The following is a 72089-nucleotide window of genomic DNA, read 5'->3' as shown; positions in this document are numbered from 1 at the left end:
AAAAGAAAAATTCTTGGTGTAAGAAAAATACACCTGTAGATTTTGAATATCTTATAGGAGAGGATCTGTTATACAAATAAGGCACGATTTATTTCACTATGAAAATACTATGTGAAAAAAAGTCACTTTTTGCAAGTGGTTCATATTATCGAACGCTTGCTTAAACAATGAATATAGACCAGCTTGCCACTTTTATGTGGACCTAATCTCCATACAGCAGTTTACAAGCATACATAATCTGAGTCTCCTTCGAGAATGCTAACTTGCCGGAAATTCATCGCAAATTGGATCCAAAACGTGTTTCGTTCTTGAGTTCTCACCACGTCACCAGATTTATTCTCGTTCTATAGGCCTTCCGGGAAGGTAAACCCATGCTTCCCATCTAACACCAGGAAAGGAAAGCGCAGAAATTGCTTATGTAGATGTCAGAAGGAAGCTCGCAACACACAACACTTTTTCATGTTTGGACACAATTTGATGCGCATTCATTGTTTAAAAAAAAAAAAAAACGAAATGACGAGAAAAAGTTTACATTCTATGTACACGCACCCCAAGAAATGCACCCAGTTTTTTTTCGGTGAAATTTAAGAGAGTCCGGCTACACCTCTGGCTGGTTTTGGCTGAATGGCCCAGATTAATAGTTACACAAGCAAACGTATGTCAACTTTGAAAAGTTGAAGGAAAAAAATGTTTAAAATGTCCCACAATGAGTATTCTGTTACCAGTTTCCTTAATTTACTACTTTTCATAGCTTACATCTGTGACAAGTGTCCTGTATTATCCTACAATGGGTTTACCGCGAAAATCCACGGGGATAACTACGGTCACATTAACAAATTTCAACTGTATACCAAGAAGATAACAGAAACATGTGTTTACCTTTTCTGCAACCATGATGTGAATTATTGTTGAATTGCAGGCTTCGTTGAAAAGTCATAACTGCTAATGGCGTAACATGTGATGCCAGTGTCTTTCAACTCAGACCATGTTGTGCTGTGAGCAGCTCATCAGAATCAACGAGTTTGCATCCACTGAAGGTTCCAAAAGCTTTAGAAATTACGCTTTTTACTTCACGAAACTCATTTGAATTTTTATTTACATAATTAGCGCCTCCCACTCATTTACACGATGCGCAGCTTGTAGGTCGCATTGGACAGACACTTGTAAAAAGAGAGTTATTGGATTGGTGCACCCGTTCGCGAACTACCATCTCCCATGGCTAGCGTGCGGGCCATGTCACGTCGATACTGGGAGATACGAGCGTTCGAATCCCGGTGCCGTCTGTGCTGTCTAGGGTTTTTCCTGGGTTTTGCTCAGACGCTTTCAGACGTATGTCGGCAGTAGAAGTCGGCCCAGGACGCACATTCCCCCAGAGTGTCAGTCGTGGCGTTGTCCACCTCTGTGAGGCCAACAACGGCGAGCCCACCACCACCACCGTTTTCGAATTATTTAGCCCAAGGATTTAGCTGAAACACCCTTTATATTGGCTGTAGGTAGTGGTATACTTCATACTGCAGGCCATCTATGTGAGGGAACATAAATATTGCACCGTCTTTAGATACATTCGGCAACAAGATGCCTACGGTAAGGTGTCGCATGGAGAAGGGTACGGTAGCGGATAGGTAGCGGCATAGTATTTACGTTACTTTTATTTCGTAGCGCTACCGGTATCTCATTACTTTTTCTCATCTCATTATTTTTTTTTGTAGCGACGCTAGTATTGCATTACTTTTCTGTGGAGTAGCGGTATTTCGTTACTTAGTTTTGGTAGCGGGTGCAACACTGCTCACAAGTGGTACGACATTGTGGAGTCTCGACTACTTCTATGCAGTTGTTCGCAAAAATGAAAACTCCCCCCACCATGATGTTACAATCGTTTCTAAATACAGTATAATCTGAGGGAAAATATTCAGAGTCACATACATCCTTATCAAGCAAATATTGGTTCCCAAAATTACATTCAGGATTAGTGGGATTGGAGCATGAGATGGTGATCCGGGATTGGCGAACGAAAGTCTCACGTGGTCGATTTAAACCCGACGTCACTAAACCAATGATTTAAGTAAGTTGGTGAATACGGGTACTTGCATTTAGAGACAGAACAGGGAGATCAAGTTCTTGCTTTTGTGGTGGTTCTTTGCTTTGATGTAGCTATACTGGAGTAATGCCGTGTTTTTGACGCCTTCTACTGGCCTGAGCACGAGTGACACATCTATCTCCAGTCTTTTTGCTCTGATTGTTTTCTCTGTGGAGGCCAACATAAGCGAGCGTACCTCTATGCTTCAAATGATACCATGTGGTTGATGGACCCCACCATTCAAATTTCCTGCACTACACTTTGGTGCCCAAAATTTTGTGGCTATGTGCTCCAAAGCACTTAAAAATCGCATATTTGCATGCCCCAACGTGCAACAACAACCCAAATGTTTCTTCTTCGAAAATTGCTTCAAATTATTTTTTCAGTGCGGCATCACTGTATGGAGATGGTGGTTCCACAACAGTGGATCGGTTTGAAGCCAGGTGTTCACGAACAGGTGAATAATGGTCGAACTTCCGTTGAAGAATGTATCATTCCCAACAATTAGTGACAAAACGTAAAGCTAACTTCACCTCATACTCCCGTGTGTTGGGTGAAACCTACCCAACACCTCCCGTAGGCGCGATACATTTTGAACGCTTTTTCTTCAATAGCTTAATTACACTTCCATAAATAGAGTGCTCTCTGGGGTGTCTCGAATATGTTATAAAACGAATACATTCACGCAGTTTGAACACCCTACAAATAATTTCCTTGGTTCCACGGATGTATACGTGAAATGCAAGGGCTCAATGGGAAAATGGGTAGAAACGCGCAAGCACAGGGAACCCCAACGGTTTTCTACCTATAAAAGAATGCTTTGGTAGAATGATGCAGCTATAGCCCTAGTATTTATACCCCGGAGAGCATTTTGATAAACGGAAGCGTTTGTGACTTAAGAGGCATGAAAGTTGCTGGTCTTGCTCACGGGAGCAAAAATTTGGGCAAGCGCGCCAGCTCGAGGAACCAAGAGTTTCCCACCTAGAAACGAATCATTTGGTAGAATGATGCAACTATGCCTCTAGTATTTATATCCCTCAGAGCATTTTGATCAACGGAAGCGTTTGTGACTTAAGAGGCATGAAAGTTGCTGGCCTTGCTCACAGGAGCAAAAATTTGGGGAAGCGCGCCAGCTCGAGGAACCGAATTTCCCACCTAGAAACGAATCATTTGGTAGAATGATGCAACTATGCATCTAGTATTTATATCCCTCAGAGCATTTTGATCAACGGAAGCGTTTGTGACTTAAGAGGCATGAAAGTTGCTGGCCTTGCTCACAGGAGCAAAAATTTGGGCAAGTGCGCCAGCTCGAGGAACCAAGAGTTTCCCACCTAGAAACGAATCATTTGGTAGAATGATGCAACTATGCCTCTAGTATTTATATCCCTCAGAGCATTTTGATCAACGGAAGCGTTTGTGACTTAAGAGGCATGAAAGTTGCTGGCCTTGCTCACAGGAGCAAAAATTTGGGGAAGCGCGCCAGCTCGAGGAACCGAATTTCCCACCTAGAAACGAATCATTTGGTAGAATGATGCAACTATGCCTCTAGTATTTATATCCCGCAGAGCATTTTGATCAACGGAAGCGTATGTGACTTAAGAGGCATGGAAGTTGCTGGCCTTGCTCACGGGAGCAAAAATTTGGGCAAGCGCGCCAGTTCGAGGAACCAAGAGTTTCTCACCTAGAAACGAATCATTTGGCAGAATGATGCAACTATGCCTCTAGTATTTATATCCCTCAGAGCATTTTGATCAACGGAAGCGTTTGTGACTTAAAAGGACTGTCGCATCCGGAACCGTGGTTACGAATCCAATACCAATGTGTTCGGTACACTGCCACCGAGCTATTTGCCAAATTTTCTCCTTCCAAAACGGACCGGGTGATGAGGAATCGAATTTAAAAGATCCGGTTTCGTTTTGATCTTCGAAAGCGCCAGCGCCAACAACATCGCGTGACGCAAGGTGGAATCTGGCTAATCCGCTGTGAAGGACGCTGTCGTCTGCCGCCAAGTCTGGGGCTGCTTTGTTTTTTTCGGGCACGTCGCCCGTATTCACATGTGACATTTTCTAGTGACGCGGATACTATCTCTACGCTTGCATCCTTCGCGTGAGATGTCGTTTGGAAATCGACGCAGCGTTCCCGACTCCAGGAAAACTTCCTTCGAAATCCCCGATGTTTGATTTCGCACGCCTAGGATACAGCTACAGCCAGACCCCAGACGAAGGGAAAGTTGGATTCAGCTACATCACTAGCGGGTATCCAGATGAAGCAAGGAGTGTTCATGCTGTCCATGTATGCTCCTCGCATTTCACCGATAATGTGTGCCTGTATGAGAACATCATGCAAGTGCACCTTGGATTGACACAAAAAAGGAGCGAATTGAAACTTGACAGTGTTCCACGAACAAAGCGAGCCAGCAACTTCGACAGTAAGTCACAATATCTATGTAGTTTCCCAATCGGATCTGTCACTCTTGCGCTTGAGTAACTTAGAAGCAAAAGACGAAATCGGTACAACGTAAGCTTTCCCCTAACCTATGATTAATAACTAGATAAATAAAATACAATAAACAAGTGAAAGAACATGATGTCATTCATATGAACGTGACTGGCTTTTCGCGTTGTCGGACGCGTTATCATGAAACTTTCCCTGTTACTGAACCTGTGACTTGTGTGGAATGTGGTAGACATGATTGGTTTTCACGTGTATTACAGCTGCAGGCAGCTCGACAGGGTCAAGCGCAAGTGGTAGGTATATTACTTAAGTACATATAATGTGTTTACAATTTTTGGACACAGAACAATTCGCAAACTATGAACCCCGATCACTAAAAGGAAGAACTGACGCTGTTTGTGTGCTGGTGTTAGAAACAGGCACTATATACAAGCAGTACCTCTGTCCGTAACACAAGCGCCATAAACCACTTCCCAGTTTCCTTTTATCTCGCTGTTTGTGTGCTGTAGGGCGGCGGTTTTTGCGGTTGTCGTAGCCAATATGAGGTGCACTTTTGACATTCTGTGTTATAGAAGGACCAGGTGCTGCTGATCCAAGTCCCATCCATCTATGAAACGGCCTTAAACAATGTACGTGTGTGCACGGCAATTTTGCTGAGAGACCTGGTTTTTACACTAATGCCTTTACGATGCCTTTGAAAAATTTGGATCTTCCAGAACAGTGCTTTCTTCATCCATGTTCAAGAAGTAAAGAGAATGTCTTCATGGCTTCTACTGACATCTCACAGCTACATGCCAAGACAAAATAACTTGAAAGAAGGAAATGAAAAAAAAGAAAAAAAAAGTCAATTTCAGGCCCATCCAAATATTTGTGCACAGGCTGACAACAACAACGTTATTGTGAGATGATGAATGATGCTGATGCAGCGTTGAGATTACGCCCTTGTTTCCTCTCCTGCAATGTTATACATTACTGCTGGTTAAAATGTAAAATGATGCACCTACCTCCAGACATTAAAGGGGCTACCAGAGATGTAGTGTCAATTCAACAGAAAAGCTGCATGTTCTACGAGGCACTGTCACATAAGCATTGGCCAAATTTGCTGTCCTGTGAGCTTTGATAGGATATGCCATAGATAGTAAGAGACATCTTACTGCAAAAGGGAGGTGCATTATTCGAGTAGTGGGGTCTGAGGCATGAGGGTCATTTCAGGATGTACTAACCCTTCCAAAATTTTACACTTGGTTGTGCCCAGATATCGATCCAGGTACCACCCAACACCCCGAGTTTTTTTCCTGTGTACCACTGTTAAAATGAAACCGTTCAATTTACTGTCCAACCGTCCCGTTTTCATTGTAATTGAAGTACTTACGAAACTGTTTTTTCTTCTTTTTTTTTTGTGAGTCCCCGCTTCAGATCCCAAGGAACATTGCCAGTGTGGTGCACGCTGATAACTGTCTGTGCATAGCAAATAATAAATATCTGTGCGTGAAGTTGGATGTGGACTTCTGCAATGGCTCTTGAATGGACAACACTCAGTCAACACAAAGATTTATTCATATTTGCGTAACTTACTGCCTGTCATTATAATAATTGTTATAATACATAGACAAGAGGTAATGCTCTGCCAAGGATCTCTGAAGCTACAGTCTTGAAAGCTGTTTTCAAAACAGTGGTGCTAAAAAAATTGGATCAATGGCAGGTATCAAAATTTGTTTTGCTGTATCAAGGCAGAACAGTCTTCCGTGGGAATGACAAAGTGTGGACATTCCCAGACAGATGTATCACTTACTTTGATAATAAAGTGTAACTGTACCATTAGTGAGTTATGAAACGTTACCTGAAATTATTTTACGTGTTATATCCCTCACATGCTATAATACTGCCAACGATAAGAAGCATTACACTACCACACAAAAGTATAACTGTCACTTATGGCCAGGTAGTTTATTTCTCCTCCCTATTCCTTTGCTGTGTCCCTATTCTATTGCTGTGGTAACACAGATTCTGTTTCACACTTCTCAATTGGAAACTACGCAAGTCTATTATGGTGTAGGTGTGAACAGGAAATGAGGCACACTGAAGATGATAGTCCTGATAGAACCGGGATTGAAAAACGTTGGCGAATCATGCGGACGACACACCCAGGTACCTGTCGTCTGTTTCTCGGTCCAAGGAATCTCCAAACTCAGCTTGTAAACACACAATAAGCAGTGAACCTCACGTAGCTGTAAAAAGAAAGGACACTTTCCTAAACACGTAGCACAGTAATTTCCTGACAATCATTCTAATTGTAACCCGGCCATTGAGTTGTACAGTTGGTTAGAGCCTTCGTAACTTTCATGGGGCATTCGTTGTGTGTGCAAACAACGACGACAACTACGAAAATAAGGATTGCTCAACGTGCCTATCTATCGTGGGCACAGTAGGGGGAAACTGTGATCGTCGCTGCAATACTGCGGTGGATGCACCACCAGAAGTTCTGGCCGAAGACAGAGAGCTGGGAACAAAGTGTAATGCGTGCTTACACTGTACTTCGCCGTCATTGCACAACCCTGCCACTTCACCAGCACTGCACCATATGTATTCATCCGGTTCCTGGGGAGCACAGACGCCGCACAAACACTTGGATTGTTTCCTGCGTCGTAGTGTGAATGTCACGGGATTAAGTATTGAGCACTCCGATCATGAACGTACCTAGAGCAGTGGTCCTGAGGCTCGTTCTGTTGCGCTAACGCAGCTGCGGCATGTACATCACCACCGACTTGCAGAAGAAGCGGATCCGTCGAATATGGGCAGTCATCAAACATGTATATTCGTCACGGGAGCTATTACTAAAGGCATTTGAACAGCACGATTCGCCGCTTCCGCGTTCCGAGTCCGCCATCTCCGTATGTGCCTTCGTCTCCCTGACCTTGCTCACGCAAGCTGAAAGCCGTGGGACTCCTCTGGCTCGCCGCGTTCTTATTGGTCAGATTCCTTGTGACGTAGCTAAAGATTCTCAGCGGGGAGTTCCGCTTGACGACCGCATCCGTCGTCTGCTGTAGCGCCGCTTACACTCGAATTATGCAAAAAGTATTCCGTCGATCGGAATGGAACTTTCGGAGTCATGGTCAGTGAAGAACGGGGAATCTCATTTCACTGTGGTTTCGGAATCGATCTGTGGTCGATGCGACTGTCCCTTTAAGAGGCATGAAAGTTGCTGGCCTTGCTCACAGGAGCAAAAATTTGGGCAAGCGCGCCAGCTCGAGGAACCAAGAGTTTCCCACCTAGAAACGAATCATTTGGTAGAATGATGCAACTATGCCTCTAGTATTTATATCCCGCAGAGCGTTTTGATCAACGGAACCGTTTGAGACTTAAGAGGCATGAAAGTTGGTGTCCTCGTCTACCGCGCAAGCGCAGGGAACCAACAGTTTTCTACCTATAAAAGAATACTTTGGTAGAATGATGCAGCTATAGCCCTATTATTTATATCCCGGAGAGCAAGTTCATAAACGGAAGCGTTTGTGACTTAAGAGGCATGAAAGTTGGTGTCCTCGTCTACCGCGCAAGCGCAGGGAACCAACAGTTTTCTACCTATAAAAGAATACTTTGGTAGAATGATGCAGCTATAGAGCTAGTATTTATATCCCGGAGAGCATTTTGATCAACGGAAGCGTTTGTGACTTAAGAGGCATGAAAGTTGCTGGCCTTGCTCACAGGAGCAAAAATTTAGGTAAGCGCGCCAGCTCGAGGAACCAAGAGTTTCCCACCTAGAAACGAATCATTTGGTAGAATGATGCAACTATGCCTCTAGTATTTATATCCCTCAGAGCATTTTGATCAACGGAAGCGTTTGTGACTTAAGAGGCATGAAAGTTGCTGGCCTTGCTCACAGGAGCAAAAATTTGGGCAAGCGCGCCAGCTCGAGGAAACGAGAGTTTCCCACCTACAAACGAATCATTTGGTAGAATGATGTAACTATGCCTCTAGTATTCATATCCCGGAGAGCATTTTGATAAACGGATGCGTTTGTGGCTTAAGAGGCATGATAGTTGGTGTCCTCGTCTACCGCGCAAGCGCAGGGAACCAACAGTTTTCTACCTATAAAAGAACACTTTGGTAGGATGATGCAGCTGTAGCCCTAGTATTTATATCCCGGACTGCATCTTGATCAACCGAAGCGTATGTGACTTAAGAGGCATGGAAGTTGCTGGCCTTGCTCACGGGAGCAAAAATTTGGGCAAGCGCGCCAGCTCGAGGAACCAAGAGTTTCCCACCTAGAAACGAATCATTTGGTAGAATGATGCAACTATGCCTCTAGTATTTATATCCCGCAGAGCGTTTTGATCAACGGAACCGTTTGAGACTTAAGAGGCATGAAAGTTGGTGTCCTCGTCTACCGCGCAAGCGCAGGGAACCAACAGTTTTCTACCTATAAAAGAATACTTTGGTAGAATGATGCAGCTATAGCCCTATTATTTATATCCCGGAGAGCAAGTTCATAAACGGAAGCGTTTGTGACTTAAGAGGCATGAAAGTTGGTGTCCTCGTCTACCGCGCAAGCGCAGGGAACCAACAGTTTTCTACCTATAAAAGAATACTTTGGTAGAATGATGCAGCTATAGAGCTAGTATTTATATCCCGGAGAGCATTTTGATCAACGGAAGCGTTTGTGACTTAAGAGGCATGAAAGTTGCTGGCCTTGCTCACAGGAGCAAAAATTTAGGTAAGCGCGCCAGCTCGAGGAACCAAGAGTTTCCCACCTAGAAACGAATCATTTGGTAGAATGATGCAACTATGCCTCTAGTATTTATATCCCTCAGAGCATTTTGATCAACGGAAGCGTTTGTGACTTAAGAGGCTTGAAAGTTGCTGGCCTTGCTCACAGGAGCAAAAATTTGGGCAAGCGCGCCAGCTCGAGGAAACGAGAGTTTCCCACCTACAAACGAATCATTTGGTAGAATGATGTAACTATGCCTCTAGTATTCATATCCCGGAGAGCATTTTGATAAACGGATGCGTTTGTGGCTTAAGAGGCATGATAGTTGGTGTCCTCGTCTACCGCGCAAGCGCAGGGAACCAACAGTTTTCTACCTATAAAAGAACACTTTGGTAGGATGATGCAGCTGTAGCCCTAGTATTTATATCCCGGACTGCATCTTGATCAACGAAAGCGTTTGTGACTTAAGAGGCATGAAAGTTGCTGGCCTTGCTCACAGGAGCAAAAATTTAGGTAAGCGCGCCAGCGCCAGGAACTGAGAGTTTCCCACCTCGAAACGTATACTTTGGTAGAATGATGCAACTATGCCTCTAGTATTTATATCCCGGATAGCATTTTGATCAACGGAAGCGTTTGTGACTTAAGAGGCATGAAAGTTGCTGGCCTTGCTCACAGGTGCACAAAATTGGGCAAGCGCGCCAGCTCGAGGAACTGAGAGTTTTCCACGTAGAAACGAATAATTTGGTATAATGATTCAACTATGCCTCTAGTATTTATATCCCGCATAGCATTTTGATCAACGGAAGCGTTTGTGACTTTAGAGGCATGAAAGTTGCTGGCCTTGCTCACAGGAGCGAAAATTTAGGCAAGCGCGCCAGAGCGAGGAACCGAAAGTTTCCTACGCAGAAACGTACACTTTGATAGAATGATGCAAGTATGCCTCTAGTATTTATATCCCGGAGAGCATTTTGATAAACGGATGCGTTTGTGGCTTAAGAGGCATGATAGTTGGTGTCCTTGTCTACCGCGCAAGCACAAGGAACCAACAGTATTCTACCTAGAAAAGAATGCTTTGGTAGAATGATGCAACTATAGCCCTAGTATTTATATCCCGGAGAGCATTTTGATCAACGGAATCGTTTACGAGTTAGGAGGCATGGACGTTGCTGACCTTGCCCAGAGGGGGTGACGCAAGGAGCTATTGTACCGGATGACGCGTACCCTATGACACGAATGATCGTGACGTTTCTTTTATTTCTAATGCTTTTCTTAATTTTATGCTTGCGCCGCGAATCATCTGTCGCTATGATCGGCGTGCAGACACGGACAGGTAGACAGAGGACATCAGGAAATAGAAGGATACAGGGGCAGTATGCGTCCTGGGCCGACTTCAAGGGAACTGTGTTTGCATTTGTCTGGGTCGTTTCTTGAAAAGCAGGGTCAGAAAGGGCCTTCACCCTCACAGACGCTAACAGACGTATGCGTTGGAATGCAGTAGTGTGGATCGCACTTCCCTTTCCAGATTGATTTTTTGAAGTTAGAAATCACTTCGCATTGATCCAACAAAAGCCACAGGGCGAAAACTTTTTGCATGATCATTCGTTAGAAGGGGAATACTCCCTTCCATATCCCTTTAACGTTTTCGTGCGGAGAGTGGTATATAAGCCAAAGTGGTCGACACGTTGCTCAAAGAATACGAGAGCATTAAAGGGCTATGGAAAGGAAACAGACCACTGCTAACGAATGATAATGTAAAATGTTTTGGCTCTGTGGTCTTGTTCGATCAATGAGAAGTGACGTATAAATCAAAAACTTCCCTCAGCAGGAGGAGTAGAAGCGACGCACATTCGACAGACAGGACATAATAGGACATATTTCCTAAATCGAAGACATGTTCTTGAATGTGAGGATCATGGTGACAAACAAAGCAACGACAGAACAAGAACTGGCGTCGCTTCCATATCCCTCAGCGATAGGGTGTATTGCTTATACTGACTGGCGCGGGTAGATATGCGTTTGTTCAATGTAAACAATGTTCCCCAGTTGAGGGAGATGGTAGCATTTGAAGCTATATTTAAAGCCCCAGGACAGATTTCGTCTTCCGGAGGTACGGAAAGTTTGGTTGGCTGAAGAGTGGGAAAGGAGAATTAGTGACGAATCCAAAATAAAAAGAAAATGAGCTGTCTGGACCAGCAGCTTTGTGAGGCACTGTCCGTCCGCTATCGCTGTCTCTCCATGACACAGCAGCGTCTGTGAACTACGAAGAAAAAATTTCCGCGACCTGAAAAATTTACACGCACACACACGTAAATGGGATGATGATGTGGTGGGTATTTATACGAACTGATACGGAAAATTTGTACGAAGGCGATGTTCATCCCTTACAACTACGGTTATACCCAAGCAGCACAATGCACTGAAAGTCGAGTGCAATAGGGGTGGACGGTATGTGTATTATCAATGTTATTTAGTTTCGGGAGTCTGTTCAAGGCCTTCCGCCTACCCGTCCACCCCTATTGCACTCGACTTTCAGTATATTTTGCTGCTTGGGTAGTGTGTACCGGTTACCTCGTGCGAGACGAACTCGACAAGCCAGCTCGGCCTGCTCCTATTGAGTTCGTGTAAACGCGGCTTATGTGTTGTAGAGATGGGCGCGCACCCCCCTTTATGTCGTGCGTTCCCCGCAAGTGGGTGCAGTAAAGTCGCATCGGTAACAGACCATCTAAGTCAGGGTACTCAAGCTCAAATCGAGTCGGATTGACCATTGGTCGACATCATGGCGGACCGGACAGAAAAGAAACGACCGTAATTATCGCAAAATGTCCCAGCACACAAAATATGCGCATAAAACAGGAGCCGCGTAGTTATTGGACATTCGGTGTATGTACAGTTAATCACTAAAACTTCACTTGACACACAAATAGAAATAAGTAAGCTACGTTTCCGAATCGGGCACTGAAAATTTGAAAAACGTTTCAAGTTCTTCGTACCATAGTCCTTCACGAACGATTATCCCAACTTTCAGGAGCACTGAAATTGTCAATTTACACACTACTGCGTTTGCTTACATTTTAAACGTGAAAAAAGAAAAATCAGAGAAAGAGCACTAATTAAAAGTTTAATACAATGGCACACACACCCATAAATGGGATGACGATGTGGTGGGTCATTCACTGCTGTTATGGCGGTACACTGCCCCACTGCTTCGTGCATTAGTCCAGTGCTAGAGAGGAACTCAGTAACAACAATGATCCTTGTACATAACTGTTCCATCTCTATTTTCTTCTTTTTCTCTGCGCCTCTCTGTTCCGTGCAGTTTTTCGCAGATGATGTCCGGAGACGCTGCTGCTATTTGCTGACTGTAATAATTAAGGGGAAATCACTTCTTCAGAAGTCTATGGGCGATTTTCGTTCGCACAAGACACGTGAGCGCTCTAAACTATCATCTTAAGATTGGTACTGGCGTGTTCTCTTATCTTTTCTCTAGTCAATGACGTATTTTTATGGGGCATGGTTGAGCCGTTGATTTTTAATAAATTAAACTTTGGCGCGTCTCGAACATGTGCTGCCATCTCGATAGAGTGCCGCACACTAAAATGTTGTGCCGCACACAAAATTTGTGCCGCACACAAATCAACGGATAGTCCTGGAATTCTACAAAATGTGTCATTGACGAGGGTAAAGCAAGGAGAACACGCCAGTGGTTCTGTTTTTACGACATTTTACGCCGTTTCTGAGCGGTGTGCGAACAAACCTCTATTTGTCCTCTATTGTGTTCCTCTATTGTCTTGCGCAGAAGTGATTCCGCCTTAAGATGAGGCCATTCTCTTCATTTCTTCTTCTCTGCACTATTACTTCCAAGTTATCATATTACTTACAGTGTTGGTTACCAAAATGTACGTGCAGACCAGGTCGCTGTGACCATTATTTCTTGAGGTTCATGAGCCACAAGAACTGCTCAAATGTGTATGCGCTTCCTAATATGGACAGGAGCAGCACTACGGCAAGCAAGGGTAAAAACAATGCCTGAAAACATGGTGGTCAAGGGTTCTCTGGCCACAGAATAGCTGACTGCAGGCCGCATGCAACCCGCGTGAGTGAGACATCTGATTGCTCTGATCTAGGCATTGTTTTATATCCATCCAGAAATGAATAATGTACTCGGGAACGCGTAGCACTTTTTTAGCGTTATCTGCAACTCTACTAAAGAACAAATTGATTTTGACGATGGTTTGGGTGCCTAATCTCAACACGCGATGCTCTACCCTGTTCAATTCTATTCTACCCTATATTCTATCCCATGTCGGTCGTCACACCATGGATCTATGCAAATGTGTACTGAGTTATTGGAAATCTAGAACAAAGATTGGAAACCAAGTTGAAAGGTACGCTGAAATTGAATGAAGGTGTCGCATTATCGAACCCCTTTCTCCTTTTTTTTCTTCAGGATTATATAAACTCGTTCAGTGCTTGCAATTCAGTTCTGCAGCACCTTACATTTTTCATGCATAACTATACAACTGAATATAACGATGCATCCGATGCACAGTACAGTCGCAGTTGTAAGGGACGAATGTCGTTTCGGTAGAAATACTGTCATCTGCTGGATCACGTCACGGGAATGTTTCCTTTTCAGGCGGCAGGCGGCAGACGTGTCATGTCATTCAGGGATAGCGACAACACACGCCGAGCGCATTTCAAAATGCGCCCCCCAAAAAAGCTCATTTTCTTGTTATTTTGGTTTCGTCACTAATTTGCCTTTCCCAAACTTCAGCCAATCAGATTTTCCGTACCTCAAGACAAATTGCTCCACCGGTCTGGCGACGGCTCTTTGAAAGCCCCCCATCATCATCCCTTCATCCTCTCCCAACGCGAAATAGGGTAGTGTACCGCTTCAGCGGCGGTGAATCGCCCACCCCATCACCATCCAATGTATGTGTGTGTGTGTGTATGTGTATGTGTGTCTGTGCACGTACTAACTGAAACAGCTGCCCTTCATCGCATTACAATAAAAATAATGGTAATGGTACCGTGATGATACACGTAAGGTTTGCTGCGCAGTATGGCGACATGTTGCACGTGCCGCACTGTAGGACTGCTGATGATTTGGACCACCTGGGGTTCTTTTGACGTGCGCCGGAAATCTCGGACACACGGTGCACAGTAGTAGGTCCTGACACGTCACCTGGATGCAGTTTTTCTTCCTTCTTTTAAACGAAACATTTAATAAGTTGCGGGACGAAGAACGGCTGCCAGATTCATCGTAAACTTGACTCTTCCGTGTGCGGCCAACGTTTGTTGCATTCCAGGTTCGCGTCCTTGTCGCTGTAACCTTCAGCACGCCTTTTGAAGCGGTGTGGGACAGAGAGCCACCGTCTGCATGCCCCCCCCCCCCCCACACACACACACCTCAAGGTGATGCTAATCCGCCAAAGTGCTGTCGCCAGTAAGTGACCTGACGTCAGAAGCGACCAATGGGCAGGCAGGATTGTGACATCACTCCGCAGTCGACGTCAAGGCCAGGCTGGACAAGGCTACTCCAACCCCTGACCGTCGCTAAAGCGTGAACCGCATGGCTCGAAAAGCGTCCGAATTCTTTTCGAACCGAATTCAGGACCGAACCTTTTTCGAAGAACATAATTCCGGGCCGAATTCGGCCCGATCTGGCCAAGCCAGATTTCTCCTCCGAAATGGGAAGTGACGCCAACCGAAAAAGTAAAAGCATCCAATGGCTATTCAGCCGGAAGGAGAACCATAGCAACGATGACGTAGCAATCGCGTCGACTGTTGCCGTGTGTGCGACTTCTACTCCTATGAATACAGGGATTATCTCATTGAGCTGGATGGTTGAAAGGCGATGTTCCCCAAGACCAGAAGTCTTCGGCCGAAATTCGGGGTGCATTTCAGTAGCATGCGGTGATGCACAGAAAAAAGTTCGGTCCCGATTTCGGTTCGGACAGTTTTCGGACAGTTTTTCGTGCCATGCTGTTCACGCTTAATGGACCTTTTTCACATACGCGTCGTATCCTAACGGCTCTTAAACGAACCGTGCTCGGCACGCGTCAAAACAAATCCATGTGGATAGCACAAAGGACCAAAACCGGTCCGGAGTGGGGCCGACAAGGTCGCGCCACTCGTGCGGTCTCCCCACTGGTTTCCACTTCTGTCGTCCCCATAGTGCGCCATCTAGTGAAGACGGACATAATCCTCACCGGCGCCTCAGGGTCATACGCATGCGCATAGGCCATTGTGAAAAAGATCTATTAGAGAGAACCCCACGATTGTAAGACGGGTATATAAGCTCGTCCCTTTCTGTATGTTTTAGTCCCCTCACCATGATGTAATAAACACCGTAACCTCGTTCGACTCATCGTTCCTGCTCCGATGGCCATGCTACCACTCAGAGGGTTCTAACCCGACGTCCGCAACAACTGGATGGCAGCGGTGGAATGCTACCAATGTGATGAGAGCATCGGGTGCAGCAACCAGGAAATCAAGGCAGTTTCTGACTTCACTGTGGTGAGTTCAACTTGTATTTCACTGTGTTCACCAGACATCTAAGGTTAGGGTCGTTAGACATAGAGATGTCGTGATTTGCTTCGAGTGCTGTTAAATCTTTTGCGGGGTGCAACGAGATTAACTGAAGGCGCTATGGATCTGTCGAGGTTGAGGAGGCCAGAGCTCGCACTTTTGTGTCAGGAGTTCAGGTTGACTGCGAAAAATTTGAACCGGGATATGATCGGGGATATCGAGGCTTTGATGCTTAGCGATGAGGATCTTGTAGAATGCTGGGAGGACGCCCTTGAGAAAAAGAGGCTTCAGGAAAAAACTGTCGCACGTGCCGTAAAGGATCGGGAACGTGAAGAGGAAATCGAGAGGCTTGAGTTTGAACGCGCCGCTAAAGAGGCAGAGATACTTCAGGCAGGGCAAGCAAACTCTGGTGGCAGCGATAATTGTTCCGCCACTGTAGAATCTGATAATGTTTCGTTCAAGACGTCCAAATTAATCCAACAATTTAAAGTGGGAGAAGACATTGGATTGTATTTGGTCAACTTTGAGCGATGTTGCGAGAAGAAAGGCTTCTCGAAGGATACGTGGCCGCAAAGACTGTTGACATTGCTTCCCTGTGAGGCTGCTGAGGTTGTCGCTAGACTGAACTAGAAAGAGGCCGAGGACTATACTACGGTAAAAGCGAACCTGCTTAGGAAGTACCCGTTCACGACGGAGGCTTTTCGTCAACGCTTCCGTATTGCGAATAAAACGTCAAGCCAGAGTTACGCTGATTTTGCTTATGTCTTGCGGGCAGATTTAGTCGAATGGCTCAAAAGCGTGAGAAACGAGAATGAAATTTAGAGTTGCTCAGACCATACATGCGAGAAATGGTCGTAAATGGGAAAAACTGTAACGTACTCCGAGACATCGGAGCCACGATGGATGTCATTCATCCGTCCCTCGTTAAGAGCAGTGACTATTCCAGCAAGTGCGCCTGGATTAGGCAAGTAGCTGAGGACAACTGCGTGTGCCTTCCCGTAGCTAGAGTTCGTATCGAGGGCCCATTTGGTGTGTTGGAAACCGAGGCCGCGGTATGAGGAGGAGGAGGAGGAGGAGTGTCGTTGGGAGGAACCCGAGAGGTCTGCCTGCCTGATTAGGCGGCATGTTTCTCGGGAAGGGAAAGGTGGTGGAGAGGAGGAGAGGAAAGGGTGAAGTGGAAGACCGAGCGGAATCCGCTCGGGGGGAGGATAGCTGCGTCCATGGGCCGACTTCAGGGGAACTGTGCCGGCATACGCCTATTACACATCTGAGGGAAACCCAGGAAAAACCCCAGACGGCACAGCCGGCCCGCGGATTCGAACCGCGGACCTCCCAGTCTCCAAGCGCACGCGTTACCGCTGCGCCACCGGAGCTGGTAGGCCGCGGTATCTAAGAACCTTCCGGAGCATTTTCCGTATCTGTTCTCCAACCAGTCTGAAAAACAGCTGCGAGAGAGAGGTGATAGATTCGGTGAAGTATTAGCTCTGACGCGGTCGAAAACACGAGGGCTCGCGGGCCAACGATGCACCGGACTCGATTGAAGGGCAGTAAAAAAGACACCTGGAGGTACAGTTAAAGCAGTTGAAAAGAGTAAGGTAGAAATTTCCGGAGCTGACATCACCAATTACAGCGACGAGAGAGATGAGGACACTGTTCCTAAAGAACCGCATTTTCTCGCGCCGCCCTCCCGAAACTACGAGACGTTGCTCGGAGTAAGCAGGGCGCAGTCCGAAGTTCAGAAGACGGATGCTAGTTTGTGGAACCTAGGAAAGGAAAGTTTTACAGAAGGCGTTTCGCGCCGCAACGTTCGCTTCTTCAAAAGAGAGAGGCTTTTGTATCGGTCGTATAGCGACAAAAAGGGCAGGAATTGGGATCAGCTCGTAGTGCCACCAAAATATCGATCCGACATTTTACATCTGTGTCACGGAAATTCTTGGGCGGGCCATCTCGGTATCGGTAAGCCGAAGGCCAGGCTATTGCAGGAGTTCTACTGGCCGATGTGTTTCAAGGACACGGAAAACTTCGTACGCTCGTGCGATGCCTGTCAAAGGGCCGGAAAACCAAATGAAAAGACAAAGGCGCCGCTCGTTTACGTAACCATCATATGTGAACCATTCCGGCGCCTCGTTGTAGATATCGTCGGTCCCCTTCCCAAAACAGAGTCTGGTTACAAGTATATATTGACCATACTTTGTCCAGCCACTAAATTCCCAGAAGCCGTTGCCCTAAAAGAGGCTAACTCCGTGGAGGTTGTAGACGCGTTGTTGAGCGTGTATGCCCACGTTGGTTTCCTAGCAGAGGTGCAGAGTTACCAGGGCAGTGTTTTTACGATCGCCCTCACTACAACCTTCCTCGAAAAGTGCGGCATCAAAGTCATCCATAGTTCAGTGTATCATCCACAATCAAATAGCGTAGATAAATGGCATTCCGTCTTAAAAAGGGTGTTACGCGCGCTCTGTTATGAGCGAAAATTGGATTGGGAAGCATGTTTACCGGCGACAATATCTGTCCGGCGCTCTGTCCCTCATGAATCCACAGGGTTTAGCCCGGCAGAGCTGGTGTTCGGTAGGAACCTCCGATCTCCTCTGCGAATGGTCCGCGAATTGTGGGAGTCGAGCAATGACGACTCAACCGTAGTAGAATATGTGCTCACACTTTTGGAGCGTCTGAGCAGCACACAGGAACTTGTCCGTACGAACATGTTTCGAGCGCAGGCTAAAGCAAAGGTTTATTATGACCGAAATGCTCGGAGTAAGAAATACGAAGTAGGCGATAGGGTCCTGTACCTGAAAGTAGCTAGGCACAACCGCCTAGACGTGCAGTGGGAGGCCCCGGAGTTGTTGATCAAGGGCTCTCGGACACCAACTACGCGATTCGGATGTGCGGTCGCATAAAGGAAGTAAAGATATACCACGTCAATCTGCTTAAGCCTTATGTCGAACGCATGAGCATGAGTGAGCATGACCTTGAACTGTCCCGAAGAAGCGGTGATTGAGTTGCCCGCGTGGGGAGATGCCAACCCTCGTTCGGCGTACGAAATATTTGAAATCATAACAACGCCAACTGAGCTCACAGTCGAACAACGCCACGATCTGTTGAATCTGATCACAAATTATCACGACTATTTTGCAGAACGGCCCGGGAAAACTACTCTACTGACTCACGACATCAGAGAGAGGGCGCAGACAAGCTGGTTCATGATGACATGGATGCAACCCGAGGCAGGGAAAAAAACAGAAACGAAACAAAACAGAAATAAAACAACAGACAACAATTTCCTCAGCAATTGTTGTCTGTTTTTTTTTTCCTGCCTCGGGTTGCATCCCTGTCATCACGACATCGAGTTAACAGCAGACACCCCGGTTCGTTCGAAACCGTACCTCATGTCCCCGCGACAGCGCGAGATTTTGGAAGCGGAAATACTAAAGATGCTCGAGATGGGGGTGATAAATCCAGGACAGAGTGATTACGCTTCGCCAGTGTTTCTGGTTGAAGTGCCTGGAAAACAACCTCGACCGTGCATAGACTACCGCAAACTTAAGGGCATAACGAAAGAACAACTATATCCAATACCGAATATAGAGGAACGGGTTGAAAGCATAAGCCGCGCCAAGTACGCATCCACGTTCGATCTAATTCGGGGATATTGGCAGGTCCCGCTTACTGATAGAGCAAAGGAACTGGCCGCGTTTATCACGCCAATGGGTGCTTTTCTCCCACAAGTGTTAAGCTTCGGTCTGAAGAATGCGCCTTACTGTTTCTCCAAGTTAATGGATCAGGTACTCCAGGGAACAGAAAATTTCGCTGTTCCTTACCTCGACGTTGCAGTGTTTTCCGACGACTGGAACGCTCATTTAGAACACCTGAGCGAAATACTGCGGCGTTGTCGGGAAGCCGGCTTGGTCGTCAAAGCAGAAAAGTGTCATTGGGGAAAATCAACTGTGACGTATCTGGGTCATGAGGTTGGGCAGGGAACGAGAAGTCCCGTAGAAGCTAAGGTGGCAGCCATAAAGAAACTCCCGCGGCCGACCACTAAAAGGGGAATTCGCAGTTCTCTAGGTCTCGTTGGCTATTACCAATGGATGCCTATGAAGAGGCCGAAAATCGTAACGCCGAACTATCAGAAGGCCGAAAGCCAAAAGTCCAAAAAATCATAACGCCGAACTATCAGAAAGCCGAAAGCCAAAAGGCCGAAAAATCATAACAACGAACGACCAGAGGGCCGAAAGCCAAAAGACCGAAAAATCAGAGCGCGGAACTGTCAGAAGGCCGAAAGCTAAAAGGACGAAAATCAGAAGGCTGAAAATGGAAAGGAAGGTGAACACACCAGTCAATGACCACTGAATGGGATCGTTCTTTTCATAAGATTATGAACATGTTTTGTGGCTTTTGTACATACCTGGGTAAATTGCTTCTAAAATTTTATTGAATGACATTACTCATTACTCCAGTTAGAATGTAATTATATTACATTACACATTACTGCAACTGAAATATAATGAAATTAAGTTGCAATTACTACGAAAAGTAGTGACATTACAAAGTCATTACTTTGCCGTTATTGGCATACATGTTCCCGAGATTTGTGGAAGGCACAAGAGAAAAAAACAACAACAAAAGTTTACGAAACTTTCCTTCTCCGAAATTCGGAGAAATGTATGCTGACAATGTATCAATAGTTAGCTTGTACTCTTTTAATTATCTCTTCTACATGTCAGGCTAGTGCGCCACGTATGACGTATCGTTCCACAATGTAGAGACGAAGCTGACACAATGTATCACGACAACAGGAAGATTGTCTGGAGGATGGGGCCCGCAGACAATGATTCTCCAAGGCTACAAACCGTTGACCTGAAGAACGTTTCTTTGTGGGTACCCTAACTAAGGTAACTGGCTCGTCGAAGGGAACTCATGTTATCCGTGCCAATTGAGTGCGTCACCGTTCATAGTGGCCGTCGGAATTCTTTTAACTCGCCGATCCCCAACTCTCTGCCAAGCGCAAACACAGAACACACATTCGATTCTTTTGTAAAAAAAGTAATGGGTATTGTGATTAAAATTACTGCCCAAATGTAATTAAATGACATTATAAATAACATAATGTAAAAAGTGATGCATTACAATACAAATTACCAGGAAAGGTAATTCATTACAGTAATGACATTACTACCCAGGTATGATCTTCTACTAGAAATAAAATAATTGGAATGTATAGCATTTGGTGCTCGGAAACAGACTGGCAGGAGAGAAAAAAAAAAGAACAGCTACAGTAATCTGCGACATGTTTACTACAAAAAGAACGTGTCCGGTGGGTGAATGGAATGCCACTGAATAAACTCTAGAGGAGATGGCGCTTCTCAACGTTTGAGACTTCCCCTTTACATATTCCAACTCAAACCCTACATTTGTGTACCGAACGTGATTTGAACAAGCAACCGTCTGAACCGCTTGCTCTACAGAATAAACTTTCACAGGATCTCTATGACCAGGTCTGTAGTTTTTTTCTTTTTTGCTTCGCCTGCAACTTTCCGTACTGTTCTGCTTCAAGAACTGTATGCCACCCTTGTCCCCTGACTCAGGAGTACATACTACGATTTCTTCCAGAATGGTATGTCACTTGTCATTCATTCGGCTACTCACCCTACTTATCGAAAGGTGGAACAATTAGGTGCGGTTTTGAGTGAGAGCTGATGATAGGGAACTGGTTTTAGGAATGACGTAGGTTGAAGCCGTTGTTGAAAATGGGATGAGAATGGGAAATGGTCATCGGATAGCTGATAATTTTTCATTTTAACTTATTGCCATTGTGTATAACAAACACATACCATAACGCAGTGGTTCATATGTTTCCATTTTTCCCCCCTAAGTGATCGAAAGCAGGTTATTAAAGCGAAGTTCGGTGAAATAATTTATTTGCTGTATTAATTCACAAGAAGTCTACCCTACATAAATTGTAGAGCTAATTTTTAATCGCAGTCGTTCGAATAACAGTTTACGTATCTTGGGTTCCTTATTTTTCGGCATTTCGACAATTCGGTTTTCTGTTTTCGGCCTTCTGATTGTTCGGTGTTTTAATTTGTCGGGCTTCTGATAATTCTGCCTTATGACTTTCGGCCTTATGATTGCCACCCATTACCAACACTATGTTCGGAACTATTCGGACATAGCCAGGCCCCTTCACTGACGCGCTTCGCAAAAGTGAACCAAACGTAGTAGCCTGGGATGGAAAGAAATCACGGGCCTTCGAAGCGTTAAAAGCAACACTTGTCAGCGAGCCGGTACTAAAATCGCCTGACTACTCTAGGCAATTTCTGATTCAATGCGACGCTAGCAACCGAGGTATGGGTCCTGTGTTGTCACAGGAAGACAATGAGGGAAAAGAACACCCAGTTCTATTTATCAGTCGTAAACTGTCAGCCAACGACGAGACATACGGAGCCTCTGAAAAAGAGTGTGCTTGTCTAGTTTGGGCCATTCAAAAACTGAAGTGCTACATTTATGGTACAAAATTCACGGTGGAAACTGACCACTCACCGTTGCAATGGCTAAATCGTATATCAGGGAAATACGACAGGCTTCTTCGCTGGAGTCCAACATTTCAGCAATATTCGTTCCAAGTGCGTTATAAGAAAGGACGTTCTCACGGTAATGCCGATGGTCTGAGTCGCGCTTACTAAATTGATTCAAATTTTGTCTTATTTTGCTTGACGAGTGTCCCATTGTGACATGGACACAATAGCGTGAGCGACGTTCTTATCGCCTTGCGGAGAAGGCAATTTCGTAATCTTGTTGAATCTCCCTGGTTATGTAGTCTATTTGCAAAAAAAAAAAAAAAAAAAAGACAGACAGAAAGAAAATGTCTGGTGTATACGTGGGGTCTTGTTGAACTGCCATTGTGTGCGTTTGTGTGCCACCTGGTCATGGACTGTAGCTGCCGTGCATTGAAGTGACTGTCACTAGCAGCGAACTTGGTCACCTCGGTCAACATCAGAGTCGACGGAAGCAGGCTTCCGGGTTCTACTGTAAAATGGGCGACGGCTCATGGTTCCCCTCATCCTCTTCGAGAGATGCAGCTTCGGCCACCTCACTCTTGGAGGATCTCCCAGCTGCGGGCAGGCTGTTGCATTCCGGGTTCGCGTCCTTTTCGCTGTGACCTTCGGCACGCCTTTTGAAGCGGTGTGGGACAGATAGCCGCCGTCTGGATGCCCCTCCCCCCCCACCTCAAGGTCATGCTAATCCGCCGAAGTGCTGTCGCCAGTAAGTGACCTGACGTCAGAAGCGACCAATGGACAGGCAGGATTGTGCTATCACTCCGCAGTCGACGTCAAGGCCAGGCTGCACAAGGCTAGTCCAACCCCTGACCGTCGCTAATTAGAGAGAAGCCCACGATTGTAAGACGGGTATATAAGCTCGTCCCTTTCTGTATGTTTTAGTCTCCTCACCATGCTGTAATAAACACCGTCACCTCGTTCGCCTCATCCCTGCTCCGATGGCCATGCTACCACTCAGAGGGTCCTGACGCGACGTCCGCAACACATTGTCCAAGTATCCTCAAAACCTAAATCTGTCTTCGGGAACTCGTTACCAGACGAGTGCCTCACCTTTGTACAATAAATCTGGGATCGACGTATCATACTACTTTCCATATTCAATACAACAAGAAATATTGCTCGTCCTTTGTGCACTGGGGTATACTGGACCACAATTTACGTGGCGGTGTCCGCACGTTGGTGGTAGCCAAGGTCGTGCTGAAGACTGGGAGGTGGTGGGTTCGAATCCTACCACCTTTTGTGCTGTCTGAGGTTTTCCCTGGGTTTTCCGAATACTTTCCAGACGAATGTCGGCACAGTTCCCCGTGATGTCAGCCCAGGACGCATACTAACTCCCTGTCCCCCACTCCTTCCTGCTGTCCTCTCCATCTGTCCACATCTGTACGCCACTCATTGCATTGGGTGAATGTAAAGAAACCAAAGTAAGTGTTCACTAAGTGAAGTATGGCGGACTACCATACCTAGGTTACCATAAGTCAAGCAGTGGGTGGTTTTGGCGGTACACGATACTGGCGGCACGATTCTTTTTTTTTTCTTCTTCTTCTTAGTTTGTTCGCATCGACGATGACACGAGGACAGAGCAGTTGTACGTCAAAAAACTGCGTGAGTTACAATTATTACATTGTGTTTTGCGAAAAGTTAAGTCAGTAGTTTTAGTTGCTTTTTATCGTCAGGGTGACTGCCATTTGACTTATGATTCATTCCTCACCAGCGGCGTGGCAGAGCGGGTTAAGGCGTCCAATTCTTTGGTGATAGCCAAGATCGTGCTGAAGACTGGTAGGTGGTGGGTTCAAACCCTACGACCGGCTGTGCTGTCTGAGGTTTTCCCTGGGTTTTCCGAAGACTTTCCAGACGAATGTCGGCGCAGTTCCCCCTGAAGTGGGCCCATGACGCACACTAACGCCCCTGTCCTGCTCTTCTTCCTGCTGTGCTCTCTCGATCTGTCCACATCTGTCCGCCGTTCATAGCCACAGTTGCATCGCGGCGCGAACAAGCAATAAAAAAATCATGATTCGTAAAACTAATATAAAATTTTTTTTTCGTTAACAGCTTTCTGTATGTTTAATGATTTTCATGCATATACCCGATGCACACTATGAAAAATATAAAGCTAAGCCCACTTGAGGGTGTGGGATGTAACGGCGTAATGAACGACACAGAAGGAGACGCCACGCATGATCATTTGTCTGTGTGTATCGTTCGTGTCTGCGTTTGTTCATTACGTTCATATAAAAAACTGTGTTTGGTCCAAGAGCAAAATAGATAGACACCGACTTGTTAGCACAAATCGGAGGATGGGATATAAAGTATCAACTCATCGTAGCTTTTCTAGTCTTTGTCGTAGTACTCTGAAAAATAATCTCAAAGTTACTAGGAATTAAGTTACAAATACAAGTAGCTACAAAAAATGCGTGTAATATTTCACTAAGCGTACATACAGTATATAAATACAAATATTCATTCAGTAAATTTTACTTAGGTTTTTTTAACAACCCTGCATGGGAAGCTTTTTGCGCTGAGCTCAGGAAGCCTGCATACCCTCAAATAGCTGCATGAGAATCAAGCAACTCTAGGCTATAGAGGTTATCTCTGGCGAAGGATCAAAAATAATTCTGTCAGCAGGGCTTTATCAGACCGTAATATCGGGAAGGGTGTGTACGACGACCTGGACGGATGTGCAGAGAGGAGAGGGACGAGGGGAGAGTTCATCCTTGATACGCCACGTGGTGGACAAGAGATAAACTGATGTTCTGAGGCTGGAACAACACAGAAGGGACAGATACAAACAAAGCCTCAAATTGCCAATCCAGTAGATGTGGGTTCGATCCCTACAGCTGGTTAACCTTTTCAGTGACTTTCATCTTTCACGTGGTGGCTTCCGGGTAAACTCATCTGGTTTGTCCCTGAATCTTGCTCAGGAGCTTGCGACATACTTCTCTGGAACCGACATCTTGCAGTTTATCCGGCCTGGTATCTCCAGGCGTTGCAAGATAGTTTGTTTCGACTAATAAACACGTACGGGGTAGCATGCCGTACGTGTCTATTAGTCGGAAGAAACGTTCTTGCAACACCTGGAGATTGGATGAACCGAGACGCTGTCGAAAGAGACTTTTGAAATAATATTTCTCGCATACATCACGGCGTGTTCACGTGCGTGTAACCATGACACGCCGCTAACGTCTGACAGGGAGCTCCATTTTTCCATTTGCATCAAGTCAGGCCACCTGGCAGTCAAACAACAACAACGCTATTGTGAGATGATGAGATGATGAATGGTGAGTTTCATCGCCAGGGGCATCACCTGGCAGTCTGATGCAACATTAATTATACATATCTGCATTGTTAAACGCTTACTCTCCACATGCTACACTGCTGCCCTGTACAGTGGTTAACGACTCGTGTATTCTGAGGTAAGGAAGGCCTTACATGTCCTGTAGTCTTCTGACTGGCTACGAAATACAAGGCTGGATATATTTTCTTCAAAACTTTCGTTTGACAGTCAGGGGTAAGGGCGTCGGCCTTGTGTGACGGCAGAGACGTGCGCCTTGTTTCACAGCTTTTTATTGTTCTTCTTTGCTTAGAGTACTCGCTTTGTCTCGGCATAAAGTATTGTGCTTAAGAGGCAGGGTAAATTCATTTCGCGCGATTTGACATCCCGCATAGATTCCACATGAAGAAATCACAGGGAGTTAGTAATAATGCATTAGCAGGGTTTTAAAGCCAATGACGTCTTGCCACAGACCTTGCCGTTAGCGTCTTCCTTGTTTTTCATTCCTTGTTCTTCTTCTTTCTTCCTTGTTTCTACCTGTTCTTCCTTGTTTTTACCTATAAAGTGTTCAAGCGGTCAAAGAAGGAGAGAAAGATTGTGATAGAGCTTCATTAGAGCTCAAAAGATTTGCCGTTCAACTACTTGGGTACTGGTATTAGAGTAAAGACGACGTACTTACAGTCCCTAGTGTGGTTTCATAGGAAGCACCGGATGCAGTAATATATCCCATTACTCATTTTTCTTTTTTGCATTGCGAATATTGACCTTTCATGTAATAGGATATGGTATCTGTTTCATTGTCTCTCAGTGCGCAGTAGAACAAGGCAGCACTTCGTGCCTGCAACAAAATGCAGCTTACACATTTTTGCCCCGCGTTCCTATGCATCTTACTCTGTATTACGACAAGCCTAACCTCAGCGGCTCCTAAAAAAGCTGACGTTTCCAGGGAATTTATTGCTGCCCTCTTTCGACATGGAGCCAGAGCGCCTCAGGGAACGTTTCCGAGGGATTCAAATAAAAATAATCAGTGGCAATATGGTTTGGGCCAATTAACCAAGGAAGGAACGCTAGCTATGCACAAGTTAGGGGAGTATCTTCGGAAGAGATACGGTGCAAGTTTGTCTTCTGGGTCCTCCCCTACACACAACAGCGGACGAACCATGGGAACATCCATTAATGTCGCAGTGCGTAAAGACTTTGTTTTTAACCCCAACTGATCCAAGCGAAGTTATAAATGTAATACTGTCTTTAAAAGACGGCTGTGCAGATGATATGAAAGCTAGGCCGGTGAAAGCCGTCAGCGTACTGATAAGTGTTGCTCTCTCACATATAATTAACTTATCATTCACCACAAACATATTCCCAAACAAGACGAAATTTGCCAGAGTCATCGCAATACCTAAAGGCGGCGTGATTGATGCCTTAAACAATTACCGACTAATTTGTGTTCTATTGATTTTCGCAAAGGTAACCGAACATACAATAAATAAATGGCTAGCTGAAGAACAATTTGGGAATTTAGGAAAATATGTGCACAGAATCAGCATTTGTTGGAATCAAGGAAGAGATCTTGAGAAAACATAGAAAGAAAGATTTATACCCTGCGTATATTCCTTGATGTCACGCAGGCATTCGATTCCGTACAGCCACGATGTGCTTTTAAATAAACTCCCCTGATTTAGTGTCCGAGGGAAGGCTTGGTGTCACATAGAAAATTACTTAACCGATAGGGTGCATTACACAGCGAGAAATGGCGTAAACTCAGAAAGGAAATGCATTAAATATATGGTGTACAAAAAGGATCGATTTAAAGTTCCCATGTTATTTTTATTATATATAAATTATCTTGTTAATTAAGAGGATTCTCCGGTATGGTTATTCAGGGTGTCTACCAACCTGGAAAACAAGGGATTGTCAGGGAATTTTGATGCGACTGGAAAAGTCAGGGGATTGTCAGGAAATTTGCCAAAAACGCAGCTGAAGTCAGGGAAAATCGCAGACAAGTGCCGTCACGAAGCGCACTGAATCGCGAGTGCTGATGAGTGGTTGAGGTGGCACGCCGCAGCAAGCGTAGCGCTCGCCAATACGACAAACTCAGAGGCAGAGAAGTAGGGCATTTTCAATAGATGATCTGTTTTATGAACCATGTGTATCAGCAGGCACCAAGTTCCCTTCTGTTTTGGCCAGGGAATTAGCTTGAAATGGGCAGTGGAAACCTGAAAAAGTCAGGGAATTTGAAGGCTTCAGCGTAGTAGACATCCTGTTATTTATGCGGACGATAGAAACGTTTTCTTTTTGTTTTCTTTTTTTTATGGGGGTGGGGGGAGCGGATTTGGGAGAAGTCATCACACAAGCAAATAACTCGATGTCTCTTTTAAGTGCGTGGCTAAAACACAATAGACTCGAATTAAAGACGAGGAAATCCGAAAAGAGAAAACGAACGAGGAAAACAAAAACTTTTTTCGAGCGAAAGGTACCTCAGTACCTATAGAACCCATTTGATGTTTCGTGATGCTACCACAGAACAGGCATCAACAATCCGCTTTTGGGGAGTCATATTTCACGAAAACCCTTCCTGGCCCTTCCATACTGCACAACTCCGAACTGACCTCCGCCGTAATGAAGAAATTGAGAGCTTGTCTTTCAGCACAAGCAAAACGTCAGATCTACTTCTCTTCTAATGCGATGCATTTACTAACACAGAAAAAGTGGCACGTGTTCTGGGCCCCGATGTTTAACATTTCACAATTCTCAAGCTCGGCCCACATTTAACGCAGGCTATTTGCTTCTCGTAATACGTCCAATTTCTTCATAATGTGCGCTATCCGTAACGCGGCTCCTCCCATCTCCTCCCCCCGGCAGTAATGGCGCTGATCGCAAGAGTACTGCCGTCCAGCGAATCGCTGCCGCCGCTCAGTGTTGCCAAATTTGGGGAAAAGCCGCTAAATTTAGCGGATTTCGGAGTCTCTATAGCAACAAAATTTTGCATTTGGGATTACCGGGTTTTTGGTGACTTTCTGGTACGTTTAGCGACGTTTTTAGCGACACGGATATTCCTTCATGAAGTCGGGAAGAATCGTGCTTTTCCGGTCACATTACGGTGGACAACAAGCTTTAGCGAAGAACAACGTGTCTCGCCGACCCTGGCTGCTCAGCATGCTGCTCAGGCACGGCCGGATCCAGGATTTTTCTGGCGGGGGTCCCTGCCTTGGACAGCATGCTATTACACCACCAAGGTCAATTGAAGCGATTGTATCTCATTACGGCCGAAGTCTCATTACGGCCGAAGTCTCATTACGGCCGATGTCTCAATACAGCCGAAAGTCTCAATACGGCCGATAATCCTTTAATCCCCAAGTGTCTCATTATGGCCAAAGTCTCAACACGGCCGAAGGCAGTCTCATTACGGCCGAAGATGTCTCATAACGGCCAAATGTGAAAATGTGTATTGTAACCTGCATTGATATGCAATGTCGCACCCAGGTATGGATTCAGCAGGGTATAAGGCATGCACTGTGCCCTTAGGGCCCTTATCATATTTATATATACATATTGCGAGACAAACGGTATGTTATCATACCACAGCACAATGCAAGATATTGTGTAATGTGTACTCCCACAAGGTAGTGTTGATGTTGCTGTGAAGCAGGCTACTATGTGGAGTTAGCTACTTGTAGAGAGCTAGATGAATATTGGCTTTGTTGTGACGCTTTTGGAGCCATCCTACAGTCACTGGCCAAGACGGAACACCTATCTCAGTCGATGTCAGTTTATTTCCATTCGCCTTACAATTGTACAATTCTTGCTCCTGGAGTGAATAAACCTGCAAGAAGCGAAGAGCAACCATGAATAGGCTAGAATATTTTAAAAAAAAACTAAAAAAAACAAGCATTTGTCTCTACATGGCTGGTTTTAATGTGCACAAGCTGCACATGTGTTGATACGTGTCTGTTATTTCATACAAGGTTAACATAAATCTTCATCTAGACAAAAGAATGACAAGCCTTAAAAATGTGACTTCCAGGTAAACACAGAGCATGACCATGATATGAATATAGGTTCAGTAGTTCATTCCCTTAATGGAAACATGTGAATATCAAATAGTGATACATTACAATTCATGAAATGATGCATGCATAACTTTCCATTTATGGTTTCTTTTTTATAAAGGTAGTGCACGAATTAACATTCGTGCACTACTACAAAATTTCTCACTTCACAACAGAACCTTATGATGATCTTAACAGCTCACCTCTTCGGCCAGGACTCCCTGTGCAGCAACATCCTATTAGCCATGTTGTTTTTCTTTTTCGGAATCCTCCGTGCAGCCACATACCATGCCTGGAATGGAAAACCAGCTATAAATAACAATGTATTTGAATGACTTCCTCTTGAAGTATTTATTCTAATCAGATATGCTTTTGTGCCTAGTATGGTGCGCGAAGGCACATAAGTACAACATTTGCAGACTTTCGACGTCAGCAGTTCAAGGAGATCAATTCAAGTACACCGACTTGCGCTTTTATTTTTGAAGAAATGCGACGACAAATTTTAACAAATTAAATATGGCTCACAATGATACGAGTAAATGCTGCTGTACGGTGATGCACTGTCGGTATCTTATCGTCTTCGAATAAATTTGTTGTTCCTAAACGCACAACCAACTAGAAACAACGCAAACCTACGAACAGATACAGAGTTACATCTATTACAGGCACTTCGTCTGTTTTGATTCATTTAAATTACTCGTATGAGAATCCAACTATGTGTGGACAGCACACTACTAATCCAGACACTCTACGAAAGCATTACTCACCAGAATTCCTGCTGGACTTGGTCAACACTGCGCGATATACGTTGGGGCTGTGGCGATTCATTCAACTCGATTTTTGCCGGAACAACAGGCGCTGCTCGAAAGACAACGACGGAAAATAGAGAGCTGCTATAAAGTCCGCTAATTTGCACATTACAGCACTGCAAATCGATATATGAACACGTCGTAAACAGCAACCACTCGCTCACACAAGAAACGAGGTACCCAACGTTGCTAGACACCATCCGAACTCCAAAGTGAGAGTAGCAAAACAACAAGATATCAAAACACGAAAGGAAGAGCATTGATCCCCCCCCCTCCCTTCTATAGCATGCAAAACGTGATTTGCGCTGAGATGAACATATATGTTCATGACGCGAGTAATTTTCACTTTTCACTGATCCAAAGGAGGTCACGTGGGATTGCTTGACGGTTGCGAAATTAACAGCAATGAAAATGGCGAAACGAAACTTGTGAATCGTGCATTTGCTCTTCATGGTAGCTGCCAGAAAATCGAATCAAACTTATGGGACACTGGATTACAGGTATGTTGGCATCTTTTTCATTCCTGCATATCATTTCACATTACACTATACGTGAATACATGGTGTCATGTCTCACGATGCTGGGGAAGTAGTTGCATGGGGAAGTGTGCATGGTGTACATGGGGGAAGTGTGCATGGGGTAGTGTGCATGGTTGTAGACTTTTAATTTTTGATCGCGTAATCGAAATATCGGCACCTTTCGCGTTGTGACTTGCATGTGACCAACCAAGTGCTGTTCCCTTATTAGCGCTTCCTGCAAACGACAAAACGAAACATGTGGGAATGTATATTTTTGATTACTCATATATAACAAGAAAATGTATCGTTTTCAGGTTGCTGCCACTACTCCATGTGCCCGCAACTGTCTTGCGTGTATGATTACACTAACGACGTCGCCCACCACGGCGGAAGTGTTTTGCGTACACGCGTTTCAGCATGAAGCCTGCAGGTAACATCTGATGCTTACCCTTCGGGTATTCTGAATTTACATATTGTACCTTAGAGGAATTCCGAATGCCCAGAGTGACACACACTTATAACATTGTGACATCAGTGCAGTGGCATAAGCCCTAATGTAGTGCCCCACGAAAATGAACGAGGGGCAGTGGTTTATCCAGAATCCCAAGCACGAGAGGGGTGTTGGAAAAAATTGGGGGGGGGGAGGTCATCATTATAGTTACGTCATTACAGCTTAACATATCATTACAGACGTATCTGAAGCTGAAATCACAAGGGCACCCCCTGTAGGGGTTTCACATGCAAAAAAGTTAGGGGGGTGTAGGGGGGTCTGGGTAAAGCACTGACAAGGGGGACTCCTCCACACCATGTCAAGCCTCATAAAGCACCTCCTGAAATATTTTCCTGGCTATGCAGCTGCATCATTATGACGTAATTGTCATTGTTGTCCATAATTCTTGAATATGTTTTGAATATATGAAAAAAAAGTCTGCTTGACAGCATATGTCTCATGCTCATCATCAAACGAAAGCATATGTCATTTTGTTCTGTACCTTATGTACTTTTTTTAAATTTCAGGTGGACGTAAATTGTAGAAGGCAGCTAGTGGGGGAGAAGATCATGGTCATAGGTCATGTGGCTCCTGGAGCTCCCAGTGGGCTCCCTTGTGGAGTACTTTTCAGAACACGCACACAGTTCGCTCACAGAACCAACGAGTAGGATGTTGCTTGAATACTGAGAGAAAATGGCGTAACACATACAAATATCGTGTGACACATATGACAATAAAAACATTTTTCACGAGGGATGCATGAAACACTGTCGCAATATTGTGTGCATGAACCATTGTGTGTGACACAAGCCGTGGGGGCACACCGCCTCGGACACATTTTGGGAAGCATAAAACACAGTATATACACAGCTAATATGGTGGATGCTTCTTTTTTCTTTTTGGCCGTTATGAGACATCTTCGGCCGTAATGAGACTACCTTCGGCCGTGTTGAGACTTTGGCCGTAACGAGACACTTGGGGATTAAAGGATTTTCGGCCGTAATGAGACTTCGGCCGTAATGAGATGTTACCATTGAAGCTACCGACTGCAAGTGAGGGGGGATCAGGACATCAGGACTTCCCCCCTCTTAAATCAGCCCCTGTGCTCAGGGTCAATCACATGTGTCACGGGGAACTCCAGCGCTCCATCGTGCTCCGTGCAGCGTCCAGTTTCGTTTCTGCTCTTCGCAGCGCTAGTTTCTTTGAGCTGTTTCCAGATTGCCCCTTTTCTGACGCTCCGCGTCGACATGTCTTCGTTTTCCCTTGAACTGAGGGTTTTATCGTTTTGAGAATGGACTACATACGCATACTTCTTTCAAAATGCCTCCTACGTACGACCAGAAGTAAAGAGCTGGGAGATGCTTCCAACTTTCAAGGAATGGCTGCGTCCAGTTAAAGAGTTCGTCTACTTCATGCGAGTCTGTCAGACATAAAGAAGCATAGCAAGTCGGAAAAACACGAGAAGGCATCGGAACCTTTTGTAAGCAATAAACAAACCACCATTACGTGCCTCCGATGGCAAAGCCAGACAAAGCTCAGCAGAAGATGTTCAAGGTTCCGAATTTCATTAACTTTCTCTCATTTTTATCCACTCAAACTCGTTTTGTCATATCCTCTCTGGACCGTCTAGCACACTCATTCGTTGAAACATCCGGTTCGTCTGTCACCACATTGTTTCATAACGTGCGACGAACAGAAAGGGCACAGTGGTGGCAACGACTTTTTTAGCGACTTTGTTTGAATCTTACCTACTTTTCGGGATGCCAATACAGATTTCCTGTGGATGAGATTTGGCAACACTGCCACCGCTGCACTTGTTTTCGTTTTGTGCCAAAGAATATGGCAGAGCATCAACCTATCGCTTCAAAAAGCCTTAGAAGATTACAGACGTCCGTGGAACAGTTTCGTGACCCTGTCAGTGTTTCTGTGGCACAGGATTGCTTGTGTAAACATGTAGTGACTGGCTGCTGGTACAGTGATCGGCGGTATCAACACCCCGTAACCTCAGAATCGGTACTACACAACAGGGCACTCATTTCCGCAGTAGGTGTAGTTTTCCGTGACGTGACGTGTATTGTGAAGACGGTGAACACAGTGTGTTGTGATATGTGTACTACACCTGCTACGTTGAAACAATCTAGCCGGCTGTTCACAGTGATCTTCCAACGGTGGTGCAGTTGCACGATCAGCTGGTGTGAGGAAGGTTGTGAACGTAAAATGTTTATTCCATCCGTCACGTGTTCGTGGCAGAATTGTGGTGCGTATACGAAGGCATCAATAAGACGCGAGGCACGTGAATCTTCCAACAGCTGCAGTCCACCAGATGTCCGCTCTACACCTTTCTACTAACACAATTCATAGATTGACTTGAGAATGTCAAACGATGATAAATATAATAATACCTTATACTAGCGTAAATGTGAATAACTCAAAGCAAGGGAAATTTCTGAGACGTTTCAGCTTTGGTTCAGTCGTCTGCATTGGTGTAAATACACGAATGCAGACAACTCGATCTGCTTGCTTACTCCTACCTCCTTATTTGCAAAGCAATGGGAAGTTGCTAAGAAGGAATATGGAAAACCCTTGAAAGTGAGCAAAATTGCCTCCACACCCGAAATGATAACTCTGACGTGATGTCCTTTTCTAACAGTTTCTCATGTTGTTCCCATGTTCATTTCTGAGTGTCAAAAAAATAAATAATTTGAAGCACAATGTGAATGATGGCATTTTGTTACCTCATATGTTTCGGATTAAACTGCGAAAAACGTGTAATTAGAAGGGACTTCCACGCCATAAGCAGAGGACGCAGGCACTTATCAGTTACACATTCAGGGAGTGGCACCCTTTTTACTTCACAACCACGTACTCCCCGTGTGTTGGGCAATTATTCAATTCACTTTTATTTGCATTATGGTGGTATACATAATACTACATATAGCAAGGGCATGACTCCCTTGGTACTCAGCTCAGCTGCCGCTGACAATGATATATGCTGAATAAATATCTACACAGCCAAAAATCTAAATCTGCAGCTTGCTGAGGGCATATCCCCCAGCTCAGCTGCTGCTGCTACCTTAGTACACAATAAATATTTTAGACATAAAATAAATGCACTTAAACCTCAAGTTACGAATTCGCTCGCTTTATCAAAGGTTACAAGACGCTCATTTCCCTTGCTCATTTCAGACCCCGATGTATGAATAATTTTTTCCAGGAACATGAACCATTAATCGATGGCTGACTGTGCAAAATGTGCAAAATGAATGTCTACGTAAACACAGACCCATGAAGCAGAAATGGGAAAGGAAAATTACACTATGATGGTACAGTGCTGGACAAAAGTTTACGGAACGCGCGAGCGGCGTATTTTCTCTTGGCAGAGACACCCTAGCGGCGAGCGGAAGCGGGCAAGTCCACTCGTTCAAAGGGATGGAAGAGTGCGCTTGTGACGACCCACCGTGGTAGCAGCGGTAACTTTGCTTTTGGGTGTAACGAACGCCAAAATTGTTTCGTTTTCGGTCTACTGCACCGAGCACGATTGGCTATCGCGGGAAGGAAGTCTCTCCGCTATCGGAGAGATAACAGGCGCTAAGATGAATTGAGGTGACAACGGGCTGCAGTGTCTAGCTTTTTTTCTTTTTTATTATACAAAAACAGAAGAGCGTGTACCCTTGAACACACACACACACACAAAAAAAAGAGGCGAGGGAGACGATACTGTCTCAATACATTGTCGGCCCTCCTTTCGCTGCAATAACTGAGGCCATGCGCACAGGAAGGGAAGCGTATAGTCGACGGACAAGGTCCACGTCTTCACGTAGCAAGGATCACTCTGCTTCTATAAATTCCCAGAGTGCGTCTTTGCTCCTTGTAGGCGTCCGTCTCTTGCTCATCCTATTCTTCAGGATGCCCCAGACGTTTTCGATTATGTTTAAGTTCGGGCTCTGCGCAAGCCATGTCAGCTGCATTACGCTGAGGTCGTCGAGAGGACGCTGCTCCCCTATGCTCTGGACGGGCCGTTCCCGGATGGGTGCTACCATTACCAGCATGATGGCAGCTCCGTCCATCATAGTAAAACTGTCCAACGCCTACTCGACTACCTCAGCGTAACGCAGCTGACATGGCCTGCGAAGAGCCCGGACTTAAACATCATCGAAAATGTCTGGGGCATCCTGAAGAATAGGATGAGCAAGACACGGATACCTACAAGGAGCGAGGACGCACTCTGCGAATTTATAGAACCAGAGTGGTCCTTGGTACGTGAAGACGTGGACCTTGTCCGTCGACTATACGCTCACCTTCCTGTGCGCATGGCCTCAGTTATTGCTGCGAAAGGGGGGCCGACAAAGTATTGAGACACTATCGCCTCCCCCGCCTCTTTGTGTGTGTGTGTGTTCAAGGGTACACGCTCTTTTCTTCTGTTTTTGCCTAATAAAAAAAGAAACATACTAGGTACTGCAGCCTGTTGTCACCTGAATTCATCTTAGCGCCCTGTTATCTCTCCGATAGCGGAGAGAGTTCCTTCCCGCGATAGCTACTCGCGATCGGTGCAGTAGACCGAAAACAAAACCATTTTGGCGTTCCTCACACTCGAAATCAAAGTTACCACTACTACTACGGAGGGTCGCCACAAGCGCACTCTTCCATCCCCTCTGAGCGAGTGGACTCGCCGGCTTCCGCTCGCCGCTAGGGTGTCTCTGCCCAGAGAAAATACGCCGCTCGCGCGTTCCTTAAACTTTTGTCCAGCACTGTACATAGGATAGCTGTGAACAAAATAATAACATGAGTGCCATTGGTTCAGGACACAAAAAGACAAGAATATTGGAGCATCAAATGGCAAACATGTTGTCAGACAAATCCGAAAAAATGTTATTGAAAGTAATTACATTTTTATGTATTAATTCGGAAGCACTGAAAAATTGTAGGCCTCTGATACGCGATGCTTTTCATTACGGTGCTTGTGTGTAACGCGAGACTTTTCATTACGGTGCTCGTGTTCTCTCTGTAGAGAGAACACAACAACGGTGAGAACGGAGAGAATTAGAGTGAGAACGGTGAGAACGGTGTTAATTAAGCACCGTAATGAAAAGTCTAGCTACATCATCTGCATCAACATAGTATACAAGGTGGGTGCTATAAAAGGCCAGTCACATTTTCGCGCGTGGCGCGCGATACCTACTTGACTGACAGACTTCCGCTACCACAGAGTGCATAATTTGTGCCAGAGGAGCCTCTGAAAAAATCGTGGTTACCAGGCACTGCATACCAAAGTAAATACGACCACGCAAACTTTCGTCTTCATGCATTTCCTATGCGCTATACCGATGTGAACACAGCGGTGTGCAAATTGTTGTGTATAGCATCCGCCTAGGGGCGCTAGCCGACACGAATTTGTTTTCGCTTTCGACGCCGCTAGCGCCCCTAGGCGGAAGCTGCACTCAACTAGTGGCAAGCAGCCATGTTTAAATCGGTGTAGCGCACAACAAATGCATCAAGACGAAAGTTTGCTTTATACCGGCCACGATAAAAAGGCGTTTCAAACAGGAATACCCGAACAATGGGTGAACTTTTGAAATGTATCTCGGTGTCTCTCACGGAAATCATTGGACAGATGGGCTCGGAGCACTTCCATTTCCATATCCTTCCCATATAAGAAATCTACTTCGTGGCGCAGCTCTTTGTGGCGCGTGTCTTTTGAGGTAAGTAATGCCTTTGGTATGCTGTGCTTTCTTCCGAAAGGTTACAATAATACAAAGCTGCATTGATGGGCTGCATTTATGTTTCGAAACTTTCATTTGAGAATGAGGTGGTAGAGCCGTCGCTGTTGAAGTACAGTTCTTGACTAACGAGACTTTAACAATTGAGAAACGGCAGTGACGTCTACCTTGTTTCACAGCTCTGTTTTCTTTTTTCTTTTTGCCCTCCTTTGCGTCGAGCATCTGTAAGCTATTTATCTCGGCATATCTACATGGCGCTTAAAGGGGCATTCAAGTCCAGAAATTTCTGCTTGTCGTCACGTTGACACCAACGCAAAAGGAACGCGATTCATCGGCTGCGTGATTGGTGACTGATGCGTGAAAGAATGCGTTACTTCAAGATTTCACTCTTCCTGTGCTTCTCAAGAAGGCCGACAATGCGGAGCGGGCTCTCCTTTGTCTCTCCAAACGATGTGTCCAATCATCGCGGGATGTCGTTTGAGGAGACCAATCCGAGGAATCTCCGCATTGCAGCGCTTCTTGAGGAGGAAAGGGAGAGGGAAAGGTTAAGTTGCGGTTTCCTTCGTTCACAAATTCCGAACGACGCAACGGACGAATCTCGTTCCTCTTGTTTCGGTGTCAAGGTAACGCGCTCTTTCAATCCCCGAGGAGAAATGTTTGCACTTGAGCGCTCCTTTAAGGATGCCGGCTGAACTGCTTTCACGTACATCGGTTATGTCACTCAGAGTCAAAGTGCAAAAAATTCGCAGCTTACGATTTAGTCACGGAGATTTAAAGGCAATGGTGTTGCCCCATTCACCTTGTGAGGTTGTTTTAACATCTAAAGTGTCCGAGCGGCCAGAGCAAGACAGAAAAATGACAATGCAGCTTTCATTAGAGCTGGAAACATTCATTATTATTTTGTATGGTAGCCATCACAATACTAACTTCACCCTCCCGCGGAAGCAAGATACGCAAGGGACTTGCGACGAGTATGGTGAACCCGACAGGTTTGACCCGAAGAATTTGACGACCACAACAAAAATCCCAAACGCAGCTGCAAGTTTTCTTGTACAATGTCACGAATGTACAGGGTATCCCAGCTAAGTGTATACGGATTTTTAAAAAAAATATATAACACTTTTTCCAAGATGAAATCAATTGCAATATAGCATAGGCTAAACGGCACTCCCTAGGAGAGCATTAGCAAAGTCCAAAGGCAATATCTTAATTAACTTTCATTAATTAACTTGTTAAATATAAAAGCTACAAGGTTGTCCCAATGAGAACGTCTGCTCCTTTCGGTCACCTGATATCGTAGCCGTTTCCAGAACAAAAATCCGTTCGATAGATCGCCCGCAAAAAATTAGTGAAGGAACGCCATTTTTTTCTTTATTTTGTTCATTGCGCATATTCGCAGACGCGTATTTCCTTCATCCCCAACGTGAGAGGGGGAATGAGCACAGTGCCGCCTCATGCGTCGAAGATGAGCTTTAACTTGCGGAAACAAAACAAAAACAAATGTATCGGGTGACTCTATCGGAACTGGCCTTATCTTGGGTTGCATGTTCTGTTTCCTTTTAATCTTTTTCCAGGACGCGAGAGGCGATAGTGTGCTCTTTCTCCCTCTCACATTGGGGATGAAGGAAAGACGCGTCTTCTAAGAAGCGCAATGAACAAAATGAAAAAAAAAAAAATGGCGTTCTTTCACGAATTTTTTGCGGGCGATCTATCGAACGGATTTTTGTTCTGGAAACGGCTACGATATCAGGTGACCGATATTTGTTTGTAGCCCAGGTTTGTAGCTTTTATAATTAACAAGTTAATTAATGAAAGTTAATTAAGACATTGCCTTTGGACTTTGCTAATGCCCTCCTAGGGAGTGCCCTTCAGCATATGCTATATTGCAATTGATTTCATCTTGGAAAAAGTGTTATATATATTTTTTAAAAATCGGTATACACTTAGCTGGGACACCCTGTATAATTACGATGGATGAGAAGGGACAAGGAAAAAAAGTCACTTGCGGAGTGTACATGAGATGATATACTTATGCGGTTCGAAGAACCACTGATCTCTGGTGGAGAGAGGGCAGCAAGAAAGAGTGGACCCAGGAGAGTGGAGCTCTTTGGTGATGGACAGGTACCACGTGGGAATAACGCACCCGTTGCAATTACTTTTGTAAAAGCATTACAATTTCCAAGTGCGATGCTGACATTCTGATATTTGCAACGTATTCTCGAAGGGTTTCATTTACAAAATGACGAGTTTGCCCGGAAATCTAAACCCGCACGCCGGAAATGGTAAACCATTTACAAAATTTTAACAATGCGGTCCCCATCTGGAACATATGGTGCATCATAGACAAGGAGCCGGATGACCTAAAAAGGCTGTTGAAGGAGACAACGTGAGTCAGTGGTTGTGGGAACTACATGAGTAGAGCATCTCTCGTGTACACTACGTAAGTGAAACCCTCCCTTCCTCCTTCTCCTCCTTGATGACATAAGTAGTACTTAGTCTGGTCGTATGGTAGGGGGGTCCACTCAGCAACATGGACCTCTGACCCCTATGCCGTTGACCCCTGGGGCCTTCCCTCTTACCGGCGCGTGTGCGGAGCGTTGTCCGCGCGCTTACAGGCGGGGGGAGGGCTGCGCGTGCGCTTATCGTAGCGTATTTTTCAGTCTGTGCCGACTTCTTTAGCCATTTTTCCACCTTAGCCGACTTCCCTCACAATCTTTTTGCGCTACAACAGGTGTGCGGTGGGCGGTTTACATGCAAGTATAGACATGCAAAGGATAGCCACACACAAAAGTACAAGTGAAAATATATTTATTAAAGTCAATAGTGCCAGGAATTATGCTGTGACTTTGTGTGGAGGAGAAAAACCCAGACAAAAAACTTCAAGCAGAAGAAAGACAATACAATACACGTAACAAAGAATATACTTATTACAGGTACGATACAATAGCATTGAATAGGTATCACAGATCAAGCACAATATTTTTTATTAACTGTAATCATACACACAAGTTTTCAATGAATCAGAGTTAAAATGGAGTAGCACGTTTAATCAAAGAAGATATTCTTAATCAATATGATTACAATCAAAATTACAAGTTGTATTACAAAAAGTCCAATATTCCTATACGTGAGAACCATCATTGCAGTAGCGGGACGTTCTGATAGTTGTATGTAATTAACTGTGAACAGCAGAGACCCTGGAAGACCGTGGGACACGAATGACAAGAACGACACGAACACAAGAGGAAATAAAATCTATAACACCACATTTAATCAAAGAAGATATTCTTACTCAAAACAACAGAGGAGGAGAATAATCTATAATTTTAACTATCATAAAATCATCCTTGTGACATAATCAAATCGAACACTATACAATTTTCATTCTAGGAGACACTACAAACCTTACTTTGTTTTACGAATCCAACACCCAGGCACCATGGTCTCGGTTTTTCTTCAAAGCCCGGAGACATTATCTCTCTGTCTATACGACCAAAGCACTGCACATGCTTTATCACTCAAAGGGTTGGGAGCTATATTCCTTTTCCTTCCTGAAGCAAACAGGGTGCACTCGAGGTCAGAGAAGATAGTACAAAGGCGATATATTTTATTGTGCAGCGCAAAAAGATGTCGATATTATTCGTGGGGATCACCATCTTTTCGCATCCTTTCCTTGAAACAGAAGTCTTTCGTCAAAGTGGATGACATAGTCGGCTAAGTTTGTACAGAGGCAATATTTTTTATTGAACATGTAGAGAAAGTCCAAAGTATTCAATGATAGAAACAATACTCAATCAAAAACGTGAAACAAATTTAATTACATCAATTTTGTAATATCTTGCAACAGAAAGTTGTATATAGATGAACCACACAGAAATATCAAATGTGAAATGGAACTCAGAGATATGAGGCATTCCCAACTCAGAGATTATTTTTACTGATGTCAATCGAGTGATCAATTGAAACAAATACAAGACAATAATTATTTCAGGCAGTACCTTTCTAAGCAAGCAGCGTGAATGCACAACAGAATCTGTACAGAAACTTGTCATTTCAATGAATAAACAAGATCAACTAGTGGGTTCAAGCGATAAAGTGAGTGATGAAAGCCGACGACCCCAACACCACCATCTAGTTATGGAAGGGAGGATTCTAGCGTGGTCTTGTACATAGAATCATTGAAAGCACACGTTTTTTCTTACTCATCATATCCTTTTGTAAATCATTTTTCATAATTCTCACGGCAGGTAGATATTAATAGCATTCTAAACCAGATAATAAATTTTTAATCAATAAAATGAGCATAGATATGCTTTTAATTAAGTGTAGAGGCATAATCGAAAACAGAACAGACAATTGCTCTACATTGAAGAGATGGACAGATTTTGTACTCGTTACCATAAGTCATGGGAAGATGTGATAAAAAACTGCTTCAAAAAGGAAGAGCCTCGAAACGATTCAATTATAGCTGCATTTCAATACGTGCCAGACATGGTCGTATTCGGAGATATGGTGCAAACTACAGAATTAAAGGTGCAAGAATTTGTATGCCGAATCTACAATAGTTATAAAAATATCTGCACATCAACGCACATCAAGGACCACTGGAACTGCTGGTGGAGTTTTTGAGGTTTGCTAATCAAGAATTCAAATACACTAGACCAGATGTAATTGTAATCATTGCAGTGGGCATTGCGTTCATCAAGAAAGCAGTCAGATCAAATTATCATATACAAGCGGTCTATATCGCACGATTCATTACGGATTTGTTGAAATTACACCTAACTATTGAGATGGAAAGTACATAGAAATCGTATCACATGATATGTTCGACTACCACGACAACGCAATTATTTTCTTCTACCAGTTCTTGCAACGATGTCGATTGAGCAGAAGTTCAATATTGTTGTACAAGCTATGATGTATTATCACTTATTGAAACTCAACGAACATATCAACTGTGGTGGACCACCGGACGATTTTCATCTAATACCGTCTTGTATGCCATTCAAGAATCTTCATACAAAGAAAGGAAACATCAATAAGGGATTCTGCAAGTTCATCGCAACAAAGTGCAAGTTGCTGAAGCGATAAAAATGCGGCGACAACATATTGATTGCATTAATCAACGGTGGATTCAAGCGACCAATAATAAGACGTCATTATGTAATACATTCCGAATTCATCAATCAAGACAGCAAACGAAAATTTCAGAGTTTGGAATAGGACATTTGTAATTTAATCGGTATAAACAAGCATATAAGTGAAATAATAAATGTAATGTTTGTCATCAATAAATGAATTCTACGCGTCACAACGAAAAACACTTTGCATTTAGCATGGCTAGATTGAGAACAATGATCGCTAAGGAAACGAATATTCCACACTGAGTGTAAGAATTCTCATATGGAATCAGAGCTGACCATCAAATAGGTTTTCCCGACTACACTCTGTACAACTTCAACACCCAAAGGATAGAATTGCCGCAGAAAGATCGGTCATTGAAATTTGAGGCATGATACATCAGTCTATGATTACAAAACGGATCACTAATCGTTTGTGAAAACTTATATTTCATGAATAAAATTTCAGAATGCATGTGTATTTCTCAAACAGCTGGGGGGGGGTGGGATATGTTTAATAATAACAAAGAAGAGGAACGAGGGAAAGGTCAGCCAGACAGGGTGTCGGCTTGCTATTCCCAAAAAGAAAAAAAAAATCAGAGAGAGAGTACCCAGGCGGGCATAGTCCGGTTCACAGGGCGACCAGTAGGTCGGTTGCAGCGAGGTAACAGAGGAACAGTCTGGTTTCTACGCACTGTCGGGCGCGCTGCACGGCGCCGAGTAAGGTCCGCAGCGTGAGGTGCAGGCCGAGGTGTGTGAGCTGTTGCTCAAGTGCGGCTCTGGCTGAGGAGTAAAGGCGGCAGTGCAGGAGGAGGTGGGTAGTGTCCGCCACCACACCACATTTCGTGCATAGTGGAGAACCTATGTTGCCCATGAGGAACTGGCGCGATGGGGTCTTAGCGACGTTGAGTCGTAAGCGGTGAAGGAGTGAGCTCACCCTTCGAGAGAGGCTCAGTGGGATGGTGAGCTCCATCTTGGGGTCGATGGGATGAAGGAAAGTGCGGGCTGGGACGGCGCTCTCAGTCAAGAGGCGAGTGTGCTGGGCGCACATGCGGCGTATGTGGAGTCGGCATGACGAGGGTGACAGCTGGACTAGACCTCTTATGCATGAGCAAACGACAAATGTATAATTCAAAGTATGAACATCCTTTGACAATATATGTTGAAAGGATTCTATTATCAAATGTCGCGGTACAAATGGAGCATTTTGCAAGCATGATGTGCAGACGAAGTCTACATTTCTAATCACGTAATCTTCGTAACACACAGCACACAAACGTATATGAAATAAATTCTAAGTTGCAATCAGATTTTGGGAGAAGCGGATGACACAACTGTCATCAGAAATGCTTAACCAATATCCAATGAAGATGAGCATTATGCATAAACACAATGTAAGATATGTTATCTTAATTATAATAAGCAGATCAGAACAGGTCACACATAAACGTAGATCCAATTCACAAAATGTACTCGAGGTTTCCCGTAACCATACTGAAAACCTATCACCTTATTTTAGTGTCATAACATCCGGGCACTACAAATGGAAAGGCTATACTTTAATTTTATAAGTTTCTAGCTCATAACGTGGTAAAACGCATACTCCACACTAAAGATCATTATCTTGTTTAAATTTTCAAAGTCAAAACTGTACACTCTCGTTTGCTCATGCATAAGAGGTCTCGTCCAGCTGTTTGAAAAATATACATTCATTGTGGAATTTTATTCATGAAATATGATAAGTTTTCACAAAAGATTAGTGATCCTTTTTGTAATCATAGACTGATGTATCGTGCCTCAAATTTCAATGACCGATCCTTCTCCGGAAAATCTATCCTTCGGGTGTTGAATTTGTACAGAGTGTAGTCGGGTAAAACCTATTTGATAGTCAGCTCTGATTCCATATGAGAATTCTTACACTCAGTGTGGAATATTCGTTTCCTTAGCGATCATTGTTTTCAATCTAGCCATGTTAAATGCAAAGTGTTTTCATTGTAATGCGTAGAATTCATTATATTGATGAAAAAGATTAAATTTATTATTTCAGTTATATGCTTGTTTATTCCGATAAATTATAATTGTCCTATTCCAAACTCTGAAGTTTTCGTTTGCTGTCTTGATTGATGAATTCGGAATGTATTACATAATGATGTCTTATTATCAGTCGCTCGAATACAGCGTTGATTAATGCAATCGATACGTTGTCGCCGCATTTGTATCACTTCAGCAACTTGCACTTTGTTGCGATGAACTTGCAGAATCTCTTATTGATGTTTCCTTCCTTTGTATGAAGATTCTTGAATGGCGTACAAGATAGTATTAGATGAAAATCGTCCGGTGGTCCACCACAGTTGATATGTTCGTTGAGTTTCAATAAGTGATGATACATCAGACCTTGTACAACAATATTGAACTTCTGCTCATTCGACATCGTTGCAACAAGGGGTAGAAAAAAATAATTGTGTTGCCGTGGTAGTGGAACATATCATGTGATATGATATCTATGTACTTTCCATCTCAATAGTTAGGAGAAATTTCAACAAATCCGTAATGAATCGTGCGATATAGACCGCTTGTATATGATAATTTGATCTGACTGCTGACTTGATTAACATCCATTGCAATGATTACAATTACATCTGCTCTAGTGTATTTAAATTCTTCATTAGCAAACCTCAAGAACTCCGCCATCAATCCCAGTGGTCCTTCCGATGTTGGTGTGCAGATATTTTTATAACTATTGTAGATTCGGTATACAAATTCTTGCACCTTCAACACAACAACAAGTTTATTTTGGCTTTGGAGAGTGGGGAGGTTCATCGCCACACGCGATACTCTACCCTATTGTCCAACTCCACTTTAATTCTGATTCATTGAAAAGCTGTGTGTATGATTACAGTTAATAAAAAACATTGTGGTTGATCGGTGATACCTGTTCAATGCTATTGTATCGTACCTGTAATAAGTATATTCTTTGTTACGTGTATCGTATTGTGTTTCTTCTGCTTCAAGTTTTTTGGCTGGGTTTTTCTCCTCCACACAGAGTCACAGCATAATTCCTGGCACTAATGACTTTAATAAATATATTTTCACTTGTACTTGCACCTTCAATTCTGTAGTTTGTACCATATATCCGAATACGACCATGTCTAGGATGTATTGAAATGCAGCTATAATTGAATCGTTTCGAGGCTCTTCCTTTTCGAAGCAGTTTTTTATCACATCTTCCCATGACTTATGGTAACGAGTACACAATCTGTCCGTCTCTTCAATGTAGAGCAATTGTCTGTTCTGTTTTCGATTATACCTCTACACCTAATTAAAAGCATATCTATCCTCATTTTATTGATTAAAAATTTATTATCTGGTTTAGAATGCTATTAATATCTACCTGCCGTGAGAATTATGAAAAATGATTTACAAAAGGATATGATGAGTAAGAAAAAACGTGTGCTTTCAATGATTCTATGTACAAGACCACGCTAGAATCCTCCCTTCCATAACTTGATGGTGGTGTTGGGGTCGTCGGCTTTCATCACTCACTTTATTGCTTGAACCCACTAGTTGATCTTGTTTATTCATTGAAATGACAAGTTTCTGTACAGATTCTGTTGTGTATTCACGCTGCTTGCTTTGAAAGATACTGCCTGAAATAATTATTGTCTTGTATTTGTTTCAATTGATCACTCGATTGACATCAGTGAAAATAATCTCTGAGTTGGGAATGCCTCATATCTCTGAGTTCCATTTCACATTTGAGATTTCTGTGTGGTTCATCTATATATAACTTTCTGTTGCAAGATATTACAAAAATTGATGTAATTAAATTTGTTTCTCGTTTTTGATTGAGTGTTGTCTCTATCATTGAATACTTTGGACTTTCTCTACATGTTCAATAAAAACTATTGCCTCTGTACAAACATAGCCGACTATGTCATCCACTTTGACGAAAGACTTCTGTTTCAAGGAAAGGATGCGAAAAGATAGTGATCCCCACGAATAATATCGACATCTATTTGCGCTGCACAATAAAATATATCGCCTTTGTACTATCTTCTCTGACCTCGAGTGCACCCTGTTTGCTTGAGGAAGGAAAAGGAATATAGCTCCCAACCCTTTGAGTGATAAAGCATGTGCAGTGCTTTGGTCGTATAGACAGAGAGATAATGTCTCCGGGCTTTGAAGAAAAACCGAGACAATGTTGCCTGGGTGTTGGATTCGTCAAACAAAGTAAGGTTTGTAGTGTCTCTTAGAATGAAAATTGTATAGTGTTCGGTTAGATTATGTCACAAGGATTATTTTATGATAGTTAAAATGATAGATTATTCTCCTCCTCTGTTGTTTTGATTAGGAATATCTTCTTTGATTAAATGTGGTGTTATAGATTTTATTTCCTCTTGTGTTCTGTCGTTCTTGTCGTTCGTGTCCCATGGTCCTCCAGGGTCTCTGCTGTTCACAGTTAATTACATACAACTATCAGAACTTCCCGCTACTGCTATGATGGTTCTCACGTATAGGGATATTAGATTTTTTTATAATACAACTTGTAATTTTGATTGTAATTATATTGATTAAGAATATCTTCTTTGTAGTGTTATAGATTTTATTTCCTCTTATGTTCTTGTCGTTCGTGTTCCGTGGTCTTCCAGGGTCTCTGCTGTTCACAATTAATTACATACATCTATCGGCACACATTTTCAACAAATCAGGGCAGATATCATTAGAGCTGGTTGTTTGCTAGGAGCGTGCTATGTGGTGAAGTTCATTTTTAACATATCTATTTTATGTGTTGGATTCATAAAACAAAGTAAGGTTTCTAGTGTCTCTTAGAATGAAGATTGTATAGTGTTCGATTAGATTATGTCACAAGGATTATTTTATGATAGTTAAAATGATAGATTATTCTCCTTCTCTGTTGTTTTGATTAAGAATATCTTCTTTGATTAAATGTGGCGTTATAGATTTTATTTCCTCTTGTGTTCGTGTCGTTCTTGTCATTCGTGTCCCACGGTCTTCCAGGGTCTCTGCTGTTCACAGTTAATTACATACAACTATCAGAACTTCCCGCTACTGCAATTATAGTTCTCACGTATAGCAATATTAGACTTTTTATAATACAACTTGTAATTTTGATTGTAATCACATTGATTAAGAATATCTTCTTTGATTAAATGTGGTGTACGTTTCTCGTTTTGATATGGCATTGTGTAGCTATTATTTTCCTACATGTTGGAGGATATGTCGGTGTGGTTCTATATTAATGCTATCTGTTGATCGTGTTGATTCGAATTATTTCCTTATGTCTCCGCTATTCACTTAATAAGAAACTGATTAATTAAATTTGTGTCATGTTGGAATATTAAACTTAGCTTCCATATTGTGCTCGAAATTACTGACATCTATCAGAACTTGTAATTAAAACTGTAATTAAAACTCCTGTGGTGCAATGATGGTTCTCACGACTCAGACTTTTTATAATACAATTTGTAATTTTGATTGTAATCGTATTTATTAAGAATGTCTTCTTTGATTAAATGTGCGGCGTACCGAATGCGTAGCCTTGAGGGCAAGCTTTGAGGTACAGGTAAAAATATTGTGGAACAGCAAAACGCCCCGACGGACACGATATCTTTAGTCTTTGATTTTTATTTCTTGATTGATAACATTGTGCCGAAAGCACATGTGATTACTCTCGCGAACAGCCCGTGAAAACTACGCAGTCTGGAGATCTATCCGTCGCCATATTTGTTGCGGTCATATGGAGCACCAGATTTTGGATCAGCTTCTTATTCACCCTGAGTTTTGGCGGTTCGTCACATCTTCACGTATTTCGGGCTAATCTGTTTAATGTTGGGAGAATATTTGCGGGAAGTGTTCCTAATTCGAAGAAAAACATTCTTACGACGGAACAGTGTAACACTCCTAAAAATGTTGCCGTCCTTCATTCTTATCCCGTGTGACAGAGGCGTAACTGTCGTCTTTGTACACATCACGTCTTCTATCCTCGACCTTAATTTGTTGTGCTCCACCCGACAGAATTGGTAATGTCGTAAGTACCCACATTTGGTAAACCCTTCTTAAACGCAAAAAAACTGTGTTTAAATCAGTATGAGAATATTTTGGACAATATGCAATATATTTAATCCAGGTAAACACGAGGAAAATAAATCTAGTGACGGATGGTTGAGAGGAGCTTGATGTTGAAAACTATCGAATTTTCGAACACAAAACTGCGTGCACAAAAAGGCAGTGCACCAGTCTTGAAAAATCATTACGTTTCACAAGATGGCGCAAGTGTACATAACAAGGAGGCCGCAAATGGCGTCATACGTCATGGCTGCAAGTTGTGGTGGATTTTGTGCTGCATTTTGGCAAATGGAAGAAATTTGTACACCGTATCCGATACACTGGGCAACGGAGATGCCTGAAGGACAACGGTAAATACACACAGAGAAATAACCGTTCGAGAACGAACTTTTTAAAGTTCTTCGGCTTGTCCGTATTTTTCACCGTGGAAACTTCTTCAGAAGTAGGACGCCACGATATCCTTAGCGATTCTTTCATTCTCGAAGACAGGAAAAGTTGAGAGAAACGTTCTAGCACGATGAAGAACTCTTGAAGAACGGTTATTTTCCTGTGTGTAGCGGGAAAAAAGCGGGAAAATACTGACGTAACGCATCGCGTTACTTATTCGAATTTGTAGAGACCCTAGCATCGCACTACTTCTGAGTAAAGTGATGATGATGATGATTCAGGTTTTTCTGGCGCATAAGCGACGAAGGCCATAATGCGCCAAGACAATGGTAAGAAAAGTAGAAGTTAAAAGTATAGTGATTTAGTTAAAACAAGACTTTACAGTTAGAGTGTCAAATGACATAAAAATCAAATAACTAAAGCTACAATGCAGTTAAAATGCCAATGTCTTGAAAGAAGTTAAAAACTCGTTCAAATGGTAAAAGAGCCTCATCCCCCCAGCAAAAGGGAGGGATGTAGAGGTGTATGGTATGTGTACAGCTCTTGAAAATGGTGAAGTCTGTGTGTATCGTATGATGGACATGTAATCAGCATGTGAAGGACAGATTTCGTCTCGTTGCATTGCATGCAATGCGGAGCCTCTTCATTGCGGAGGAGGTGGCTGTGGGTCAAATGCGTGTGCCCAATCCTCAGCCTGGCAGAAACAACTTCATGAAGACGACTGTTAAAAATTTCTGTCCGTTTTCCAATGGTGGGCTTAACTAGATGAAGTTTGTTGCTGCGCAGTGTATTCCAGTGCTGTTGCCATTTGTTATTTATGCCCTCATAAGTGTAGGTCGGAGGTCTTGAAAGGGTACATCAAAACGACTGACCTCAGATGAAAGAGCAGCTGTAGCATCTGCATCAGCGAGTTCATTCCCGGCTATACCCACATGACTGGGTACCCAGCAGAATGTCAAAGATAGGCCCTTTTTTATTACCTTAGCAGCGAGGCACTGTGCCTTCTGTACAAGAAGGTTTTTGGACATCCCTATGTTGCCTACTGCTTGAAAAGAACTCAGAGAATCTGTGTAAATGACCGATGACTTGATGTGACTTTCTAAGATGTAGTTCAGTGCCAGGATTATTCCGGATACCTCGGCATTAAAAACTGAGAGCATGTGAGGCAGACGATATGACTGTGTGAATCCATCGGTCACCATTGCACATGATACTGAGGTGCGTGTTTTGGAACCGTCAGTGTAAAAAGCTCTGTGTTGCCCAAGACTTTCTTTAAGGGACTCAAACTCCTGCTGGAGCACAACGGGTGGTGTGTCATGTTTCTTGAACATAGACAGGGAACGATTAAAACATGGAGGAGATTGCCAGGGCGGGACCAGTGGACCAGCCTGTACTATAGTGAAATCATTATGTGGCAAATTGTAATCCTCGCATCCCTGAGGAACACGCATGCTAAATGGGGGAACAGCGCTGGGCTTATTAAGAAAGAGCTGCTTGAAACGTGTGCCTTCAACAGAGGAGATGGCTGGGTTATTGGGATACCCTTTTACCCTCAAGGAATATGAAACAGATAAGTAAAATCTTCTTCTTTCCAGCGACCATTCATTGCTCTCAACATAGAGGCTTTCCACTGGCGACGTGCGGAAAGCACCAGTTATCAGATGCAGTCCCTGGTGATGCACCGGATCTAATATCTTCAGGACAGATTTCCGAGCAGACCCAAAAAACAACACATCCATAGTCCAGTCTAGACAGCACTGTGGACACATAGATCCTATCTAGAGTGTCATGATCGGCCTCCCAAGATTTGTGGGACAGCACCTTCAAAAGGTTTAGGGACTTAATGCATTTAGTTTTAAGGTTCTTGATGTGTGATAAGAATGTCAGTTTGCTATCAAGGATAACCCAAAGAAATTTGTGTTCGCTTTTAATAGTGAGGTTCTGTCCGTTCAGCTTAAGAGTAGGTGGAGGAAACAGTCCTCTGACCCTCGAGAAGTGAACGCATACCGTTTTCTCATGTGAGAACTTGAATCCATTCTCGTGGGACCATTTTGTAAGCTTATTTAAAGTTAGTTGCGCCTGTCGCTCACATGTTGCTAGATTCGTGGAAGAGAAAGAAACCTGAATGTCATCCACGTACAATGAATAAGACATGGTAGGTGGGATTATGCTAGTTACTGAATTGATTTTCACGAGAAACAGAGTGACGCTAAGGACGCATCCCTGCGGCACTCCATTCTCTTGAATGAAGGGACGGGATAGTGTTGTTCCAAGCCGTACTCGAAATGTCCTGTTTTTGGAGGAAGTTTGTTATACACCTAAGAAGGCGTCCCCTAATCCCAAAAGAGTATACATGTCTTGTAGGATACCATACCGCCAAGCGGTGTCATACGCCTTTTCAAGATAGAAGAACACCGACAGGCAGTGCTGTCTACGGACGAAAGCTTCACGGATCATTGTTTCTGCTCGTACGAGGTTGTCACTTGTGGAACAACCCACGCGAAAACCACACTGCAGTTGAGAAAGACATTTGTTCTCCTCTAGGAAATGGGCCAGCGGAGCATTGGCCATACGCTCAAACGTTTTGCCAATGCAGCTGGTGAGAGCGATGGGTCGATAACTGGCTGGGCTTGAAGGTTCCTTTCCTGGTTTTAACAGAGGAATTACAGTAGAAATGTTCCACGCTGACGGTAATATGCACTGGACCCAAACCTGGTTAAAAAATTGGAGTAAAACATCTTTGGATGCCTCAGACAGATGGCTCAGCATAGAGTACATCACCCTGTCTGGGCCTAGTGAAGTTGCCTTTGTGTGCTCTATAGGGAACGATTAAGTTCTACTTTGGTGAAAGGCTGATTATACATCAGACTGTCTCCACAATGCATTGAAATTTTCTTCTTCTCTGCACTGCGCTTAACTCTAAGGAACTCATTGGTGTAGTTAGAGGAAGAAGAAATGCTTTCAAAATGCTCACCGAGAGCATCGGCTTGTTCCTGTAAGCCTTGACATGGCTGACCATTAACTACTAAAAGAGGGGTAGCACGGCTCATGTTTACACCTCTGATCTTATGAAGTCGATCTCAAATAAGTTTAGATGGTGTGTTGGAAGATAGGGAAGACACAAAACTGCGCCAAGAGGACCGCTTTGCTTGCTTGCGCGTCCACCTGGCCTTGGCTCTCGCCTTTTTAAAGAGAAGAAGGTTTTCACTCGTGGGGTATCTTCGAAATCTACCCCACGCACGATTTTGGGCTTTTCGTGTTTCCTCACACTCCTTGTTCCACCAAGGTTTCGGTCGCTTTGGCAAACGACCGGAAGTTACGGGAATACATTGTGTTCCTGCGTCAAGGATGACATTGGTAATGACATGGTTTGCTTCGTCAGTTGTCATCCTATCAATAGGGATTAAAGACAGGTCGCATTTTTCAGAAAAAGTGTTCCAGTCGGCTTGCTCCAGTTTCCACTTAGGCGGACACGTTGTCAAGATATGTACTTGAAGCAGATATTTCAATACCACTGGAAAGTGATCACTTCCCAATGCATTCTCTGTTACTGACCACTCTAGTACCCCGAAAAGAGATAGGCTACACAGGGATAAATCTAATGCTGAGAAGGACTGTGTAGCGCAATGTACATATGTAGGTGCCCCTGTATTCAAAAGACAAATGGATGATGAGAGCAAAATTTTCTCTAACATCTTGCCCCGACAATCAGTCCTTGTACTACCCCAAAGGGGATTGTGCGCGTTAAAATCGCCTGAGAGAATGAAAGGGGTTCGTAGTTGGCTGCATAAATCTTGTATGTCCTTTTCTGTAATGCTTGCTGTTGGCGGCGTATAAATGGAGCAAATGGTGACTATTCTGTCGAGGCACACTTGCACCGCAACAGCCTCCAAATCTGTAGCAAGATTAACTGCCTTTGATGGAATAGATGCTCGTGTGACAATCGCCACACCACCGGACGCGCGATTGGTATCGTTTCGATCCTTTCGAAATATGTTGTGTCTGCGTAAAGGAATTGGGGCGCTTCTATGCAAGTAAGTTTCCTGGAGACAAAAGCATGCTGCATTGTAAGTATCGAAAAGATCATGAACATCATCCAGGTTTGAAAACAAACCACGGCAATTCCACTGGAGGAAGTGGTTCATAATAATGGCTACTCCAAAGAGAAGGAGAAGGGAGCGCAGCACTTGGTTACGTCGACTAAGAAACACCTGTTCCATTGAGGGAGGTTGGACCCTTCGCAGGGGTTGCTTCTGCAGTTCGCCAGTCTTTGAACCTCTTCCTCTGCCTTTTCCCCGTTCTTCTTTACCTTGTGTATCAAGGAGGCTTGATGATGACTTTTGTGACATTTTGTCGTCATCATCTACCTCCATACTTTGTAAGCCCTTTTGGGAGGTGGCTTTAACGCCCCCGTCCCAAATTGACTGTGCGCCATCGACCTTTGAGCAGGCCGTGGCCGCTTCTTTGTGGCCAGTTGGACGACTGGCCTCCGCAGGGGACACCTGAGTGTCTCCAGATTTCTGTTGGGGAGTGTCGAGTGGAGGCTCAGGACCTGGAAACAGGTCTGCGTCTCCACGGACTCCCTCAGTGGCGCCACTCCCCTGCGCACCACGTCGGAAAAGCTGCATTTTTTGTTAAAGTCGAGTTAAAGTCGAGTTAAAGTTTTTGTTAAAGTTTCCTCTTTCCGACGCGGACAGGACCGAGAATATACTGGGTGGCCACCGTCACAGTTTGCGCAATGGAAGTCATTAGTGCATGACTCAGGAGCGTGTTCTTTTCCTGCAGATTAGGGACACACCAGGTGTCCTCGACACGCTTGAGAACTGTGGCCAAAACGCTGGCACTTGAAACAACGGCGAGGATTAGGGATAAATGGTCTCACATGACAGTTCACATACCCAGCTTTGATGCTCGAAGGAAGTTGGTGCAATTTAAAGGAAAGGATGATATGTGTGGGTATTTCCTTGCCATCTCTACGCATAACTATTCGATTTGCGGAGACGACGCCTTGGTCTTTCAAACCCTCCTCAACCTCCGATTCAGTGCAATCGATAAGCTCATCTTCAGAGATAACTCCTTTGCTCTGATCCTTTTTGCTCTGATCCTGAAACCTTCCTCTCTTTTCTTCCTGTGCCTGTGCCTGTGTATGTGCCTTTTGCTATTAAACTGAGTTGCGAGTGGCGCGAGTGTGTGTCTCCCTGTTGTCCGTGGGTGTTGCGCCTTCAGATGCATCAGTATTACAAACTAGCCCAACTATTGTTGTTGATGACTCCTTTGACAGTGTTGAGTGTACGATGTGCTGTGATGGACACTGGTATCGTTCCGATGTTCTTTCTAGTGACTGGAGTGCTGTACTTTGTGTCTTGTTATTTACTTCGACCTGAATATCCCCTGTACTCAACTTCTTTGCCTGAAAGGACTTTCCGATCGCCTGTTCAAGTGACCTTGCCACTATAAACGGAGATACTTTAGATAATGGTTTTGCTTCAATATCTGGGTGGATGATCAGGAATTTTGCAAGCCATGGCTCTGGAGAACTTATGTCGAAAAAATTCAATGATCCTTCCTCGGTGCGGCTCCATTTTAGGTGCCGATCAGATCTTTTGGAGTTTGTAGTATCCATAAAAATATAGAGGTATGTTCAATGCAGCAGGTGTGTCGCCCACCATCGAGCCCAACTGAGGGAGTGTGCCCTGCACACTAACACTTGCCTCTGCACTATACCCAAGTGCAGCTTCTGGAGAGTGAAAGGACTGCCCAAGGTTGACCCTTGCCGCCAAAGAAGCTGAAGGGAGGAAAAGGAAGATAGTGAAGGAGTGGAGAAAGAAAAAGTAATGAAAGGGGAGATGGCGACTAGCTGAAAATCCTGGCCGGGCCTTCCAGGACCACCCGACTATGGGTAGCAGGGGCCAAAGCGGTGTGTTGCTTTTCCGGAGGGGCCCCAAGGGGTCCTAAACAACCTCCGGGTCCGCTCAACCACCAGGATCCCCCTTTCTCCAAACACGGGAAAGCCACGCACAGCTATACGTGGGGTCTCCCTCCTGCGGCGACCCAACCGTGAGTCCAGGAGGGGGCTACTGCGGCTGCTGCCGGGCGATGGGAGCGCCAAGTTCCCGACGCCGGGTCTGAGTAAAGTAACAGGGTTTCCATACGTAGTGTAAGCGTATAAGTAGTGTGTTGCGGGTACTACGAGTACAGTAGGTATCCTTTACTTCGTACACTGATACGTTCAGGTGCGTTTGAGACATCGTTGTGGTCGTCTAGTCCCCCCTCCCAATCTCGGGGCTTCAAGCATATACCTCTGCCAGAATCGTGTCCATGTGAACTTATGCAGCATAGCCGCCGCTGTAGAGATCAGCGAATATCGTCTTGGGTACTGGTATTCGGACAATGACGCTATACTTAACTCTCGTCTACTGTGCTTCTGTGGCAGGTACCGGATATAGTAACACAGCCTAGACTTTCACTGACATCTTACGTTGTAGATATTGACCTTTCATTTAACAGATGCAGGTTGTTTGTCTTCTGCTCTTTCCAGCGTGCAGCAAAACCTGGTATCCCTTCGGGCCTGCACCAAATGCAGCTCCTGCGTATGTGCTCGGCGTTCCTAAGCATCCTACTCTGTATTACGGCTGGTGTAACCTCAACAAATCCTAAACAAGCTGATGTTCCCAGCGAATTGATCACTGTCGTATTTCGACATGGCGCCAGAGCTCCTCTGGGGACCTTTCCAAGGGATCCAAATATAAATCACACTTGGCTATATGGTTTCGGCCAATTAACCAAGGAAGGAAGGCAAGCTATGTACAAGTTAGGGAAGCAGCTTCGGAAGAGATATAACGCAAGCTTGTCTTTTGACACACGTGAAGTATGGGCTCGAAGCAGTCCAGAACCAAGGTGCTTTGACAGCGTGGCATTGCTGCTGTACGGTATGTACCCCGTTGAAGAAGAATACCAAATATGGAAAGCGGGACGAGACTGGCAACCAGTGCCCATCATGAGTCTACCCAAGCATAATGACAAGTACACGTAAGCATTCTTCATATTCATCCCGAGGAAGATCACAACTGCTATCATTCATTGTGCTTGTCCTGATTTCTACCGAACACGAACCACCCCCTCGATACCGAATACAACATTCGCATTCTTTTTGGGCGAGTAATTAATCTGTAAATGATGACAATAGCAAACTGAAACCGAAATGCGAACAGCAGAAAAAACAGAGCTCCATACTACGGTGATTCGTCCGGAGCAGGATACCGTGACGTCCAGAGGTGAGGAAATCACTTTTATTTTGTAATGCACCACCGTTACTCGTTACTTTTTCGTAGCGCATTACGTTGCTTATTACTTTGGCGTGGTAGGCAGTGCGTCACTAATGTAATTACTTCTGATAAGTAACGCCATTACTTTTGCATTACTTCACCAGAAAACTTTATAAGAAGCACCACTCGTTCAGCTGAAGCAGATGACGAATCGGCAGTGCTATGTTGTACAAACATCTTCCTGATTGTTGGGAAGCTACCTGGTGATTCCATGTTCCGAATGTCCAACGTTCCATCTCGTCAGAAGGCATAAGACGCCGCCTCTTCACTTTGAAGGAGGCATCCTCTGAGGACACGTAGTGCATGTAAGACTGCGGCGGTGCGAGGCTCTTATCTTATGAAATCTTATCGGTGACCTTTTATTATTTACACAGCGCAAGTCCAAAAGAGCAAATCCCTTGGTGCTTTGTCACCTGTTCGAGGCGTACTGGCTTTTTCTGTTACCCTCGCCCTCCCTCGACCCAAAAGAGCCAATTGGAAAGAAAAATAAAGGTGGAGGGAAAACTATACGTGACACCTCAACAGGCGTTAACCTACAGGTCAATAATCCTTCCCTGGTTTTCTCCGCGGATGCGAGTGTGAAATTCTTGTCATTGCTAAAGACGAACAGAAGAATCCAGGGTTTTTCCAAGCTTCAACACGGCACAATTCTCACAATTCCTTAGAGTTTATACACTGAAGGAATGTTGTTCCCGAACCCTGAGTAACGCGTAGTGACACTACGTGCTACTTGGAAAAAATGTAATGACAATACGTTACTTATTACTTCTCTCCAAAATGTAATGCATTACCACAACTCATTACTCGAATGTAACGCGTTACAAGTCATACACTACTTTGTATTGCGTTACTCCTCACCTCTGGACTTCACAGAGCATTGTCGTCTGCTTCGGAACCATTTTCGTTTGACGGATGCTGGGCGATGTCAGCAGTGTATTGCTTTCACTGTCCTCTCACTTCACAGAGGCGGAGCGCTCGCTTCGTCATAAATTCGTCTGAATAAAATCTGCGCAGTTTAGAAACGAGATATGTCGTACACGTGTCGTTGGCTTGTTACGGATATACCACGGCCCTTGTGGTGATTTTGTTGCGGAGTCCCACTTCAACGTCATACACGCAAGAAATGAGGGACGCTGCTCCTTGAAGTGCGCTTCACCTGCCCACCAGTCCTCTTTCCACAGACGCAATGGATTTCGTTGTGTTCTTTTCTTTTTTAATATCAAATGATCTTGGCGGTTACAAATAAGTTTCGACATGATGAGGTGTGGTGTGCATCTTTTTTGCGTCTTTAAAAACAGCATCGCTAAACTAGATTGTCACAATTTATTTAGCAGGGGGACCATATTGTCAGGCACTGCATGTCGTAGTGGCCTATCCTTCACACACTTTACAAAACGATAGGCAAGCCAATTGTTTTCTTGTGCGGGACACGACGTGCCCTTGTTTCACATTTCTGGCTGGGTTCGCTTTAGAAATGTCAAATACAAACCACGCTAAACATCTGAAACGTTAGTATTTGTCACTTTCGGTATACTCGTATAAGCGTAATGTCGCTTTCTGCTAACATTTTGGCATGTGTATGAGTAGTAATCAGCGTGTTTGCGCAGGTCTTTTGCTTGTGTTTCTTGATAAGGTCATGGTTAGTGTGTGTGTGTGGGGGGGTGCCCTTGAACGCACATCATTTGGAGTAAGAAGGGAGTTGCCTCAGGACAGAAGCCGCCGATATTTCGAACAGAGACTGTTCTTCTTCTGGGCACCGTCCTCATCATTGGCATGGTATTTAAAGGGTTAGGTGTGACGTGCTTAAAGGTTCATGCCAATTGTGGGTCAACAGCCCGGAGGGAAGAAAGGTTCCGTACGGGCTTCAACGGCCGGAGTGAATGGCTGCTTTGTTAGAGTTTGCAGGGGATTATGTGAACGTTGTGATCTAGGCTACAGACCGGTTACAGAAAAACTCACTCCCCACTTAACCGCTAACCTCCTTATGTCTCGCTATGCTTGCCAATTCTTGCCTGTTGTCCCGTTTCGTCCACGTGTTCGTGAACCTTCCATTTTTCTGTAACCGGTCTGTAGCCTAGATCACAACGTTCACATAATCCCCTCCACACTCTAACAAAGCAGCCATTCACTCCGGCCGTAGAAGCCCGTACGGAACCTTTCTTCCCTCCGGGCTGTTGACCCACAATTCCCATGAACCTTTAAACACGTCACACCTAACCCTTTCAATACCATGCCAATGATGAGGACGGTGCCCAGAAAAAGAACAGTCTCTGTTCGAAATAATGGCGGCTTCTGTCCTGAGGCAACTCCCTTCCTACATCTCTACCGGTTCGCTGGATTTCTACCCATCCCCATTTGGAGTAAGTTTTTCTTACTTGAGGGTCACGCTTGTGAGCTTATTTGAGGCTTATTTGAGCTTAAATGATAAGCAATGTAGTGTGATGAGACCCACTTTCAAAGTTTAGCAGGCTTGGCTTATCAGATTATTGGACTTCCATACTCCACTTCTATCTCGAGCAGGCTAACCGCACCTTCTTCCCCTACATCACGCCACCCCACTTTTATCTGCTTGCTAATATTCTCCTTTTACCCAACTTGGCAGGCTGTTATTTAGCCTTCTCAGTAAAGTAATTCACCGGAAAAGGAGCTTTCGCTGCTGCCATATCTTATTTCCCTAAATGTCAAAATCAATCGCTGAACATTTAAACAAAAACGCCAATGAAAATGGACGTGTTTCGAGGTGAATCTCGTGATTCGAAACGCGCTGTTCACTACACCTGCTATAGCTGTCATTTGCGCTTTACCAGAATAAAAGACACAATTTTTAGTATACTGTGGAGCTTTAGCATGCGCAAGTGGGAATGCAAAACCAGCCTGCGCGTCTGGCATGCGGAACTCGGCAGGACAAATACCGGGCTCCTTAACTGTTATCTTCGAGCAAGACATGTGTGTACTTAGTTGTTAAATACACAACTCCTAATAGCAAGTTTTAATAGAACACAAGCGCTCTGCGTAAACGATACATCAGAGGACTCTGTCAAATCAAAGGTCACCAATGTGATGTCACTGAGTTGAAGCAGGTAGCGCGACTGGCTTATCATGGTTTTGAAACCGTTACCGTAAACACCCTCCCGATCTACTAAAACTCCCTATTGCAGTGATGCTACAAACTGATGCGGATATTGATTTCGCACGTGCACCTGTTTTCCTTCTGTTCTTTGTGCTCTGAACGATTTCCGTATTGCATGTACAGGTATCACTGTATATTAAATGTAGAGTGTGCGCAGGTAAAATCGTAACGCATTCCGTGCCCAAACGTGGGTATACTTCATCTGCACACGCCATGTATGCATTGCTTGCGACATACTTGTCTGGAATCTCCAGCTCGTGGCCCACCTGTCCCCTGTCGGCGGTGTCGCGCGCGAAGGACCCACGGCCGTGTTTCATACAACGCCACCAACTGGGAGAGGCCAGTGCCGTGTATGCCAAAAGGAGTCTGGCCATTAATGGCACCCGCCTATACCTGAGGCTCCACCCACTTTTTGAGGTATCTAGCCAATCACGGGTCGAAGTACAGTTGTCTATTATTACATCCATCCAGTACTTATACCTCACCCTTATTTACTGGGTGCCACCATTTTGGAGAAACTCGATTGATTTGGATTGAAATGAATATCACTGGTGACAGACCAAAACGACGGACTTTGCGCCCACTTTTATCAACGCCATCTGCATGGAGAGAGGCGTGTTGGGAAGGCTTAGAATTGCAGAAATGGTTGCTGGCAGCAGTGATTGGCCAGGAGAGCGGTACAACCGCTTCTTCGTGGCAGACGACTACGGTATGAAGTTTTAAATCACATAACGTAAGTAGATCGAATCAGAAAGGAGCAAAGATGTATGTATAAATAAAATGCAATTATATAATGCAATGTCTTACGTATAAGGGTCGTCCTTCTTGCTATTTTCTTGATATCACGGTCTTAACTCGGCCTAATGTTAGCGACGAAACATCCCATTTTCACGTAAATAGCGATGGCGGAGCGAAACTTGAAGATGATTTTGCAGATGCGTACATGAGGATATATACCTTACAATATGAAATTAAAGTAGTCTGTGAAAATTTTTTGTCACGAAATCTCCGCTTCGCCGTTCCAAGCATCATCCTCCATCTTGGAGAAAATTTGGTGTCATGGCAGCGCCCATGGAAAACGGTCACCAATGAAATGCGCCCAAGTTTGATTGACGGGTCGAGTCTCTTTTTAGGCTCCTCCTAATGGCCAGACTCCCTTAGGCATACACGACACTGGCAAGGGCGACACCTGGGCGCCGTCTGCTTGCATGGCGGAAGACAAAGGCTAGCAGACGACGCACAAGGCGCTAGGGTATCACAGATATTTTTTCCCGGTTGGTGAGGTTGTACTGGTGGTGTGCATTTTCGGCCTCCCGTCGAAGGCAATAATGGTATTGGGGCACAGGTGGGCCACGGGCTGGAGAGTCCAGACAAGTATGTCGCAAACACTGCCATAGATTGACGAACAATTTGCGGACCGCGCCCGTTTTGTGTTTATGCAGGGTGTGTCACCTAAGGTGATAAAAATTTCTAACTGGGGACGTACTCGCCGGCGGATTGTGGGAATTTCGGCAATTACCTTCTATAAACTTTTGCCACCATTTGCGAAGGTTTTGGACAATTTTTAATTGAGGGAAATTTATTTTTTCTATTGAACTTTGAAAATTGTCATGCGAACCTCACTTTTTTTAAAAACATAAATATGAAGTCCTCCACAGATAACCACGAGTACATCGCCAGTTAGAATTTTTTATCACATTAGGTGGAACACCCTGTATACCTCCTTTCCCGTGCATTCATCTGAAGCGAATCTTGTACTCCGAAACTAAGAAATCCTGCAGGTGACAGAACGCTACACAATCTGGAGCCGTAGCATGAAGAGAAACTTTCGAACGGGTCCGCAAAGTTGGGTTAAATGAAGAAATCGATAATATCATCTTCGGTATATTTTTGTTTTCTGTGTTCGCCTAATTTGTCAAGGACCAATTCATCGCGAGGTTAAGTTTAATCACAGTGGTGAATTGGTGAGGAAGTCACAAAAATGCATGTGTGCCTGCTCATTAACGTCTACATCGTCTTTTTCATTGTGATTTTTCAGGTTTTATTGCCCGAAAATGATTACAGCGATGCTGAAAGCGCTGATGTCAACGGGAAGTAGTGAAGGAAAAGTTAATCCTGTACAGCGTGTGGCACAACTGACTGGCATTTTACCGAACGAATCCAGAAAGCTTTTAGATGCCGTGGATGCTTTTCTGGTACAGGACGAAAATAAACTTCGCCTACCTGATTCGCTAAGGGATCGTTTACCAAGACTGAGAGAATTGAATCACAAGCTTTATCTTATGCTTGGCACTGCACTCTCGCCAATAATGGGAGGTGAAGTCTTGAGGTAAGACGTTTCGTTAGGGTTATTGCCCCTTCCGTGCATTGCAGTTGCGCAATTTTTCTGTTCTAGAAAATTTAGAATGGATTGCTATCCAATATTATTACTATATGATAAAAATTTAATCCTAGTACGGCATTCAAGGGGAAATACTTTAGCAAGGAAACGAGGACATGGTATTTGGGCATTCGAACAAAGCAGCATCGATACACAATATGAGTTGTCGCACAAACTGTTACAAACAAATTGCTGAAGGGATTTTTCTGCCGTGCTATGTGATAACGAAAACAAAGCTGTTTCCATAATGGGACAGACTGTCAGTTCGACAATAGCCTTGTACGTTTTATGGCTAATTCCAGCGAATTTCGACCAAGCAAGGAACCTCACCATCTCCAATTTTTTTTGAAAAAATATATTCCTCAGGGGACGGTAAATGATGAAAAATGCGCCAATATTGAAGCCTCAACCTTCAGCCATTTTCGAGGGAGAGGGGGAGAAAGAAACTGGTCGAAATGTGACCCAGTCGTTTCTGGCTACTTTGCGGGCTTCTCAATTGAGAACTATGCGGTTCTAAGAGCAACAATTTTTTCACCTGCTCACTACTGCATGGACAACTCACTTTCTTCTTCCTATCCGTTTGCAGTTGAAACTTTTTTCGTAAAAAAAAAGGCAAAGTCCCAAGAAAACGCGAAAAACACCGTTTTTCGGTGCCTTCCTGAACTGACGCCGTTTATCGGAGAATAATGAAACCCACACCATTCGTTTCGCCATTGCATACCCTATCTGTTGATACCATTTTCATTGTTCTAGAGTTAATCTCCTAGAAGCAGATTGTAGTAATCCCACAGTCGGTATCGCGACTTAGCTGTATTTCGGCCGGCGCTAGCAAAAAATGGCCATAAAAAAGTTCCCGCTATTTTTTTATATCTTGCGCAGAAATCCTTTCCTAACACACAGAAAAAAAATTGAGATTCGTATTTGATTGTCGGTGACGCTACGATTTTTTAGAGCGACAGTGTGCACGCGCGCTGCGCGCTACGCGTATAGGCGGTACTATCACGCAGCTGGTCGGCGTTACGGTCGCCAAGATCGGACGCGACTCAGAGAAATCAAGTTAAAAACGCGGTTATGGCGCTGTTATGGCAGCTGTCGTGGTAAGCTCTAAGTTTGCACAGTACGTGCATACACATTCCTCTCTGCATGGTCTAATACTAACCCACTTGGGGCGGATGGAGTAAAATTTGTTCAAGCTATATAAGCCTTATGTCTGGATACTTGATCCTAAATATTCTGTAAGCTTCACGGATTGAACAAGTCACGTACCTCTTAGCTTTTGTGAGTTTCTGGCCTCCTCCGTTAACGTGCACGACATCTCTTGATCTTGGGCTCTGAACTGTGCAGTCCAGCTCATCCACCGTATAAAAGCTCGTTGCTCTCGCCAAATCATCTTCCTTCAGAGCACTGCGCTCGTACGGGTCAGGCAATGCCCACACATCTGTTACCGCGACCAACTTCTGGGACTTCTGAATCATGTACCGGGTTGCCTCAGGAACGATTGCTTGGACGTTGCGCTCTGACATCGATGCAGGAAGAAGCGTAAGAATTTAGCATCGCTGTTGCAGTTACTTACATGCTCGGTAGGCCATCCTAATATTTCCCAACAACACGGGGCACAGCTCGCAGTTGCTATTCGATGTACCGGGAAGGGAAACGTCGAACGCTGCTTCAATCTGTCGACGTGCCTTGACACCTAGAGCTTCCGAAATTTCGGAGTTCTTTCTTTTCACGTACGATGTGGAGATCTTCTTGCGCTTTCTCACGGGTGTCCCGCCGATGCCTTGCGACGTTATTAATCGACTGTTTTCATCAATCGCTTCGTCTTCCGTTGAAAACGGATCATCTTTCGTGCTGGTGTTGGATGACGTGGACGTTGAGGGTTGTTGTGATTCACATAACCTATGGAAGTTCACAAAGCAGTTTTGGCACAGCATATCTGATTACAGGATATCACCTGCACCTTCGGCACCAAGTACAGCTTTCAGGGCGTCAGCACCAATCCGAGTCACGCACTGAAAGGCCTTAGTACGACTTTTTCTTCTTCTTGTGCTTGTGCAAATAGTCTGCACAGTAGACCCGTTTGCTGCTCTAGGCAGAACTCATGTCTCATGCGGAAACGTCAGGACTACAAAGCGAGTCTGAAACAGCCGCGGCAAAACTTCGGTGGTGACAATTTAGGCGCCGTCATTCACATGGGTCAACCGCTTGATCCAGTCTTGACCAATTGTGGCGACGAGCGATATCTGTCAATATCCTCCGTCAAGGCCAGCTTTAGTTTGGTGCCTTTGAACACAAAAGCAGCAGCTCGTGGAAGCCGCCAATAAGGTGTCATCACCAGTTGGTCAAAAAGGTTGGCCCGTGAGAAAGCTTTAGACATAAGGTTTCCCACGGTCTTGAGGAAACACGAACTCTGATGATATGCATCGATGGTGTCAGCGATTCGGATATGAGCCATAACTGCGTTTTTAACTTGATTTCACCGAATCGCGTCCGCCCTTGGCGACCGTAACGCCGACCAGCTGCAGAAGCGTACCGCCGAGGGGCAGCGCGCGTGCACACTGTCACTTTAAAAAATCGTAGCGTCACCGACGATCAAATACGAAACTTAATTTTTTTTCTGTGTGTTAGGAAAGGGTTTCTGCGCAACATATAAAAAAATCGCGGCAACTTTTTGATGGCCATTTTTTGTTAGCACTGGCCGAAATACAGCTAAATCGCGATACCGCCGGTGGGATTATTACAATCTGCGTCTAGCAGATGCAAATGGTATCAACAGATAGGGTATGCAATGACGAAACGAATGGTGTGGGTTTCCTTATTCTCCGATAGACGGCGTCAGTACAGGAAGGCTCCGAAAAACGGCGTTTTTCGCGTTTTCTTGCAACTTTGCCATTTTTTTAGGAAAAAAGTTTCAGTTACACATGGGTAAGAAGAAGAAAGTGTGTTGTCCATGTAGTAGTGAGCAGGTGAAAAAAATTGTGGCTCTTAGAACCGCATAGTTCTCAACTGAGAAGCCCGCAAAGTAACCCGAAACGACTAGCTCATATTTCGACCAGTTTCTTTCTCCCCCTCTCCCTCGAAAATGCTGAAGGTTGAGGCTTAAATATAGGCGCATTTTTCATTATTTCCCGTCCCCTGAAGAATATATTTTTTCCAAAGAAATTGGAGATGGTAAGGTTCCTTGCTTGGTCGAAATTCGCTGGAATTAGCCTTATGCAGAAAGCGAAGAAAATGGTGTAAGGCTACCATATATTTTTATTGCACGTGAGCATCGCGAAGGAACCGTGGCTATGAGCGGCGGGTGAATCTGAACAGATGGGTAGCACAGCAGGAGCAGGGAGAGATATGGGAGAGAGTGAGTTGTTTCTGTGTCGTCGGTCTTTTCGTCGACATCACACCGACATTGGTCCAAGGTGCAGTGGCCGACTAAGTCGCATGCCGACCAAAAAACGATCACTGACCGATGGTTGCCAGTCGGCGCTTTCCACTTCGGTAGAGAACAGTATACGCTTTAAGTCTCGTGATATGTATTGCAATTACCGAAAAAGAGCGGCGGTGCGTTCTTTTTCGTGAACGTCTTCGCGATGACCACCCGATGTTGGCAAGACGATGCATGCAAAGTCTTTAACGGCACGTCAACAAGGTGTCAGGGCGCTCTGTGGGGCCAGCGTCCGCTGACCAACGTACTCTGTTAGTGACTTTGGCCCATGCTTCTTTCAATCATTTTTGGCTGATGAAGTCGCTTGCCGACCGACTGCCGATGACCAGCCGATCATCGGTAGTAGGCAAATTCCCATTGGGTTGGCCTGGCCAACACCACGGCGGGCCGCAGATAGTGAACGTACACAAAAACTGCCTCTGATTTGGGGGACCGCGTGGCCAAGGCCGAGTGGCGTAGCGGCAACTTTTTCAACTGTCTTTAATATGACACAGAACGCGTTCTCCAGGCATGGATGCCTTTGGCTGCGATCCTATCATCTAGAAGAGAAGCCCGAAGGAAACACGCAGTAGAACAGACAATATCGACTTTATTACAGCCAACGGCAGTAGGCTATGCACCTCGGAATAAACCAAACGCCGACAAGGTTACAGGAGGACGCGCTCCTAATGATGCGCTGACGACACTTAGGCCTCTTCTTCCTCACCAGATTCCCGAGGTCCACTTGTAGGTTGACCGCAGCGGCAGTTCTCGACTGGGTTGGAAGATGGTCATCAGACTTTTGGACGGCCATTTGGATGTCCGACGGATACCCGCTGGAGAAATCCTCTTTTGCTATGGATATCCTTATCTCCATGAAAGTATATCCGGTGGACATCCAACATAACTTTCTGACTGGGAAGACTGGAGGCGGTTGGTTCGGTGTGGGATACTACTACCAGCTCGTTTTCCCTGGGTTTTCCGGCAGACTTTCCAGACAATGTCGGCACAGTTCGTCCTGCAGTCGGTCCAGGACGCATACTAATCTCACGGCTTCCCACTCCTTTCTGCTGTCCTTTCTCCATCTATCCACGTTTGTACGCTGCTCATAGCCACAGTTGCTTCGCGGCGCTAACACAGAAAAAAGAAACACTAACACTTACAAAAGTTCGTGCGGTACACGTTGTTGTACTGGTAGGAGTTTATAATCATTTCCAGGTCAGGCCACCGTGGGCACTACGGTAATTCAACGCACAGGCCAGAACATCCATATAAAGGAAATTGCGACTTATGGAGAACTACACTGCCATTATATTAGACTTACTTGCTGTCAGTTATACTTCCGAAGGTGATTATAAAAAGAGGTATTAAGTTTCTGAGTGCTAGGTACTTTGCCTATTGGAAGTAATCAACTTTCGGTTGAGTTAAGTTTCAGTTTTCGTTCAGTGCTATGTTCTGCCTCCATGAACAGTTTAGTACAAGTGCAACAACAAACAACGTTGGGCTAGTTGGTAAGCATACGACATGGTAGAAAGCGCACAAAAACACGGACCAGAAGAAGACGACAATACCAGCGCTTACTACAATAGCGAGTACAAGTGCACTCACAAGCTTAATTACGTATCACTGACAAGAGGGACGCTGCCTTGTCAGCTCTTGTGACATTTTACAAGTAGTGCATTGAAGACAGTTTACCAGGACGGTGTTCTTCATTGTGCACTATGCTAACCGCTGATTTGGTCTGTTTCTTTCTTTTTTGGGAGGACGGGCCGTTGTTTATGGAAGTAGCCGAATTCGTCGTGTGATGAATCAAATCTCTCCCTTTAATTTTTTCCAAGATCAACACCAACGTATCACTGAATTAATTATGCATATGAATATATTCAAAAGCTACATAATATTTGGATTTTATTTCAGAGACATCGCTGGTAAGGTACAGAGCTTCTTCAATCCAGACACGACAAAAAAAACTTCCGACATGGAGGGATTTGCTCCATTGAATATCCCTGCAAGCGACATCAAGCGGAGGAAGCTCTACCTATATTCTTATCATGATCTGAATGTAATCGCTGTCATGCTTAGCCTGAACAATAGCACTTTAAAGGAACGACCTCCTTACGGCTCTGCAGTTCTCTTCGAGGTTAAAAAGTCGACTGGTGAAGAACCGGTAATTGAGGTGCTCTACAGAAGGGATAACAAAACCCTAACTCCGGTTCCTATAAGTGGTTGCCCATCTCCATGCAAAATCTCCGAATTTAAAAGCTTTGTAGATGAAACTTTTAAGCCTGTAACTGCTGAAGACTGTGGAGTAAGCGAGGACAAGTTTGTGGTGCTCTGATATTTTGTCTCCGCGATCATATATCCGGCTCGGAGATTTACCCAGGCAGATATGCAAGTTCTGTATGACATATGCAGTAATAAAAATGTGAAGGAATTAGATTTTGAATTGCACATTGATTTTGTTAGCTACTTGGGCTACGAAGTTCTCTGTTCAGCATCCTCTTATTTATTCCCGAGTTCACTGTGTACCTGGATCGCTATGGGATCACTCTTTTTTCAGTCTTAGCCGCTTGGGTATGTACATGCATTATAATTATTCTTTCGCCATTTTCGTTTCAAGGAAAAACACAGGCTTCTAATGTGAATTGAATTTCAATTTAAAAAAAACTACGTCACCTAGAATCATGCGGTCAACGGCATTTGCTGTACTAGGTTTTTGCCGCCTCCTAATGTGAATGTCATGTAACGTAAGTTTAGTTATGTAATTTTTTGCGAACTGAACTCAGAAATTTCCCAAGTAAAGGTTACTTTTTTACCCCACCAATATGAAGAGCATTTACTAAAATACATTATAATTGACAGTGATATTCAGGAGCTATCACATCGGGAAAAAATAGTCGAACATCATGCTTTTGGGAGCACCCTAGTTTAACGCGCGACGTCTTTTTGAGCGCAATCGCTGTCAGTCGAAAGAGGTCGCAGACAAAGCCCACAGAGTGATTGTAGAAAAATTGACATTTCCTGAAATTGGCAGAGAGAAGGCATGATCCCAGCGGAAGCCCGACGCGATAAAACATGTCTGTGTTATCTCTTTCTACGATACCGGTGTGGACTGGGTTTCCAACATCCCCTCGTCGGACTGACAACAATTGCGCTGAAAAATTCGACGCGCGCTACCCTCTTGGAGCTCCGCAGAGCAGGATGTTCGGCTATTTTTTTCGATTGTATAGCTCCTCAATATCGCTGTCAATTATCGTTAATTTGAGAAAATTTGGGACGCTCTTCGCACTGGTGGGGTAAAAAATTGATTTTGACTTGACAAATTTCCGAGTGCAGTTCGCAAAGATTTACGGAATTAAACTTACATCTCATGACATTCGCATGAGGAGGTGGCAAAAGCCTAGTACGAATAAAGCCGTTGCCCGCATCATTATAGGCGGTGTAGTTTTCTTATTATAATTCAATGACACGTTTTCTTGGACACACTGTGACTGCCTTTCGTTTCTTTTATTCATTATTATTCTTATTTCATTTCCATTATTATCTAGCTATATCAACGCCGCCCTGTTTACAGAGAAACCGTGCCACAAGGCGATGGCACTGCGGTCTGACCTCCAGAGGAGGAAGTATCTGGCGTTGACAGCTGTCGGTTAGCCAGCCCAGCTTGCATGTAGCGTGCGAACGTTTTTCTTTCTACACTAAATCCGTTGCATTACAAACTGTGCTAATACTCAGAAATTTGCAGAAAAGCTAATACCTACAAGATTTACTCACTAGCGGAAAAGTACAGTTCCCGTATCGCAGCCCCCTGCTGAGAACGACATTGGTCGTGCAGCTTGCTTCACTTCTATGGAATGCCGTAATACGGTGAGCTAGAATGACTGGTGTGCTAAGGGGCCCATTCAATACAGGGGAGCGCTTGGTCGCAGCACCAAGGACGTCAGAAGGTGGGGCAGAGAGGACGGTCCCCCGTCCCCGAGTTTTCGCTCTGGAGGTCTGAACATCCGCTCTGAGTGTCCCGTCACCCCATTTTTCATGTTTTCGCTTTCAGCTCTGTTACTGCGCAGAGTAGAAACTATCACCCGCTTAAAAAGTAGAAGACGAAATTCACCCAATTACCATATGTCAGTAGTTCTTCGCCGCCCCGCGAACCATAAAAATATAGGCGACCTCGTCGCGATCCCCCGCCGTCCAGTTTCCTTCGTCGCAATGCCGGACGTCTTCCAATCTCATTGCATGAACGTTAGCCAAAACGATACACTGACATTTTATTGGAGCTACGTCCAGAGCGAGTTTTCTGGGTCGAAAAGTCTTCCACGACAACGCACGCGAAACGGTTTTCTTAGGTGTTTGGCGTTCGCTCTTATGGTCGGTTCACACTGTTGCATTTTCATCCGTTACAGATGCGGCGCGGAACGGTTGTCATGGCAACGAAGCACGGCGAACCGAAAAGCACACGCACCGAAAGAGTTGGGCTCGACCGAACTCCATGCGGTGCGGGTTACGGTTACCTCCGGCGATGCAGCTGACCAATGAGCGAAGGCACACCGCGCTGCGCAACCGCGCAGCACTGCTGTGCTGTCGCTGTCGCTTTTCGAACATGGCTGCCTCCATTGAAAGCACGTTGGCGAAACAAGAAGCTCTAATTGCTCCATATGTCGTAGATACGATTCAGTACAAGTCAAAGTTTGGCCGACCATAACACTCTTGCTCGTTCATGGCTGTCTGTGGAATGGAGGCGTGATTGGTCAAACACAAGTGTTTTCTGTATCAAGAACGCATGTGTCTGAAAAGCGTGCCGTACGACGACCACCTCCGCACTGCATCCGTGCCGTGACCGTAACGGAGAGAACTTGCAGTGTGAGCAGGCCGGAGATAGGCTTCCTAGTTGTCGTTGCTTATGGTACTTAGTCAACTAAGTGTCGTCGAAAACGCAACGGTTTTGTGAAATAATCTAATGTTTCGCTAGCTTCGAGAAAAACAAATAAAAATATAACTAATGTGCCTGTATAGTGCTTCGTATGTTCGGCCCTGCTGTCTTAATTATCAAGAGTGACATCATTTGCGAATGGCATTCTGTTTCTTCGTGTAGCTCGATGTAAGACAAACGAATGACATCTGGTGCGGCTGTCATTCGCTGGGAATGCCATTCAGTTTGCCGTGTGACAGGGGTATAACATACAAGCGTGAGTGCATAAATCAAAATCCTGCAGCCGATATTCCGGAAGCCTTCTACGATGTCAGAAAAAAATAAGTGGAATGACATTTCCTTTGTATGCAGTGAGACGCTGCCTTTACCACACATTTCAAAGCGCGACGTTCTTACGTCTGTCGTAATCATACCTGCGGAGCGTGACGTATCAGTCGGCCACAGCTTTCTTTTCCCATGTATTTGCGGTAGATTGCTTCAGTTTCGTCCTTCGCGGGTATTCCCGGGCGGTCCCAGGTGCTATACGCACACGGAGTCATGTGGCAACGAGGACGCGAGAAGTGACGTGTTATACTCCACGATATGTGTTGACAGCTGTAATAATTATGGTATAGCTTCGCTGAAATCGCATCTAGATTAGGAAACTCGACGTAATTGAGAGTGTAACTAATCCTAAGCTTGGTAGGACTCTTGACTGTTTGGTAGCGTTGTGTTGTTGACATCATGGTCTATCAAATGAAATACAAACCATGTCACGAAGCGTGTACTGGGACATGTACAAGTATTGTAATGATGTATAGATATACGAAACTATACACAGTAGAGGTAATGTATTTAGGAAGGATGCAACAGAAATATTTAGGAAAAATTATATTTGGACTGCAGTAATAAATCATTGAAAAAGTACTTTATTCAGAGCCGTATTAGTTACTCAGGAAAGGCAATTAAGTTAAAGTTACATGACCCAGAAAGTAATTAAGTTACAGGAAAAGATACCGAAACCAAACTGCAGTTACAGTTACTCACCAAATGTGATTCAGTTACGCTGGAGTTGCTTCTTGCGGTGTCTCTGTAAAATGGCCAGATATCACAACGTCTCCCGCAACATATTTACAAATAATGTCGTTTATTCCAGAAGTAAATAATTTGCACAATAAACTATGATGATGCAAATATTGGTCAGGTAAACTTATGCACAGCACTTGAACAGAAGGAAGAACGCGCATCTAATGTCGATGTTAAATTAGCCGTTCTAGGGCACTAGACGGAATTTAGGATTCCGCTTGTGGCGGAAAAACGCGGATTCCGATTTTCGTCATGGAAAAACACGGATTTGGAATTTCTTAATTTATTTATTTATATTTTATTGATGGATAGACTGATTCCGAAAGACGTGAATTTTGTTTCTGCTTGCGAACTAAAACAGTGCTACACATTTCGCCATTGATCTTCGACAGTTGCTTCGCTAAATTTCCTGGCAAATCGTAGCAGCAAATCGTAATCTCAGGAGAATAGATCCTTCTACAGAAACGAAGAGATCATACATTTTCGGGAGGTCTACGTTCAACAAACTTGCAGGCTCTATCAAATCGCGATGCCCATACTTCAAGTCCCAGTTCTCGTGCCGGCTGGCATACACCGAATATTTAGGAAATGAGGAGATTTGTTCTGCTCGCGACGCCAGTGCCTCAAGGAGAAAAATGAAGCTGGGTCGGTAATGTTGCATTGTAGGAAATGTCCGTATGAATACAAATTATGAGAACACGGGAGCGGAAGTAATTAGTGACTTAAGTATGCTAATTAATTATTTCAAAGTTCTGCTTCTTTAAAATATTGGGTCAGAGAAATTACTGTGTGTGTGTGCTAGTTTGTCCATATTGACGTATTATTAATTCGTAGTAGGTATTGTACTGCCACTTACAAGGCACGGGTTTCGTTTCTTTGCTCTGTATTCTTAGCGTGTGAATTTCTTGTACTCAAACCAAATGATATCAGTCGAAGTATACACGGAGGGGCGGATTGGAGGGAGCCATAACATGCCACCCATCTCGAAGCGGGATCCCCGGTGTTGATACAATCCGAAGAACCCCTGTCTGACTCCACAGGCCATAACCACAACAAGTGTCGGGTTTACTCGTAA

At 44.4% G+C, this 72089-nt stretch overlaps 1 protein-coding gene and 1 long non-coding RNA gene across 4 annotated transcripts; both read left to right on the top strand.

Moving 5' to 3' along the window:
- The first annotated feature begins 25667 nt into the window (after positions 1-25667).
- LOC135365912 (prostatic acid phosphatase-like) lies at positions 25668-67458 on the top strand. 3 transcript variants are annotated; one of them, XM_064598587.1, is made up of 4 exons: positions 25668-25728; positions 55305-55795; positions 61260-61550; positions 66937-67458. In XM_064598587.1, exons 2-4 carry the CDS (start codon positions 55344-55346, stop codon positions 67355-67357), a joined length of 1164 nt encoding a protein of 387 aa, XP_064454657.1. In that variant the 5' UTR covers positions 25668-25728; positions 55305-55343; the 3' UTR covers positions 67358-67458. The 3 variants fall into 3 exon arrangements, with proteins under 3 accessions (XP_064454657.1, XP_064454651.1, XP_064454660.1); XM_064598581.1 differs by lacking the exon at positions 25668-25728 and adding an exon at positions 26720-26770; XM_064598590.1 differs by lacking the exon at positions 25668-25728 and adding an exon at positions 37104-37151.
- On the top strand, positions 30600-32411 carry LOC135365905 (uncharacterized). Its single transcript, XR_010414003.1, has 3 exons — positions 30600-30944; positions 31277-31392; positions 31980-32411. It is a non-coding gene; the product is annotated as an uncharacterized LOC135365905 (long non-coding RNA).
- Positions 67459-72089: the final 4631 nt, after the last annotated feature.

The sequence above is a fragment of the Ornithodoros turicata genome, chromosome 1 (genome assembly GCF_037126465.1).
Source record: "Ornithodoros turicata isolate Travis chromosome 1, ASM3712646v1, whole genome shotgun sequence".
Lineage (NCBI taxonomy): Eukaryota > Metazoa > Arthropoda > Arachnida > Ixodida > Argasidae > Ornithodoros > Ornithodoros turicata.
Note: the sequence above shows the minus strand (reverse complement) of the source record. Positions and strands in the feature narration are given on the sequence as shown.

What these genes read in the sequence shown, in the direction of transcription:
- LOC135365912 (XM_064598581.1), top strand. Translation starts at nt 26,747, where the DNA reads ATGGGAACATCCATTAATGTCGCA. An exon ending in GAACATCCATTAATGTCGCA is followed by an intron (nt 26,771 to 55,304) that starts GTGCGTAAAGAC and finishes TGCTCTTTCCAG; the next exon opens with CGTGCAGCAAAACCTGGTAT. An exon ending in AAGCATAATGACAAGTACAC is followed by an intron (nt 55,796 to 61,259) that starts GTAAGCATTCTT and finishes GTGATTTTTCAG; the next exon opens with GTTTTATTGCCCGAAAATGA.